Below are 72089 nucleotides of genomic sequence, written 5' to 3' on the forward strand. Positions count from 1 at the left end.
AAGGATGTTCTGGAAAATATTTAACAATTGGTTCTTTAGCAGGGGGGAAACAGCAGCCTGATTTGTAGTATTTTCCATTACCTGGAAATCCTCTTGTTGCAGCTGATTTCAAGCAATCAACATGACATCACTGAACACAGAGTTGGGAAAAGTTGAATAGTAACACAGCATTATGTAATATTTCCATCATAGAGCTACAGATACAATAGATGAAAATAACCTCAATAGCATAGATAATAATATGTAGTAAAATAGGAAGTAATGAGTTTTGGATATAACTTATTTTGATATCATTTATTTTGGTGTAAGTTAATTTAACTTTTAATAGTGGCTATATTTAAAAACTGGCTCACCAAATTCAGGAAAATTTAGCAATTGGCTCTTGTAAGGCAGTACCAGCCAACTTCCATACCCTATTGTATTTCATCTCCCACTTCCCCAGCCCACCTTTCTAGGGCTTTCTTCCTTGAAAATATAGTTGGAAAAGTGGGAGTTTTCCTCTGAGATTTCTCTGGAACTGAGCTTTGGAATCTGCTGCTCAGTGTCCTGTATTTTTCTATCACTCCCACTTCTACCCTGTGTCACAGCTTGATTTTCTGCAGAACACCAGAGAAATGGGTGAGGGCAGACCACTCTCTTCTCTAACTGTCCCTCCTCTTTAACCTCCCAGCACCACTCCACACAGAGCTGCAGGAGTGATTATGGCTTCCCTTAACAAAGACTTAAAGAGTAATTAGGAAAAATTATAATGTGTGAAGGGAAAAAATCTAAAAGCTGTATGATAATTGTGACTTCTCCAGAGTCCAAGAGAAAGCATATAGAACACTAAATCCTTCACTTTTTAAATTCAAGAACTATTTGACATTTGCTCTGCGCTAGGCATGGTGTTAGATCCATTTAATAAGGGGACACATGCCAAGATTTTAATTTGGCTATCCTATTCTCAGTTTTTATTCTCTCCCAAAGAAGCTATTTTTTCTAACCTCCCTAAGGTGAACTTCTCCTCTCTGCTGTCCAGGAGGAATTCTATTCCCTGATATCCCCACCTTCTGCAGTTCTTTTCTCTAATTTGGTATCAAACTGTCACAGTCTCATACTAGATGAGGTATGAGGGCGATGGGGGCTTTTCAGAATGTATGGTGATGACCCCTCACATCTGGGATTCCACCAAAGACACTGGACTAAGGTAGGTTTGGGGCTCCGAGTTTATAGAGAATTGCAGAAACCTTCCAGGTATAGTCTCCTTTGAGATATTCTCATCAGTGAAAATTATAGTCATACCTATTTATTCTCTTTAATATTTTGCATGCAAACATTAACCTATTTCATTAAGCACATAAACATATCTCTGAAGGACAAACATTAATTCTCAGTGCCAGTAAACCCCAAGCACCTAAGGAGGAATAAAATGTTTACCCAGTGGTCTTACAACTTGCTAGGAACCTCTTGTCATGGAGTCAGAAAATCTTATTGTTATGCAGAGGAGTTGAGTTCCTTTGTTTTACTCCGTTATTCCTAAATTACACCTGCTCATGCCTTCCAAGATAAGGAACAAGCACATTGCTAGTCTACTTTGTTCCTTAGGCCTCTCACAGGTAATGCTTCAAATTGGGTTTCAGGTGTTAAGAATAAAGAGATGAAATGAGACACAGCCCCTGTGGGGAAAACACAGGTAGGCAAATGAAAGACCATGATATGATGTGATAAATATCATAACAGCATAAACTAAATGGTGTGGAATCACAGAGTGGATCATTCCAACTGGAAATGTAGAGGGGCTTGGGAAGTCTTCACACTGGCATTGACAGTGAAAGATTAGAAGAGGTTTGCTGGCAAAGAAGAGTGATGGTAAAGGGCATGCAAGGTACAGAAAGCATTTACAAAGAGATAGAAACTTTTGAGTGGGGGAATTGTGTAAAGTCTACTCTGATAATAGTGCATGTGTGTGTGTGTGTGCATATGATGGGAAGGAGTGATAAGTCATGAGACCAAAAACGGTAGAGTGAAATGCCAAGGATATTTGAATACGTTATGGGTTTGGACTTTATTCTGTAGGTGTGTTGGTCCTAGGTGATATAGCTAATTTATGTTTTCAAGTAAGAGACTGATATGCTCAGGTATCAGAGATAATGTTGTTGGGATTGTTGACTAGACTTGCTGGGAGAGACTGGAGGCAGGGAGGCTGTTGGGAGGCTGTCAGGATAATCTACTTAAGTTTCTAAATGAGCCTCTTCCAGGTAGGTGGTGAGGCTGTTAACATGAGAGCGTGCACAGGCAGAGGAGCAAGAGTGGGGGATGACAGTCATGTGTTGAATTTAAAGAACCTGGAAAGCACCAAGGTGGAGATGTCTGAGTCATCAGTTACAAATGACTGTTGGAGCTCAGGACAGAGGTCAGAATGGAAGGTTAATGGATTTGGGGAAAATAGGGGTTATATTAACTTCCAGCTGATACTATAAGAAATTACTACAAACTTAGGGACTTAACACAAATTTATTATCTTTCAGAAGCCTGATATGAGTCTTTCAAGGCTAAAATCAAGATGTCAGCAGAGTTGCATTCTTTCTGGAGGCTTTAGGGAGAGATTTTGTTTCCTTACCCTTTCCAGCTTCTAGAATTTGCCTTCATTCCTTGGCTCATGGCCTCTTTTTTTTTCTTTTAAAGATTTATTTATTTATTTTTGGCTGCGTTGGGTCTTCGTTGCTGCGCGTGGGCTTTCTCTAGTTGCGGCGAGCGGGGGCTACTCTTAGTTGTGGTGCGCGGGCTTCTCATTGCGGTGCTTCTCTTGTTGCTCTTGTTGTGGAGCAGGGGCTCTAGGCGCACGGGCTTCAGTAGTTGCAGCACGTGGGCTCGGTATATGTGGCTCGCGGGCTCTAGAGCACAGTCTCAGTAGTGGTGGCGCACGGGCTTAGTTGCTCCGCAGCATGTGGGATCTTCCTGGACCAGGGATCGAACCGGCGTCCCCTGCATTGGCAGGCAGATTCTTAATCACTGCGCCACCAGGGAAGTCTCATGGCCTCTTATTTCATCTTCAAAGTGCATCACCCAACTTCTGCTTCTGTTGTCATACCATCATCTCTGATTCTGACCCCCATTCTGATCTAGATAATCCAATAAATCTCTCATCTCAAGATATTAATTTAAGCATATCTGAAAAATCCCTTTTGTCACAGAAGGAAACATATTCACAGGGTTCCAGGGATTAGGATGTGAACATCTTTGAGGGGGAGATTGTTCAGGCTACCACAGGGGTAGATGAGAGAAAAGTGGTAAAATGAGGAAATAGAAGGGCTGAATGCTAAAATCTGGGGCACATGAATGGCAGAAAGAGAAAGGAAATACCTGGACAATAAGTGTTTCTCAGAAGTCAATGGATCAAGAAATTTCTAAAAGGAGGAATTTAAACACTCTAACAATCTTCCCTGCCTCAGACCCTGTAAGCCTGCCAATCTCTAGGTTTACCTTGTTGCTGACCTATAAAAGGAACAAAAACGCCAAATGGCCTATGATTCAATCATGCAGGACCTATTTACCAGTTCCTGATATATTAGCTCTCCAGGCCTTCCCTAATCAGCTCTAACCTCCTGACTTGACCCTCAGATCTAAATCCAGACATGATATTCAGGAATGTGGCCCTTGACCTTCCTTTCAGAATTCAGGTTGACTTGCCCTCTGGTTTCATTCTTTTTCAATGTGGTAGCAGAGAGTAACAGCAGCCTTCAAGATCCCTAGGGACGTTCAACTTCTAAAATTAATTCTTCCTTCCCTCAGGCCCCTTGAGTAGAAGTGGAAGCATGGGTTCCAGAGGTGTCACTTGGATCTTTAAAATGGAGAAGCACCCAGAAGAAGGCTCTTCTCTGTTACTTTGGGGCCATGTGCTTCATCTCTGGTGCAGTGAATTGGCCAGGGTTTGTCTGTGCCTAGGTTATCTGTCCTCCATCTAGGTGAAGAGTAGGATACTCTGAATTGCAATAATTGCAGGACCACATGGAATAGGGAGCTAGTTCCCCTGAGAAGAGGGGGTTACTATAACTACAAGAAGGAAAGGAAGGATGCTGGGCAGGCAACAAAGCAGATGTCCACTATACTGGGGATAGGCTACTAACTTTTCTATGAAGGAGACAACGGAATTCATGTAGCATCATCAAGAACGCCACACATAGATAATGTATATCAGAGAGGTCAAATAATGATTATGCCTTTAATCACGCAACCTACAAAGAGTACATTTCATTCTCTAGTACCTGGTACTGATGTATAAATGCTATGAAAATAATATATTTTTGTAGCCCCTAGCACAGTGCTTGGCACATAGGAGGGACTCAGTGAACACTTGTTGAATGAGTGAATGCATAAATGAACATACTGCAGACAGATATGTCAGCCCTTAATCTATAGGTGCTTTCAGGAGGCAGTGCTGATTTTTGTTTTAAATGAAGAATTTATTTTGTGGACCTATGTCTAGCAGTAAATATCAAAAATTTTGACTTCTGAGCCAGCATTTTAGAAACTCTACTTTATCCTCCCACACTGTCGTTGGTAACCAAGAACATCTGAAAGCTTTTGTATAATCTGATTAAGAGCTGAATAAGAAGAGGCAAGGGGTTAACGATCAGTGGTTTAACACCACATTTACCTAAGCTGAAAGGGTTTTTCTAAAGATCTTTTTAAAAAACCTTTGTGAAGTATGTAATATGAGGGCTGGGCTTGAAGCCCAAAGTTAACACATCCACCATCCTTTCTGCCCATTCTTGTCACTTTCAATGGTTAGAATTCTTCTACACCTAAGCTCTGAGACAATCCTCCTCCATTTTCTTCTGGGGCAGAATTAATTCCCGGGTTTTATAGCACCATCAGGACTCTGTAAGCTTTTACTCTGAGTGACTGTGTTAGTTATAACATGCATTCTCAAGGGAGGTTACGTCACTCTTAAAGAGGCAAAAACTGGGGAAAAATTTCCTTAGGGTGGGGAAATCTTAGACATTACAATGATTTGCAGCCCTTCAAAGGACCACAGTACATAAATAGATATACAGCATATCTTTGATAATTTCATTGGGGCCAATGAGGCAAAAACAATCTTAAAAGGCTCCTTTAGTGGAGCAATAATAATACTTTTTTAAGGGTTGGGAAACACTGGGTTATAAGGAAGTACTTAAAAACACATGAACACTGTTCCTTCTCTCATCCCACAATGCCCTCAAGAAAAGGATATCGCATCGGGAGTTAGGAGACTTGAGTTCTAACTTTCATATCTACCACCAATGAGCAAACGCCTTCATTTATTTATTCACCAAATATTCATTGAGTACCTTCTATGTTCCAGACACTGCACTAGACTCTGGAGGTACAATGATAAACAAGGTGTAGAGTTCTCATAGAGTTTATGTCTGGGAAAGGAGCAGATAATAAATAAAATCCAAATATCTATAAATAATGATGATGATGATAAATGTAATAGATGTCTCTGGTAAATTATAATTAATTATAAAAAATTATAATACATGCTATAAAGAATTTTTAAAAGAACAACAGGAAGTTAAGCTGGTAGAATGTGAACAGAGATGGTCTTCCTGAGACAGCGACATATGAGCTGAGTCTTGAGTGGTGAGAGGATCCAGCCCCATGAAGATCTGGGGCAGAGTTTCCAGGCAGAGAGAAGAGCAAAGATGAAAGTCCTGAGGCAGGGGTGAGTTTGTCCCGTACAAAGAATGGAAAGATGTAGCTGGAATGAGCTGAGTTGGGAGGACAGAGGTAGAAGGTGAGGCAGGAGATGGGCCAGGCCAGATCATGCAGGGCCATATAGGCTGTGGGAAAGAGCTTGATTTTATTCTAAGTGCTCTGTGACTTTGGGCAAGTCATTCAATTTCTGTCACATGGTGAGTGTGGGGTGTAGGGGTGGAGCAGCTGAATGGCTGTCTGTTCTAGAATGCTAAGTTGAGCCTCATCTAACCTAGGACCTGGGAGAGATGCCCCAAATCTCTACAGGGAGGAAAGTAAGGCAGCAAATAAAACTTAGACACCTCCAGGGGTGGTCCTCACTGGGCTGGGGCAAACTCACGGTTCACCTAGAAAGGAAGGAGTGGGAAGAACTTAGGGCTGGGATGCCGCATTCCTCTGAAAGCAGAACCTGCCCTCCTTCCGTTTTCAACTTTTGAGGTGCACAGACTGTGTTTTTCTCGCTCCGCCAATCAGCTTCTCATGTTACTTTGGAGCTGCATAGTGAGGAAAAGCACAGGACTGTGGGCCAGGGGCCTTGAGCTCTGGAGCCCCATCTGTTCTTAAATAACTCTGTGACATGAGCAAGTCCATTCCCGGATCTGGGCCTCCAGACCCTCATCTGGGGACCATGATTAAGATTCCTTCTAGAACAGACTCTCTGATTCTATTATTTTCCTTTTCACCAGAGGTGGGGAGGAACATAAACCCTGCATGCAAGCGCACCCAAACTCTCCTAAAATAATAAAGCAATTTCCTTTGAAATGGTTGAGAAGGAAAGTCGGGAGGCCTTTGCAGAAAATGATGAAACCCAGTCCCAGCTGAATATTAAGTTAGAGAGAGGTCTGCAAGCGGGCTGGGGGGCGGAGAGAGGGGGAGATGCCAGGGTCGGGGAGAGAGAAATTTTAATTGCGATTATTTGGCCTGCTGATCCTAGGGAAATGACAAGGAGCCCTCAAGCAGCCTCAAACACGGATATTTGAAAAGCAGAGACGGCTGGGGGATGGTTTGGTTTCTCCCTCCCCTCTGAGGCTGTTTGAGGAGCGGTCTGCAGCGCTGACAAGCACGGGTTTTGGAGGCCATTGAAAAGTTTTGGGCCTAAATAGGGTAGGCAGCTTGGCTTAAGTGTTGCTATGGAATACCTGGCAACCGGCAACAATAGGCCTTTTAGAGAATCCAGGGCAAACAGTGACCGTGGTAATGGGGTGGGCTTAAGGGTCTCCTTGCCTGGCTGGGCCCCTCCTCTGCTCACACAGAGGCCTGGGCACTGGGCTATGTTCCGGAAATTCCCTGCACAAAGCCCCATTCAGCGGGAGGAGGGTCAATGCGTGTGCTTTTGGAGGGGGTGGTGGTGAGACTGGGGGGGGGGTGGGAGGGAGGGGGGGAGGGGTCCAGGAGAAGGAGCTTTACTGCCAAAAAAAAAAAAAAAAACCCTCTCAAGTCTCTTTCTTCTCGCAAAGACTAAAAGAGGCACAGAAAGTGCTAAGTTTGTAAAAGAGGCTGAAAAGGTTCAGAAAAGTAGCATAAAGGGGCTAGGGAACGCCCCGTGAATTTTGAACAGAGAGCAGAAAAGAGACCCTAAAAAGCAATTAGTGACGCTTCTGGTAAATGAAGAGGCAGCTCGCTTGGGGTGGGGAGCTGAGGGCCCGGAGGGAGGTAGGTGCGCGAGGCGGGTGAGAGGTGGGGGGGGTGATGGGAGCAGGTGAGGAGAAGGGGTGAGGCGAGGGGTGGGTGAGGGGAAGGGGAGGCAAGGGAGGAGTGGGGGGGTGGAAAGTGGACCTCGCTCCGCCCCAGCCAGCCCCCGCTCTAACCCCATGCCTTCAAGCTGCTCTCTACTGCGGCCGTGGGGCTCAGCTTCGGTCCCCTGGTTCAGGCAGCCCCCAAAAGGCAGTGGAGCCTGAGACGGTGACCGGCCTCCAGCCCCTTGGTCTGTGACGACCATGAAGGAATCCTCAAGCCTCTGAGAGAGTGGCGACTGCGCTCTCTTCGCAGCTGAGTAGTGGCAGGACGATGGCGAGCTGGGTGTCTGCCTGAGTTCCTGCGGGAGGCTCCTGTGACAGCCCGCGGAGCAAGGCAAAGCAGCCAACAAATTAGCGCTCTACAAATCCCACGTGCCCGCGCTGCATAACATCCGTGCTCAAACACCCTACTCAGCCTCTCTAAAGATAATAATTTTATATTTCCAGCAGAATGTGCACAGTGACAATTATCTGTATTCCTACTGTGTCGCAGCCTCAACCGGTAATCAAGAGAATTATGTTCCAGTTGAAAGCAGATTTAAATAAACAGACACTAAATGGGAGCCAATAATAGATGTACCAAAATAGTCCAGGCGAGAAAGCAGCCGTTTAAATACAGGGCTGTTTAGTCGAGAAGGTATGAGGCATCCAGACCCCAGGGTTTACAGCTCCCAGTCTGCAGCTCAGCCAGGCTGATTCTTCCTCGAGATCCCCGGGGGTTCTGACCAGAGTGCTACCCGAAGCTGCTTCTTCCCTCTCTCCCTCCCTCCTTCCCTCCCTTTCTCTCTCTTCTTTACTTCAATAAACATTCATCATTCATGATCAGCTAGGTACACTGAGGCACCCTTATCAAAATTACTAAATGCTGCCCTTCTGGATTTTGGGACACTCTGCTCAAGGTTCAGATTGCATCTTGTTGGCTCCTGTACCGGGCAGGGGAGGAAGGTGCTAGCTCTCCAGGGAAAATCAAGCTGTTGTTTCTATAAGAAGGGAGAATGGAGTGCTGAAGTGGCAAAATAATGGAGGTCCAGGATACATTCATTCAACCATCGCATATTTATTAGAGGTTATTCTGTGTGCCAAGCACTGCTCTAGGTCCTGGGAATCCAAAGATCAAAGTGTAGGTCTCTCTTCTCAAAAAGCTTCTGACCTTACAAGGAAAAGATAACTGGGCAGCTGAATATGCCATATACCTTGGGGGCACCAGAGAAGGACCCTGCCAGAGTGAGGCGGAGGGGACTTGAAGGATGAGTAACAGAGAATTTTACACGGCAGAAGGCTAGCGGGGAGCATTCCCAGCTGAGGGAAGGGCACATACGCGGGCATAGAAACAAGAGAAGAGCTGGTGTGTTCAGGACCCTGCAAGTCCTGCCGCAAGAATGGCTTCAGGCTATGGAAGTCAGAGAGGGAAGGCAGTCAAGAGGGCTGGCAGGGGAGGTGCTGGAGAATTAATTGGTGACAACATGAAGGGCTTTGCTGATGTGTCCACTCTTGAGGTTGGGATGACGAGCCTCATTTCTGCTGGCTCCATGTTTCCCTGCAAGGGGTCCTCTGTTAGCATTGCTCTCCCAGCTTTGCTGCCTTTTCACTCACTCCTGTCCGCGAGCAGGGAGTTCGGCTCCATTTCTCTTCTATCCTGTATAGAGCAGCCTTTCTGATGTATTCTTGGACACCTGTAAAAGAAGTCTGTCCTTATAGGGAGAGACCTGTCTGCGGGTGTCCATCTGTTAGGCAATCTAATTCTGGGGTGTAAGATTAAGAAGCTATTGTTTCCCTAAACCTAAGTCTGGTTTTGACTGTATTTTCATTAATAAAGCTGACATTTTGAGATCTGTCTGTCTTTGGCTCCTCTCAAGTGAGTACTATTATTTAAATCCTTGAAATGTCAAGGCAAACTAAGGTGGTCAGGAAGGGGGCCATTGGAGGAGGGAACAAATGGCATGAAAAGGTTTTTATGTTAAAAGCGTCACTTTGGCAGTTGGGCAGAGGATGCATTGGAGACGGTAAGGAGACTTAGAAGGAAAGAGATGACGAAGATTTCTTTTTTTGAAACTAAACTAAAAATTTTTTATTTGATGATTATATTTTCTAGGCTGATGTTTTCATATTTTGGGGAAATTTAATTTCAAAAGACATGAATATATTGTTTCATGTTTTACTCTAATGAAAATATTTAAAATTATAAAATACGATGCTTAATTTTAAATTTGTAATGTAATTCAGTATTGGAGAAAAGATAGCTAAGATGAAAGGCCCGACAATCTTGAACTGGGTTCTTTATACATGGCATAAGAGTTGTTTGTACACAGTGGAGAGAGGATGCGTGTAGTCTACGTGATATTGCCATTTGTTAATCCACATAGAAAGACAAGAGATGATGGAGATCTTAACTAGGAAAGCAGCGGTAGTAGAGGATCTGAGTGGAGAAAGAGAAGGGATGTGGAGGGAGAGATATTCTGAAGATAGAATTAATAGTTGGGGGCTGATTGGATGTGAGGGTAAGGAAGAATCTGGGTTTCTGGTTAGTCAACTGGAGTCTCATTTGCTGGGATAGGGAATGAGGATGAAGTGCAGGGGCCGGGGAGCATAATAGTGAGCTCATTTTATGACATACTGACCTCCAGGCCACAGAAAAGTCTATTGGGCAATAAGATACGCAGGCCCAGAGCGCTAAGAGAAATCACCTGGCTGGATTTATAAATGCTTCTAGTAATAATTATGGAAGCACAGGTATAAGAGAAGTTGCCAAGAGAGACGACGGTACAGAATGAGGCAAAGAGAAGCGTGTGGAGGCAAACCAACGAATAAGTCAAGTTTGACAAAAACATATTGAGTCCCTACTGAGAACTAGGGGGACTCATATTATACTTTCTTTTCTTGGCATTTGATGTTACTTGAGAACCTAAGCTATCACATAATGTACCTTCCACAAAGCCCACCAAATCTCTTCTTTTTGCTCAGAATTCAAGCTGCTGTGTGCTAGGTATCCATCACTGCAACCATTTATCTGTATATCTCACACATATGTAGCATATATAAAAGCTAACACTTATTGAACATTATGATGTATTGTATCTGATACTTTGCTAAACTCTTTACACACATTTGTACAAGGTAGGTATTGTCAACTTTGTTTTACAAATGAGGAAATTGAGGCTCAGAGCAGTCTAGCAGTCCAGACTTTGAAACCAGGCCTGTCCGACTACAAAGCTCAATGCTCTGACCGTAGGTCAAGTGGCTTATCTTTATCAAAAAAGATACAACATGAATTGAAGTCTTTAGGAGCTGACTACCTGGCTATGGAGATTAAACATCCTCTTGAGGAAGGCTAATACTAGACATAAACTTAGACAGTCAAGTTTGAATCCTGTAACTTGTTTATTGAACAATGTAAAGTGCTGTGAAACTCAGTTTTCCTCATTGAAAATATGAATGTATAATGCCTTATCCACAGGCATACTTCTGTCTTCCACCCTGTGGAAAGCTATATTACAGAAAGCTCAGTGACCAAGGTGGACACCCATATTGCAGAAATGTTTCTTTTCCCTCTAACTTTAACAGGAAAAAAAAAAAAAAAAAAAAAACCCAAAACACAACAAACCAAGCTCTAAACCCTGCTGAAAATAGAAAAAGCATCAAGAAAGCATCAGCAATATAGAACTACATTTATTTAAATATCATAATAAAAGAAATAACATAATTGTGAAAAGGCTCTTGTTTATAAATATTAGAAAGAAAAATCTAACAAAGAAAATTATGTGACAATATTTAAGTTTTGATAAGAGAGTTGGATGCTTTTTCTTGTAAGAAAATTATAATTGAGACCAAGAAGGTTAGACATTCTAGTTCCCGTTTAGTATTTTTTCCTGTTTGTATTTACTGTTACTCTGTAGCTGTACATTACTGTAATTTAAAGCTCTCTGTCAGAATGAGAAAAGTAATCTGCTTCATTAATTTATCTGCTTAGGAGTACTTAAAGTCAAAGAAAATGAGATTAAATTATCTGTATTCAGAATTCTTTAAGAGTCATTCTGTCTTTATGGGAAAATGTTTCATCATTTCTTGTAATAAAAGTAAATAATAAAAAGTATCCATGTTCTTAATAATTGAATTTTCAGGACCACAGACAGCTGCTCAGTTTATTTTCACCTCCTGTCCAAATATTTCATTTCATGGTCAAAAGTAAAATTACGCATGCATTCTACTTATACAATATTTATTTTCAAATTTGTATTTTTACTCTAAAAGAAGAAGACTTGTTTGGGAATCCTAGGTATTTAGTTAATTTTGCCCACTTTTAATCATTTTGGGTATTCCATTCTCAATTTTAATTACTCACTTGATGTTACTTAGCAATGAGTGACACAATTTACCAAAACCTATATTTTTCTCACATTCTTCCTTCAAAATGTCCTTGATACTTTAAAGCAAAATGTTCTCTAACTGAGGTTGAATGTGTGCTTAAAAGGGAGACATAGGGAAGAAGGGAGTCTTCAAAAGATTAGATTAGGATTACCTTTTCTTTCAAGTTTCATGTAGAGCAAGGAAGATGAAAGGTGTATAAATGCTACTTAAACTCACTTCTGTACTAGAGTTTCTCCATGAGTATAAAGGGGAGGGACTCTTGGATGGAGAATTCAGGATGGGGTTAGGAAAAATGTGACTAGAGAAAGTCAAGAGGCAGTTGGAAGCAGACAGGAATAACTAGCAGTATCATTTAACCAGAACTATTTCAGTTGCTGTGAAAGAAACCCAAATCAAATCCAAATAAAAGAAAAGTTATTGGATTTATCTGGAAAGGTAGAGGAGTATGCAGTTTCAGGAACAGTTGTATCCAAGTGCTCAAATTACATATTATAGAACTCTTGTACTCCCCATCTCTCAGATCGTATTTTCTCTGCATTGGGTCCACTTTCAGGAAGGTTATTCCCTCATGCTAGCAAGGTGGCCACCACTAGCTCCAGGCCTGCATTCTGTCAGCACGGCAACTCCTGAAAAAGATTTCAGCAAAAAACCTGGCCTGTTTTCACTGACCAATCACTGTGGTCAGGGGATGGGATACACTGATTAAGCCTGGGTCATTGCTAGCTCCTGGAGCTACAGATTGGATCAGATCCAGAAGAACCACATGAACTAAGAGGAGGGGAGGAGAAGTTCCCCAAAAGAACCATAGGGGGAATGGATGATAGGCTGGCAAAAAACAACAGAGGTCTTGTATTCATTTGTTAGGGCTGTCATAACAAAGTACCACAGACTGGGTGGCTTATATGTCGGAAATGTATTGTCTCAGTTCTGGAGACTAGAAGCCTGAAATCAAGGTGTCAGCAGGGTTGGTTCCTTCTGAGGTCTGTGAGAGGAGAAGCTGTTCCAGGTCTCTCTCCTTGGCTTGTAGATGGCTATCTTCATGTTCACCTGGTATTCTCCTTATGTATCTGTCTGTGTCTAGATTTCCTCTTCTTATAAGAACACCATATTGGATTAGGGCACACTCTAATGACTTCATTTTATCTTGATTACCTCTCTTACAACCCTATCTCCAATGGTCACATTCTGAGGTACTGGGAGTTAGGACTCCAACATATCTTTAATGTGGGGACACAGTTTAATTCATAACATGCCCCTATACTAGATATACTTTATTTCCTGGTCTAAATAGTCTCTGCTCTTTTGATTTAACCCTTTGTTATAGGAAATGCCTTCACACCCAAGGGTCTAGAAAGGATCAACTACATTTGCTGCCTCCATTGCTTCACCTCCCACTCCTTTCTCAACCTCTGGCAATCCACCTTGTATCTGGTTAATTCCATAGAAACTCTCATTAAAATCAACAATCCAAGTCATTTAGTAATATATCACCTCTCAACTTCTTTGGTCCCTAAGCTTCAACTGGCAGTTAAAAACACTTTCTCCCTTTAGACACACTTTTTCTTTACTTAGCACAACAGAGTCTCCTAGCTGTTTACCAAAAATTTGTTTCCTTTTCTTCTTGGCCTAAGAGCTAGGCTACATTTCCCAGTCTCTTGCCGTTAAGTGAGTCCTAGTGACTAAATTCTAGTCAATGGAATGTGAGTGGAAGTGACATATGCCATTTTTGAGCCAAAGCTTTAAGTGGGTAGGTCCTTCCATGCTCTCTCTCTCTCTCTCTTTTTTTTTTAATAGATCTGAGTGTGATGGCTTATTTAGTCTTATTTAGTCTGTTTCCTTGATTATAAAACGAAAAAAAAAATTAATTTCAACTCCATAGTGTTGTTGTGAGATTGAGATAATACATGTGTGGCGGGCTGAATAATGCCAACCACCTTCCACCCCCAAGATGTCCACATCCTAATCTTCATAACCTGTGAATATGTTGCCTTGCATGGAAAAAGGGACTTTCCAAAACAGATTAAGTTAAGGACCTGGAGGTAGGTTGTTTATTGGGGTGGAGCCAATGTAATCACAAAGAGGAAATAGGAGAATTGGAGAGAAAAAAGCAAAGTGAAAAGGGAAGCAGAGAGAAAGATTGGAAGATGCTATGGTGTTGTCTTTGAATACAGTATGGGGCCATGAGCCAAGGAGTCCAGGTGGCCTCTAGAAGCTGGACAAGGCGAGGAGATGGATTCTCCACTACATCCTCCAGAAGGAGCTCAGCCCTGCCAATCAACCATGACTTTAGGGCCTCTGATCTCCAGAACTGTAAAATAATATATTTGTGTTTTTTTTTAAACATCTTTATTGGAGTATAATTGCTTTACAATGTTGTGTTAGTTTCTACTGTATAACAAAGTGAATCAGCTATACGTATACATGTATCCCCATATCCCCTCCCTCTTGCGACTCCCTCCCACCATCCCTATCCCACCCCTCTAGGTGGTCACAAAGCACTGAGCTAATCTCCCTGTGCTATGCAGCTGCCTCCCACTAGCTATCTATTTTACATTTGGTAGTGTATATATGTCAGGGCTACTCTCTCACTTCATCCCAGCTTACCCTTCCCCCTCCCTGTGTCCTCAAGTCCATTCTCTACATCTGCGTCTTTATTCGTGTCCTGCCCCTAGGTTCATCAGAACCAAGTTTTTTTAGATTCCATATATATGTGTTAGCATATGGTATTTGTTTTTCTCTTTCTGACTTACTTCACTCTGTATGACAGACTCTAGGTCCATCCACCTCACTACAAATAACTCAGGTTTGTTTCTTTTTACGGCTGAGTAATATTCCATTGCATATATGTGTCACATCTTCTTTATCCATACATCTGTTGATGGACACTTAGGTTGTTTCCATGTCCTGGCTATTGTAAATAGTGCTGCAGTGAACATTGTGGTACATGTCTCTTTTTGAATAATGGTTTTCTCAGGGTATATGCCCAGTAGTGGGATTGCTGGGTCATATGGTAGTTCTATTTTTAGTTTTTTAAGGAACCTCCATGCTGTTCTCCATAGTGGCTGTATCAATTTACATTCCCACCAACAGTGTAAGAGGGTTCACTTCTCTCCACACCCTCTCCAGCATTTATTGTTTGTAGATTTTTTGATGATGGCCATTCTGACCAGTGTGAGGTGATACCTCATTGTGGTTTTGATTTGCATTTCTCTAATGATTAGTGATGTTGAGCATCCTTTCATGTGTTTGCTGGCAATCTGTATATCTTCTTTGGAGAAATGTTTATTTAGGTCTTCTGTACATTTTTGCATTGGGTTGTTTGTTTTTTTGATATTGAGCTGCATGAGCTGCTTGTATACTTTGGAGATTAATCCTTTGTCAGTTGCTGCATTTGCAAATATTTTCTCCCATTCTGAGGGTTGTCTTTTCGTCTTGTTTATGGTTTCCTTTGCTGTCATGCTCTCTTTTTTTCCAGTCTATTGACTGAATGAAGATGATAGCAAAGTTTTAAGGGATAGTGGATCTGTGAGATTAAAATAATCTAAAGAACCTGGGTCCCCAAATGATCACCACAGCAGAGAGCCAACCACAAACTAGGGACATTGACCCCAGACTGGTATATAAATGAGAAATAAAACTCTATAGTGTTTGAATCATTTATTTTTAGATGTATTTGTCACAGCCATGTAGCTTATTACCTTACCACTAATTGAAGTGGTGTAATGTCATAAGCAAAGTCTAAAATATATGGTAATGGCTTAGTATTTGGTTGTCAGGTGGTGAGAAAACAGAGCTGCCTGAGACCAGAAATCCCTGGTGCTAAAAAAAAAAATGCTTGATAAAACTATTGCCTGCAGCAATTGGAAGGCAGAATAAATACCTTTGGAGCTTGTATCTCTAGATGAAGAATTTGGAAGAGCTGGATATTAGTGTGTGTAGGTTGATCCTGGGTATAATTGCAAAGAAAAGAAAGGGAACAGAGAGAGGGTCCAGAAATAGGGAATCTCATAGCGAAGAGTTATTTACTTCTGGACCCCAAATGGCACGAAATAACAGAAAGACGTTAAATAACAAAAAGCCCCAGAGATTTCTCAATTAACTAGAAGGACTTGGTTTTGTAGCAGAATTCAGACTGTGTTGCCTTCTTAATCATGGCTATTGCTTGAGATAATCTCCAGTGAGCCAACACTAAATTGAGAGGAAGAAAGAGGTAGAAGGTGAGAAAATGAATAAGTAAAGCAGGATTTAAAAACTCCTTTAGGGAAGAACTTTGGATTTGGTTATTGGCCCTTAGAACTGGCTAAAATCAAATAGATCCTAAAAGGCATATTTAGGATCCAATCAAGGAACTTCCTCCACTACCAGGTCAAGGATTTTGTCACTCCTAAAGACTAGAGGCTGCTAGTTTACCATTCTTCTCTGTCTTGAATGGAGGACATTTGTTGCAAGTTGCCTGTCCTTGTTTCACTGTTGTATACTGAGTATATTGTATGTGTGTGTATGATGTATATTGAGTGTATTGTATGTGTGTATATGAGTCGGGGGGAGATGTATGGGGTCAGATAACTTATGTCTTGTTTTAACTTGCTGCATCACAGGGAGCCACATCAGGTCCAGATCTGATGAAGAGGACTGCATATGACCCAGGAGATGGGATTTTGAGCTGGATGTGGCAGGTGGATGAGGCTTTGTGTTGCCCTGTGGAGGGGCATGCATGTGTTTTATATTTGGAAGACCTATGATGATTGTTGTGTAAAGTTGTTACATTTACTTGCCAAGCATCTTTTTTTGATTTTACTGCAGGAATAAATATCTCCTGCTGATGTAATGATTAATCAGTTGGTCCTGTATTTCCCCCTGCAGAGGTGTACTCATGACCCGGACTGCCCATCAGAATATGTCATCATCCTAGACCCAATGGCTGATTCACGGTCAAGCACCTTCCCCAAACAAGGCCAATCATGTCCTTAATTAGGGATTTATATGAATACAGAGAGAGAGGTTTTCTTCTTTTGTGATATCCAGTGTTAAGAAAAATGTACCATGGAGTTGGGGAGAGCCATCTTTACTGTCAAATAAAATGGGCCTACAAAGAACAAAGCCCAAACAGTGGCAGACAGAGGTGATAGATGCAGTGAGAGAGACAGAGTCCTAATGCTGTTATCTGGACACAGTCATGTCTGAAATTAGAGTCACCCTTTGGACTTCCCAGTTTGGGTAACAAATAGATTCCCTCTTTGCCTTGACTAGTTCAGATGGGGTTTCATGACTAGCAATAGGGCACATCTTGAACTGACTTAGTGTTGGAGTTGGAACTAGAAATCTGGTCTTCTGATCCCAATTCAGGGGTCTTTTCTTCATCCCGTGATAGTTTATGAAATAGTTGTCACTTAAAAATAATAAAATACAAATTATGAAATGTGGTGGCAAAGACACTAGGCAGGCATCAGACCAATATTTGCAGAGAAATGAGAACAGCTCTCTTCTAGACAGGTGGAATTGTATGACCCTGGGAAGTTAATGGAAACTTTAACTACAGGGATGGTACTAGGGTTCTATGGTACTAGGGTAACTGGGTACTAAGGTACTAGCTTCTTGCTGAACCTCATGGATAAGTTTGGTTAAAATCTTATGAAGATGTTTGTAGGTTAGCTAAGAAGCATGAAGTCAGTCAGGCAGGGCAGTGGGAGGACCCTGTCCTGAGACTGATATAGTTGCCAGAGTTTCGATTCTATACCCAAGCTGCCCAAGTTCAATGGCAACTCCTCCATTTGCCAGATATTTGAATTTGGGGAAATCAATTAATCTTTCTAAGACTCAGTTTCCTCATACATAATATAGTACATTCCTCACTGGGTTGTAGTAAAGATTAAAAAGATATACTCCATGTAAAGCACTTAGCTCAGTTTTTTGCACATAGTAAGAACTCAGTTTGTATTTATTTTTATTAGTAGTAGGATCATTTTTGCTATTGGCTAGAGCACACAATTGGATATGCCAATTGGGGTTCCAAGAACCTCAGCAGAGAGAAAGACAGAGCTACTGAAGCCCAAGGTGGATGAGAGAGGCCAGGGATGTCAGTCTGTGCAGGTCTGTGAAGGGAGAGACAGGATGAAGGGGGATTGGAGCAAAGACGGCCTGTGAGAGGAGCCCTGATTAGGCAGGAACCTGGCTGGGAGCAGCGTGGGGAGAGTGTGGCCTCAGCAAGAGCACTGCTGCACAGCACCCAGGGTGCAGATGAGGTCACCAACCAGCCCCTCTCCTCGGCAGGTTATCTCTTTTTTTTTTTTTTTAACTTTATTGGAGTATAATTGCTTTACAATGGTATGTTAGTTTCTGCTTTATAACAAAGTGAATCAGCTATACATATACATATGTCCCCATATCTCTTCCCTCTTGCGTCTCCCTCCCACGCTCCCTATCTCACCCCTCTAGGTGGTCACAAAGCACCGAGCTGATCTCCCTGTGCTATGTGGCTGCTTCCCACTAGCTATCTATTTTACGTTTGGTAGTGTATATATGTCCATGCCACTCTCTCACTTTGTCCCACCTTAGCCTTCTCCCTCCCCGTGTCCTCAAGTCCATTCTCTAGTAGGTCTGTGTCTTTATTCCCGTCTTGCCACTAGGTTCTTCATGACTTTTTTTTTTTTTTCCTTAGATTCCACATATATGTGTTAGCATACGGTATCTGTTTTTCTCTTTCTGACTTACTTCACTCTGTATGACAGACTCTAGGTCCATCCACCTCACAACAAATAACTCAATTTCGTTTCTTTTTATGGCTGAGTAATATTCCATTGTATATATGTGCCACATCTTCTTTATCCATTCATCTGTTGATGGACACTTAGGTTGCTTCCATGTCCTGGCTATTGTAAATAGAGCTGATACTATACATAGAGAATCCTAAAGATGCTACCAGAAAACTACTAGAGCTAATCAATGAATTTGATAAAGTAGCAGGATACAAAATTAATGCACAGAAATCTCTGGCATTCCTATACACTAATGATGAAAGATCTGAAAGAGAAATTAAGGAAACACTCCCATTTACCATTGCAACAAAAAGAATAAAATACCTAGGAATAAACCTACCTAAGGAGACAAAAGACCTGTATGCAGAAAATTATAAGACACTGATGAAAGAAATTAAAGATGATACAAATAGATGGAGAGATATACCATGTTCTTGGATTGGAAGAATCACCATTGTGAAAATGACTCTACTACCCAAAGCAATCTACAGATTTAATGCAATCCCTATCAAACTACCACTGGCAGGTTATCTCTTGAAGGGAGATCTGAGCAAGGCACTCCTGTGGCTGCCTGCCATGCCTGGAAGCATTTTCCTGTGAGGGCTCCCTCCCTCTCAGTATCTCCAAGACACTTTAGCAACCAAGGCAAACAGGCAGCAACAGGGGTAGAGCCAGCCCTATTTCTTATCTTTCTGACCATTTCTTACCATCTCCCTAGCTGAAGCCAATATAAATCATCTTTATGCCCTTTTAATTTAATAATTTCATAATTATTGTTGTTGTTATCTGCCTCCTAATTGATTTTTCTGCCTCCGTCTTGGACCCTTGTTAGTCTATTCTCAGTAAAGATCTAGAGCTATCCTTTTGATATAAGTCAGATGATGATGTCCTTTAATCAAAACCCTGAAATAGCTTCCATTTCACTTGGAAAAGTCCTCAAGCTGGCCTGAGCCTGGCTCTGTCTGACCTCTCATTACCCTAGGCCCTCCTCCCTTACTCCTTCGCCCCCTGCCCACCCAGTTACGGCCACCTTCGCTTCTGCGCTATTCCTTGACCAAGCCAGGCAAACACTGAGGCCGGACTACTTGCTTCTCCCTCCACCTGAAATGCAGCTTCACTCTCTCACCTCCCTCAGGACTTTGCTGAACTGCCACCTTTCAGTGAAGCCTCCCCAGGTGACCCGACCTAAACTTGCAACTTCTCAGTCTCCAGAAAATCTTTTCTAGCTTTATTTTTCTCCATAGCACTTACCACCATCAAACTTTTTACTTATTTTGCCTAATGTCTATTTTTCCTACTTGAATAGGTAAGCTCTATAGGGACAGGGATTTGGGTCTATTTTGTCCACTGCTGTGATTTTTGTTGAACGAATGAATAAATTCTGTGAAGAGCAGCAGAAGGGATGGATGTAAAAACCTGGGTCTCTCCTGGTGAAAGGAAAAAGCACAGGGTTTGGAGTCACTGAGGCTCATTTGGGTCTAGCTCCAACACTTAACTGATTGTCAGACTTTGGAAAAGTCACTTAACCTTTGTGCACCCCAGGTTCCACATCTGCGGGATATATCTAGCTAATTGTGAAAGCCAATGACTGTAAGACGACAGACAACACAGTTACCTTTCTTATTATTTCTACGGCCTGAAAGACAGTGGCATGTGGTGGTCCTCACACTAAGGCGTGGAAGTCATTTAGGATTCCTCCAGTGACATGTGACACTTTGGATTGGTTATCGTTAATCAGAGGCTGGGTCCTCATCCTAGCCCTATACTCATTCACTCTGCCCCTAAGCAAGGATCTGGGCCTTAGTTTCTTCATTTGTAAAAGGAGATGGTGATATCCACCACACCTAGCTTGGAGTTTGGAGGGATGGGGATACAACGAAATAGTTTGTGAAATCCCTTTGAAAACAGGAAACGTCTACACAAACACAGATGGTTCATGGTGGTTGGTGAGAAGGCCTCATGTCTGATCTAGAGTCCCCAGCTGGAGTGACAGAGGACCCGAGAAGAGGAATCTTCACTGCCAAAGTTTCCTCACCCTCATCTCTGTCAACCCAGCACCACCTCCAACTCAACCATATGGTAGGCTCTCCTTTGTTGTTTGCTGGTTGTTTGAGAAGCACAGACTACATCTATCCTTTGAATTTTCTTTTTTTCAATCTTTAGAAAATCTGTCAGACCGAGCCCTTGTATTCATGGCTGGGCTACCCTCTGATAATTTTTAAGTGGATACATTATGAAGGAGTAATCAGGATCAAGGAAAATCTTGCTTGAACTAACGCTATCTTGAGTTAGGTTTTCACGTTAGTCCGTGAATTCACACACAGTTATAAAAAAGAATGTACTCTTCCATTCCTTTATTTACAAGCTATACCGTTTTATGGCTCTGATTAACTTTTGGATGCTTTTACCTTTGTTTGTAAAAGAGGCTATCCCTCTCACCATCACAGCTTGCTGTCCCAAATGGACATAAACAGGGCACTGTCATGTGTACATGAAAAAAAGATGACCTACATAGACGATGTTACAGTAGGGTATTAAAAGTACAATTTCAGCCATTTCTCCCAATTAAGGCGAACTCATCTGTGATTTCAGCTTCCCATTTGAAATAAAAGTCTGGCGGTAATTGGAGCACAGAGCTATTCACCACTGTACTTCAATCTGGAAATAATTGTCTTTGTTCAATTAGGAATCTGCATTTTCATGCCAATCTTCACAGATTATTTTGAATGGAGAATGCACTCTGATTAAGAGCTATCCCTCTTGGAAGGAAAAAAAAGCAGGTCCTCATCCTCTTGTTGGATTTAACATTTTTTCTCCTAGCAGACTGAGAAGGATATCATACAATGATTTTCTAGACTTATTTAATATGATAAAAATCTCCTACGGAATTCATATATAGTTTTTTTTTTAATTTCAAGACCTCCTTGAGATGATTCTCTAGAGTTGGGCTTGACAAGGTATCAATTTGTCTGAGTTCTTCAGTTAATTTGTCATATTATAATGACCAGGTTTTCCACAGAGCAATATCTGACCACCATTTATTTTTGCCATTTATAGAACCACTTACTCTCTTAGGTGCTTCTTAAATACAGAATCATATATAACTCATAAAAAAAACCTTGAAAATTAAGGATTGTTATTCCCATTTAATAGATGAGGACAATAAAGGTCAGAGAGTTTATGTGATTTTTTTTCCCAAGGTCACTCAGTGACTTATTGGTAAAACCAAGAGTCAGCTGCAGGTCTGGCTGGCTTTAAAATCTCTAGCACTTTTTTCTGATTAATTTAATACAGCCAAAGGAAAATAGTAAGAAGCATTCCTGTTAAAATGATAAGATTCTAATAGATAGAACTATGAAAATGCCAACACAGCATATGTCTTTGCTATAAATCATCCTGCCCCAATAATTTTGAAAGCACCTATATCTAGCAGTTCTGGATGAAAATAAAAGGTCCACAATTATGAAAACATATTAACACAATGACAACTTTCTTAAACACCGTGAGTTACTATCCATATCATTACATAATTTAATCCTTTCTCCAAGATGGATTCCTTTAGAAACTAGAACATGCCTTCTCCATTTTGGGATCCCTTCAACCAAACACAGTTATTAAGTGAGAAAATGAATGAATCACTCTCTCTCTCTCTTTTTTTTTTCTTTACAGGGGAAAGCGCGAACGCAGTCCCGCACTACCACAAATTATGCAGTCGAGTTTACCACGTTTGGGGATATTGCAGGGTTCAGCACATCCGGAGTGCAATGAATAAGTCTCGCCCTGGGAAAACCACCTTCGTGATCACGGTATTTCCCCTGCCAGGTAAGTATTGAATCACTCTCTTGATAACCCCAGGAGGTAGGCAGGATATATGGGATACATATATTACAGATATATTTTGTGTGTGTGTTTAACATATACATACAAGTCAAAAAACCCCATAAGTATAAGAAGTAGAACTCTGGCCAAACCTTTCATTATCCCCTTTAGAAACATTATGCAGGTATTGTAAATCTCCACCTTTGAAGCAAAGTAATTCCTTCTCTTTAGTAATACTCTGGTAAACATACCCATGAGTGTTTCCCATTCTTCTCTGTCTTTGACCATGCCGTTTCATAACGACAAGAAGAAGAAAAGACTTATTTAAGCACCTGGATGGAAAGCGATAGCTAATCCAATTTTTCTTTTTGAAAATATAGAGTTAGTATTTGTGAGAGTTTGGGTCAAATGGGACTGGTGAGCACAGGGGGCGATCACTTCTACATTTCACGCTGACTTTGGTTCTGGCTGTGGAGTGTCTGGGGCTGTGGGTTGGTGGGAGGAATGTAGCATGTTCTGTTTTTATCAGTCTGCTCCATAGGCTATGGCAGGTGTGGAGATTACTTTCCAATAATTCCTGGAAGCAATATTCCCCCACCTTCACAGGAACTTGCCATCTGGCTCTGAGGGCCAGAGATAATTCTGCTTCTAAATGAGCTCAGCTTCAGGTCCTCCTGAGCAAAAACTGATAAATGAGTGAGATTACACTGTTTTATGGCAGTGTCAATAACACGCCAGCATTTGGTCACTCAGGTGCCTTCAGAAAAGAAAGTAAAGCTTTTATTGAATTAACCTATCTCAAATTCAAGTGCATTATTTAAGGGCTTTGGGGAAGGAGTTGCCAAGCTTTATGAAGGCTACATAGAAAAACTAAAAATACATGTGCATAGTATGTAGATCTTTTGTATGCAAACTTTGGTCTCATAAAGTAAAATGCCAGAGTCAATTTTGGCCTTGTATACTCTAAAATGAATAATTTTACCCATGAAAATTTTCTTCCCGGGAAAAACGGTGGCTAAAGCCGAAAATTTACTAAGCTGCCTGGATAATAAGCTTTGTGACTTGAGAAAACGTAGGTGTAACCATCAAGCAAAGAGAAGATACAAAGCTGTGACATGAACAATTTAGACCAGAAGACAAAACTTTGAGAAAAAGAGATCCTTTTCCTCCTGCTCTAATTATCTTAACCAGTTGTCAAAATTGGTAAAATTGATCAGATAATACCTTAAGTCTCCATTTGGTTTTGACCATGTGGGCATAACTATCTTGGGATGGTCGTTTTGTATAAATAGCATCAAGGTGAAGATAATTACAATTTGATGAGAAGAGAATGAGGTACTTGGAATGCAAAGTATTCAGCATGGCCCGATTTCCCAGGGCCCCCTGAGATTATGTGTAGCAATGACAAGATGACATAATTAAATTAAGTGGCATGGCAATAAGTAAGAAAGTAAGCCCACAGACTCTGTCTCTTGGGAGAATGTCAGCTCAAACAGTTTTTTAAGATGTCTTATTAAAAAGAGGGTGAATAAACTGGAGTTATCTCAGCTTGGGGAAATAAAACATAGTTTTCTTGGGAAAACAGAATTTTCTTCTCTGGAGGAAGCACTGGGAGAAGAAAACCTCTTTGAGAGAGCAAAGAGTACCTATCTCTGAAATTTAAAAAAATGCAAAAAAAAAAAAATGCAGAATTTGATAGGTGGAAAGTGAGGGAGCAATGGTCAACATGTTTTGGGAGTGCTTTTCCCTATAGAAGTCTCTTTTCTATCACTGTCTTCCCTGACAGGCAAAACTAAGTGACCATGCTTGTACCGTGTCATACCCCCTGATTGGACCAGGATGGATACTTGCATTGGTGTCAGGAAGTCTATTGGGTGGCCTACAGCTAATCAAATTCTCACTCTTGAGAGAACTAACATCACACCAAGCTGGAGCAGAGTCAGTTCTGATCAAAACTAGATGCAAACCAAACTGAAGGAGGAGTAGAAGTGATGAGTGAAGTGGAAATGAGAGGAAGCGACTCCATAGAGAAATGAATGGGGCAGACACCACGGAAGCAGAGCCCAGTTCCCACCTCCTTCCCAGCGAGGCTCAGCTGATTCTAATTTCCTTTTTAAAGAACTATGTAAGAGTGCCTCTTACAACATTAATAATCCTCACTTCCCCCACTTTTCTTTTTAGTTGAATTAATTTCGGCAGGTTTTTGCTAGTTTACAGCTAATGAATGACTCCCTGAATAAGACAAAGTATCTAAAGATAATATCCTTGGCATATGAAAACTATAGAAAATTGAGAATAAGGAAGGAAAAGATTTAATATTTATTTAAATATATTCCATGTACCAGACATTCTGTTAGGTGTGTAATATTTTAATCTTTTTAACAACTATATGCCTCAAGGACATTTTTATTTTAATAATACCAATAAAGCAGATGAGTTTCAGAGAGCTTAATTAATAAACTTGCCTAAAGTCTCACTGAGTCAGGATATAAACTCAGCACTGCCTGGCCTCAGATGTCTTCCCTTCCACCGCCAGCAGACTTTGGAATAAAGCAAATATTGTTACCAGGTAACATCAAGACTCTTGAAAACAGTGAAGTATAAGTAGACATATGTGATGGTTAATTTTATGTGTCAACTTGGAGGTGTTCTTGGATATGATTAACACTTAAACTGGTGAACTTTAAGTAAGCAGATTGCCCTCCATCATGTGGGTGGACCTCATTCAATCAGTTGAAGACCTGATAGAACAAGGAGACCAGCTTCCTGGAACAAGAAGGAATTCTCCACCAGATGGTCTATGGAGTTCATCTGTACCATCAGCTCTCCTGGGTCTTGAGCCTGCTGGCTAACACTGCAGGTTTGGACTTGTCATTTTCCATAATTACTTGAGCCAATTCCTTATAATAAATCTCTCTCTCTATATATATTTTATTGGTTCTGTTTCTGTGGAGAAACCTGACTAATATGCCATAAAAAAGTTGGATCAGAAAACCAAGGTTGTGGAGAGTGATGAAAGCAAGATGGCTAAATAGGGTGTCCTCTCCTTTATCACCTCTGAACAACAATAATTTGGCATCCATCTATGGACAAAAGTGCCTTTGTGGGAGCTTTGTAATCCAGGTAGGAGACGGTGAAGCACTGGTATAGTCCGAGACCGAGGAGAGCCATTTTGAGGCTAGCACCCAGGTGGCTGACTCACCAACTGTGGTCCTGGCTACAGACCTAGAAACAGCTCCATATTCCTGAGGACTCAGCCACAGCCCATTTGGCTTGGTCCTGTCACCAGCACCATATACCAAGGGACTGAGAAGGAGTCACACTCACCTGTGCATTGGATAATAAGCATACAGAACTTGGTCCCAGCTGTTGACTTGAAGTGGCCCATGAACCAGCTCTAGCCCCTCTCAGCTATGGTCCAGGAACCTCTGGAGGCAAACCCAGCAAACTCAGCCAGACTGTAGATTCTGAAAGTTTCCCCTTAATGGGGCTTCTGACCATCCCAGCCATAGTCTGCAAGTGGTCCTGCTGGCATAGGGACCTGATAAAGGACACACCTGTCTGTGCCCCACAGAGATCCTGAAAAGGCCCTGTACATGGCTCCAGCCCCTCCAGCCACAGTCAGGGAGCAGTCCAGCCCACCTCAGCCCCACCACCCACAGTCAAGGAATAGTCCAGCCCACCCAGGGAACTGGTGGGAGACACGCCCATCCATGCCTCCAGAGTCAGGTCTGCAGACCTCAATTTTGGCTTGTGCAACCTGAAACAGACCCGTGGCTTGGTTCTGGCCCCTCTCAGCCACAGTCCAGGGCCAGTCCTGACCACCCAGGGACACATTCAGTGATTAGACAGGTGCCCTCCCAGGGACCTGGCAGGAGCCACACCTGTCTGTGCACCTGGTAATAGGCCCACTGACTGAGGACCCAACTAGGGACCGTGAAGCGGACACTTGTCCCTGTATCACCCTACTGAACAAGGTCTTTGAGGCAGTCTCATCCACCCAGAGACCAGAAAGGATCCATGCCTACCCCTATCCTTTGTAACAAGCCTGCTAATGGCAGACCCCACTGTAGACCTAGTGGCAGCATCAAAACTAGCTCCAGTCTAGCATGACTACAATTCCAGAGGTAATCCTGTCAGCCCAGGGAACTGACAGAAGGACTTAACCTGCCAAAACCAATCTGTAAAGACTGGAAGAGATGTTTGCTCCTTCAAAGGCACAGACATCAAAATACAAAAATCAGTTGTGTTTCAATACACTAACAATGAACTACCTGCAAAAAGGAATAAAGAAAACAATCCCACTTACAATAGCTTCAAAAACAATTAAATACTTAGGAATAAATTTAACCAAGAAGGTGAGAGATATGTACACTGAAAATTATAAGAAATTGATGAAAGAAACAGAAAAAGACACAAATAAATGGAAAGATATCCTATGTTCATGGATTAAAAGAATATTGTTAAAATATCTGTACTATCCAAAGTCACAGATTCAATGCAATTATCAAAATTCCAATGGCATCTTTTATAGAGATAGAAAAAATAATCCCCAAATTCATATGGGACCATAAAAGGCTCCCAATAACCAAAGCAATTCTGATAAAGAAGAACAAAACTAAAGGCATCATATTTTCTGACTTCAAACTATATTACAAAGCTAGAGTAATCAAAACAGTATGGTGCTGGCATAAAAATAGACACATAGACCAATGGAACAGAACTGAAAGGAAAGATATAAACCTATGCATATACAGTCAACTAATATTTTAAAAGAGCCAAGAATACTCAATAGAGAAAGGATAGTCTCTTCAATAAATGGTGCTGGGAAAACTAGATATACACATGCAAAAGAGCAAAATTGGATCCTTATACCACTCACAAAAATTAAGTCAAAGTGGACTAAAGGCTTAAATGTATGACCTGAAACCATAAAACACCTAGAAGAAAACAAGGGAAAATCTCCTTGACACTGGTCTTGGCAATGATTTTTTTTTAAGATATGACTTATACTTCTTTGCATTATTTTTCAGTGTTCACTATGAACTACAACAGACATCCTTAGCATTTCAGTTTACTGTGAGTTAGTGTTGTATCTTCATGCAAAATGTATACAATTGTAAAGATAAAATTATCCCTCCCACATGTTTTATGATACAGTTATGTTACTAACTCTATAATACAGAGCATACATTACTAACTGCATATTACAACGTTATAATTTGGGGGTCAGTCACATAAACTTTTAAAGAATGTAAAGGGAAGAGTGTTTTATTGTTATTCCCATATTCACCATTTTCAGTTCTCTTCATTATTTCCCAAAAGTTAATGTTTCTATCTGACATCATTTTCCTTTAGTCTGAGAATTTTCTCTTGCATTTCTTGTAGCATAGGTGTGCTACCAATAAATTCTCTTAGTTTTCTTTTATCAGAAAATGTCATTTTTTTTGCCTTAATTTTTGAAGGATATTTTTGGTAGATATAAAATTCTGGATTGGCCTTTTTCCCAGTGCTTTTAAAATGTTCTTCTACTATCTTCTGATCTCCATCATTTTTTATGAGAAGTCAATGGTCACTCCAATCATCATTCCTCTGTAGCTATGTGTCATTTTTATCTGGCCTCCTTCAGGTTATTCTCTTTCAGTTTTCATAAATTTGCCCATGATATCCTTAGATATGGTTTTCTTTTTATTTATCTTGCTAGGTATTGGTTGAGTTTCTTGAATATGTAATTTTGTGTCTTTCACCAAATTTGGAAAAAATTTCAGCCATTATTTCTTCACAATATTTTATGTCCTAGTATAGCTCTCCTTTCCTTCTGAGACTTCAATTACATATATATTAAACCTTTTGATATTGTCTCACAACTCTCTGAGGCTTTGTTCTGATAAATCTTTTTTATCACTGTTTTTCATGTTGAAACATTTCTGTTGATTTATCTTGAAATTGACTGATGTTAAACCTATCCAGTGACTTTTATTGCATATAATACATTTTTCAGTTATAAAATTTCCATTTGAATTTTATGGTTTCTATTTTTTGCTGGTTTTTCTGTCTTTTAGATTATGAGGATAATAGCTGGTTTTAAATTGTTGTCCAATAATTCCAAAATCTGTGTTATCTCAGAGTCAGTTCCACTGATTGTCTCTTAACTACAAGTCACATTTTCCTGTTTCTTTAAATGTCAAATAATTTTGAGTTGTACCTGGAAATTGTGAATAATACATTGTTTAGACTCTTGATAATGTTATATTCCTCTGAGGAGTAATGATTTTTATTTGTTTGTTTTATCAGTTAACTTGGCTGAACACAGCTGCAAAATTTTGTCTCCCTGCTGTGGGCAGCAGCTGAAATTTTAGTTCAGTTCTTTGAGCTTTGGATGAACTGTTAGGAGTTTGTACCTAAACTATGCATGTATAGTTTAGAGATCAGCCAGAGACTTGATCAAAAGTTTATACACAGAGTTTATGGCTCTGTCTCTCTGTTCTATTCATCCAGGGACTCTCCTCTTTTCCTGTAATTGCTCTGTTCTTTAATTCTTCAAGCCAGTAATACTGTGGCTTGCCATAAAAACAGGAAACTCACTCAGCGCCATTTCCTTTTTCCTAGTGTCAATCCCCCCACAAATTCTGCCCATTTTGGTAATGCCTTCAGGTAATTGTTTCTTATATTCTTTCCAGACTTTATGTTGTTATTTCTAAAGACGTTTGTCATATAGGAGCTACCCAGCTATGACCAAAAGTGGCAGGTTAGCTAGAATGTTTGAGGCAAACATTTGCAAATAACCCTGCACACAAGCCTCATGAATTGTCTTCCTTTAGCTTTTCAGGAACAAATATGAAGAATGTTTAGTGTTCAAGGACTAATTTCAAATGAAGCTAACCTCAGGCATTACATGCTAATGTCACATTTCAGTAAGTGGTCAAACAAGTAATCAGACACAAGCTGTTTTAAACTAGAATTTCCTTAAGTCCCAAATATCAAATTCTATCTATCTATCTACGAAGAGAGGAAGGGAGAAAGGAAAGAAGGAAGGGAGGAGGGGTGGGAGGGATGGAAGAAGAAAGGAATGGAGAAATGAAGGAAGGAGCAAGGGAAGGAAGAAGCGAGGGAGGTAAGAAGGAAGGAGAAAATTTCTGGAGAAAATTCTTGATAGAATTTAAGCTTCCCCTGTGCAGGTGTACCTTCCTTATATCAAACCATCACATTGTACACCTTAAATACTTACGATGTTTACTTGTCAATACACATTATAAAGCTGAAAACAAATAAATGAATAGGCACTCCTGAAAAAAAAAGAAGTTTTGGCCAATTGCTCATATTCCCAGGTGAGCTGGTAAATACTAAATGTCAATGCCGAGGATGACCAAGATCCCAAACTGAAACCGTACACCTGAAACAGCCCCCTGCCCATGTCCACCCATCTCATTCTAATAACTCTTCTCTTTTATAATCTAAGCACACCTCTCTAGAGACACTTATTTAACTGCTCCAAGACTCACACTCTTTATTTGTAAAAAGGTGTCATACTATTTCCTCTTTCATAGGACTGTTAAACGGGATAACACAATGCTTGCCACATGTTAAGTGCTCAGTACGTTGTAACAGTCTCTATTTCCATTCCAACCTGTTTCTTGGACATTAAAGTGCTCAATAAGTGTTTGATGGTTATGATTTTTAAATTTTATTTCCTGGTTGGTTTATGTAAAAATATTTGGAAACAAAGTCATATAGGATAAGTAGTGGGAAAATCACAGATGGAGACAAACGGACTTGGATGTGACTCTGGTTCTGTCAGTTTTTAGCTAGTGAACTTCTGGAAGTTACTAAACCTGCTTCCTTATTGGAGAAATGAAGAGAGCAATCTTTAAATATTAGCAAAAATAGCTATAATTTATTGAATGCTTATGCTGGGCCAGCGATTGTTCTAAATATCTATAATGCCCTGAAATCCTTACAACATAAGTATTATGTATTAATATTATGAGTATCAAAAGAGGATGATGATGATTGAAAAGATTCTGGTATTCTTGAAAATTCTTAGCCTCCTTTGGAAGTATTATCTCATCTCCCTGGTCACTTCACTTTAGAATGACCCAAGGCTCAGACCTGTGTCCTACTTCTCTTTATCAATTCCCTCTCCCATGGAATCTCGTCCAACCCCCTGGCTTTAAATACCATCTGTAAACTGACTACTTTCAAATTTGTTTTCCAGCCTCAGCATCTCCCCTGAGTCCTAATGCATATATCCTAGTGTTTACTCTGAATTTTTAAACTTAACATGTCCAAAATGGAAGCTTTTTCCTAAAACCCACTCCATCCAGTTTTCCCTATCACATTTACTGGCAATTCCATTCTTCTAGTTCTAAGCCAAAACTCTTGTAGTCATCTCAACCCTCTTTGACATCCTGCAGCCAATCTTTCAGCACGCATGGTTTGTGCCCCTTTCAGAAAATACCCAATATCAGACCACTTCTCACCACTTCCACTGCAACCACCTTGGTCCAGACCGCCATCATCTTTTGCTTGGATTATGGCCAATGCCTCCTATGTGGCCTCCCTGCTTTGGCCTTAATATTCTCCCTGCCCATTCCCTACCCTCACACCACTGCTGGAATCTATCCTCAACCCTGAAGCAAAGGTGATCCTGTTAAAAAGTAAGTCAGATCATGTCACTCCTCTGCTCAAAACTGTCCTCTTATGGGTTTCCATCCCACTCAGAGAAAAGCTGAAATCTCCACAAAGGCCTCCAGGACCCTATGCTAGTCCTCACGCCTCTCCCCGCACCTGCACCACTGCGATCTCAGCTGCTTTTCCTCCCCTCCTGCTCATTTTCTTGTCTTCCTTGCTGTGCCTAGAATGCACTGGGCACAGCGCCACTCAAGAGCTTTGCACTTGGTTTTCGCTCTGCCCAGAATGCTCTTCCTCCATAGCCTCAGTTTCTCTCTTACATCCTCAAGTTTCTGTGCCAAAGTTCCCATCACAGTTAAGCCTTCCCAGCAAGACCAGCTACATAATCTGTGGGACACAGTGCAAAACAAAAATTCAGAGACTTCTTTTTCAGAAAGTATTAATAAAGGCTCTAAGAAATCTGGCAGTAGTAACTTTATTTAACTCAAAGCTATCCAAACGTATTTAAGCACAGAAGCCTTTTTCCCTCTATAAAACTATTCACAATATTTCCATTTTGCAAAATGCCTGGCAGAAACTTGAAGATCTCTTTCAATTCCAAAATTCCATAAATCTATGCTTGTACAATATTAATAATCTATAAAATTACATAATTATATTTTATCACATATAAATTATATAAATTTTTCACATATAAAAATGTGATAAAATGTGATATATGCAATATAAGAAAATGTATAATATATATTTATAATATATAATAACATATATAAAATTTCTGATATGTATTTATGTCATAGCTTTTAAAGGTATGGACTTTTAATAATTTTCTTTTAGCTTTATAGGAAGTTTGTCAAGCAAATATGAAAATGGGAATTTGCCCCTTGGGTGATTTCTCTATCCAAATAAGTTTGGAAAATGATATAACAAACCTGGACAGTATATCTTTAAAATTTTTAATCTAGCATTCCTCTAGCTTTCTTTTCCTTAGGTTTTTGTAAAATTCTTGTGTTTTAGCAGGAAATGTGACTTTCACTCTTTGGTTCTAAACCCTCAAGACTGAATGGTGATACTCAATAACTCTAGAGATGACAGCCTCTAAATGTATAAAGGTGGGAAAAGATTTCTTCTGAGACAAACAGAAGAGGCAGGGTGTCAAAGAAGAACTTCTTTTTCTGACAATAACCGAGTACAAGGGGAATCCACGTGCATTCTCTTCCATAGGGTATTTCTCTACTCTCCTGCAGACAAGATGCTTACACCTATAGATATCCTTTATCTAAGTGTTGCTCAGGGTGAAGGACCAGGCTTGTTTTTTAAATTACCGTTCATCTACTTGTGTTTTTGAAAAATATAATTTAAAAAGTTACTAGAAAAAGGGAATTTAAAATAATAAAGCCATACACAATACAAGGCCAGAAACATGAGACTCAATAAACATAAAATCACTCTGTCAAATTTCGATAACAGTTTCTAAATGCTTATCCTCAGTTCCTGTATTTATATTACCAGAGCAAATATTTTGGGGATTGGCCCCAACCTGAGTGCTATATATCGAGCAACACTGCTCTGGATCTCTTACCTTTGCCACTAATTTAGTATGTAGCAAATACCACCACTTATTGTGATTTATCTTTTCATTTCCTTGAGAGCAAGAGAGATCTATTTGTGTCCTTGAAGTACATAGGCGAAAACACTGTACACATTAGGTGCTCAACATATGTGCCCTGATGTGCACACACTTGATAGACTGGGTAAATGAGAGATAGATAGGTAAGTAGGTAGACAGAGCTTTAAAAAAACAGCATTATTTTGTCCTTTATACCCCTTCTTGGCTCAAAGTTAACAAGGAAACAAATAAGCCTCTTTAGAAAATTTCCAAAATATATAAAAGTTATTATAGGGCAAAAAGTTTATGATATACTCAAAACCAAAAGGTAATAGTTTTAGAAAGCTTTAAAATTTTTTTTTAAGGAAAAGTTGTACTAACCCATTAACAAACCTATATGTAGCTGCCTTGCTTTTAAAGATCTCTTGGGACAGAGATTGCAAAACTCCCCATAGGTGTCTCAATTGTGTATAATGTTACTTCAAAGCAACAGTATATGTCATTTTCATAAGGAAGAAAATGAATTTCTTGTATCATCTGGGCTTACCTGATAGAAAATTCAACTCTAAAACTCAAAAAAAGGAGACTGGAGATGCCTAATTAATCTGCTTTTAAGAGTTAGATGTTTTCTTGATTCGCCTCTAAAGTTCTAATGGCAAAAGGTTGTCATAAATTGAATACATTATTCATGCAGGCTGCTAGCCTTTATTGCAGGCATTAAAGAACAGAAGGATCTTTCATCTGCGGTTCACTACTAGCAAGAAAGAATTCTTTAGTGCAATACTGTATGGTTAACTTCTTTTGTATAAACTAAGTTATGCTAGCAAAACGATGGGCGGTGAAATGGCCCTCACCATCCTTGTCTAGAAAGCAGGATTCCTTGAGAGTATAAATCAGACTGCTCTAGAATCAACCAGTGGGCTGGTGACTACTGAGTTCTACAGGAGGACAAAGAAGGGCAGGTTTTTGTCATAGAATCCAAGGTATCGAACTTGGAGATGTTCTCCATTTAATTCTCTCCTCACAGCTGTTTCATGTCCTCTCTACTTCCTCCACCTTCAGCTTCAGGATAAGTTGACTCACTGCCTACATTTGGACCGCAGCACATTGTTTCATACAAAATATTTGTTGGGGGCTTCCCTGGTGGTGCAGTGGTTGAGAATCCGCCTGCCAATGCAGGGGACACGGGTTCGAGCCCTGGTCTGGGAAGATCCCACATGCCGCGGAGCAACTGGGCCCATGAGCCACAACTACTGAGCCTGCACGTCTGGAGCCTGTGCTCCGCAACAAGAGAGGCCGCGATAGTGAGAGGCCCGCGCACCGCGATGAAGAGTGGCCCCCGCTTGCCGCAACTAGAGGAAGCCCTCTCACAGAAACGAAGACCCAACACAGCCAAAAATAAATAAATTAATTAATTAATTTAAAAAAAAAATATATATATATTTGTTGGGATCACAAACCACAAAACTGATTAGTTGGTAAATATAAAGATTCAAAAGTACTCTTACAGTAATAAAGAACAAAACTACAATAAAATAGCAACATACTGGAACAATACATGTGCATCTGAAGTGCTCATGTTAAATTTTGCAAAGATTCATTCAAGTTTATAAAAGAAGTCCATATCCCATCCATTAAATGGGTGAAGAACAGGTAGTTCATCCATGAGAAAATACAAATAGGAAACAAACAAATTAAAAATATTTTTTTAAACATCTTTATTGGAGTATAATTGCTTTACAATGGTGTGTTAGTTTCTGCTTTATAACAAAGTGAGTCAGCTATACATATACATATATTCCCATATCCCCTCCCTCCTGCGTCTCTCTCCCACCCTCCTTTTCCCACCCCTTTAGGTGGTCACAAAGCACCGAGCTGATCTCCCTGTGCTATGCAGCTGCTTCCCACTAGCTAGCTATTTTACATTTGGTAGCATATATATGTCCATGCTACTCTCTCACTTCATCCCAGCTTACACTTCCCCCTCCCCATGTCCTTAAGTCCATTCTCTACATCTGAGTCTTTATTCCTGTCCTGGTCCTAGGTTCATCAGAACAATTTTTTTTTTTAGATTCCATATATATGTGTTAGCATACGGTATTTGTTTTTCTCTTTCTGACTTACTTCACTCTGTATGACAGACTCTAGGTCCATCCACCTCACTACAAATAACTCAATTTCATTTCTTTTTATGGCTGAGTAATATTCCATTGTATGTATGTGCCACATCTTCTTTATCCATTCATCTGTCAATGGACACTTAGGTTGCTTCCATGTCCTGGCTATTGTAAATAGAACTGCAGTGAACATTGTGGTACATGACTCTTTTTGAATTATGGTTTTCTCAGGGTATATGCTCAGTAGTGGGATTGCTGGGTCATATGGTAGTTCTATTTTTAGTTTATTAAGGAACCTCCATACTGTTCTCCATAGTGACTGTATCAATTTACATTCCCACCAACAGTGCAAGAGGGTTCCCTTTTCTCCACACCCTCTCCAGCATTTGTTGTTTGTAGATTTTTTGATGATGGCCATTCTGACCGGTGTGAGGTGATACCTCACTGTAGTTCTGATTTGCATTTCTCTAATGAGTAGTGATGTTGAGCATCTTTTCATGTGTTTGTTGGCAATCTGTATATCTTCTTTGGAGAAATGTCTATTTAGGTCTTCTGCACATTTATGGATCGGGTTGTTTGTTTTTTTGATGTTGAGCTGCATGAGCTGCTTGTAAATTTTGGAGATTAATCCTTTGTCAGTTGCTTCATTTGCAAATATTTTCTCCCATTCTGAGGGTTGTCTTTTCATCTTGTTTATGGTTTCCTTTGTTGTGCTAGAGCTTTTAAGTTTCATTAGGTCCCATTTGTTTATTTTTGTTTTTATTTCGATTTCTCTAGGAGGGGGGTCAAAAAGGATCTGGCTGTGATTTTTGTCATAGGGCATTCTGCCTATGTTTTCCTCTATGAGTTTTATAGTGTCTGGCCTTACATTTAGGTCTTTAATCCATTTTGAGTTTATTTTTGTGTATGGTGTTAGAGAGTGTTCTAATTTCATTCTTTTACATGTAGCTGTCCAGTTTTCCCAGCACCACTTATTGAAGAGGCTGTCTTTTCTCCATTGTATATTCTTGCCTCCTTTATCAAAATAAGGTGAGCACATGTGTGTGGGTTTATCTCTGGGCTTTCTATCCTGTTCCATTGATCTATGTTTCTGTTTTTGTGCCAGTACCATCCTGTCTTTTTTGTTTTTTTAATAAATTTATTTATTTTATTTATTTATTTTTGGCTGTGTTGGGTCTTTGTTGCTGTGTGTGGGCTTTCTCTAGTTTCGGTGAGCAGGGGCTACTCTTCGTTGCGGTGTGTGGGCTTCTCACTGTGGTGGCATCTCATTGTGGAGCACGGGCTCTAGGCATGTGGGCTTCAGTAGTTGTGGCATGTGGGCTCTACAGCACAGGCTCAGTAGTTGTGGCGCACAGGCTTTGTTGCTCCACAGCATGTGGGATCTTCCCAGACCAGGGTTCAATCCCATGTCCCCTGCATTGGCAGGTGGATTCTTAACCACTGCACCACCAGGGAAGCCCCATACTGTCTTGATTACTGTAGTTTTGTAGTATAGTCTGAAGTCCGGGAGCCTGATTCCTCCAGCTCCGTTGTTCTTTCTCAAGATTGCTTTGGCTATTTGGGGTCTTTTGTGTTTCCATACAAATTGTGAAATTTTTTGTTCTAGTTCTGTGAAAAATGCCAGTGGTAGTTTGATAGGGATGGCACGGAATCTGTAGATTGCTTTGGGTAGTATAGTCATTTTCACAATGTTGATTCTTCCAATCCAAGAATATGGTGTATCTCTCCATCTGTTTGTATCATCTTTAATTTCTTTCATCAGTGTCTTTTAGTTTTCTGCATACAGGTCTTTTGTCTCCTTAGGTAGGTTTATTCCTAGGTATTTTATTCTTTTTGTTGCAATGGTAAATGGGAGTGTTTCCTTAATTTCTCTTTCAGATCTTTCATCATTAGTGTATAGGAATGCCAGAGATTTCTGTGCATTAATTTTGTATCCTGCTACTTTACCAAATTCATTGATTAGCTCTAGTAGTTTTCTGGTGGCATCTTTAGGATTCTCTATGTATAGTATCATGTCATCTGCAAACAGTGACAGCTTTACTTCTTTTCCGATTTGGATTCCTTTTATTTCTTTTTCTTCTCTGATTGCTGTGGCTAAAACTTCCAAAACTATGTTGAATAATAGCAGTGAGAGTGGGCAACCTTATCTTGTTCCTGATCTTAGTGGAAATGGTTTCAGTTTTTCACCATTGAGAACGATATTGGCTGAGGGTTTGTCATATATGGCCTTTATTATGTTGAGGTAAGTTCCCTCTATGCCTACTTTCTGGAGGGTTTTTATCATAAATGGGTGTTGAATTTTGTCGAAAGCTTTTTCTGCATCTATTGAGATGATCATATGGTTTTTCTCCTTCAGTTTGTTAATATGGTTTATCACATTGATTGATTTGCATATTTTGAAGAATCCTTGCATTCCTGGGATAAACCCCACTTGATCGTGGTGTATGATCCTTTTAATGTGCTGTTGGATTCTGTTTGCTAGTATTTTGTTGAGGATTTTTGCTTCTATGTTCATCAGTGATACTGGCCTGTAGTCTTCTTTCTTTGTGATGTCTTTGTCTGGTTTTGGTATTAGGGTGATGGTGGTCTCGTAGAATGTGTTTGGGAGTGTTCCTCCCTCTGCTATATTTTGGAAGAGTTTGAGAAGGATAGGTGTTAGCTCTTCTCTAAATTAAAAATATTTTAAATCTTTGCTAGTGATCAAATAATCTGATAGTAAAAGATATCTCTTTAGAAATGCTGAATTATACTAAAAAGTTAAGATTTTAGAAACGTAAATATTCATTAAAAATTAACATTCATACAAATTATATGTTTGAAGGCAAACTCGAAAATTCTCACACTTTTGATAGCATTCTGAATTGGTAATTCACAAATGATAAACCACAAATAAAACTATAAAGAGATGCATAGAAAACACAGAAAAACATCAAAAAATATCCATAACCATTTGGGCCTGAAAAAGCCACAGACAGATTTATTCTAAAGATGTAACTCAACAGACTCAAAAATTTATAAGCACAGAAGATACTTATTGTAACTAAGAGAGAGAAACTTATTATACAACAAAGGGAGATTAAGTAGCCAATAAAAGTATTTTATAAAGCTACATAGACATCTAAAAGAATAATGAATATAGAATGTAAAACGAACATCAAAAATGCAAAACAGTTTGAGCCATTTAAAAACTGCATGCATGGTGAATTGCTCAGTTAAGAATATGCAAGTTGGTTTTGAGTGATAGGTTAAGATTTCTTCCCTCTTTTTTGCAAGTTCCTTTTCTAGGACTTTTTTTTTTTTTTTTTTTTTGGCCTATCCTACGTATTTTTTCCCCTTAAATGTTTTTCTTTTGAGGGAGAAAGAAGGAAAGGATGAGTATCTGGAGAAGATACTTCTCTGCCTTCAATTACAGCTAGGTTTCTGCCGACACTAATTTTCTGCAGTGCTGTCAGCTCCTTTTCGGGGGAGTTGATGTGTAGCACTAATCCTGTCTGCTGGCTGCCTCCCTATGCAAATACTTCCAAACCAGAGCATCTTAGACCTATTCAGGGCCCAAGACAACACACTTTTCATTAGCATTTGAAGTGCGAGGGCTGAAAAAGGGGAATGGACAACTTTTTTTTCTTTTTCTTTTTTTTTTCTTTTGGCTCGAAGCTTTGGGGAGACTTGAAAATGTACGTTTTTCATCCCTTTGCACACATCAGCATTGGCGCAAAACTTCAGAGAGACGCATTGACTGCCCTCAGGGGAAAGCATTCAGGGGGATTTTTACACATACACAGAGGGCCATCGCCTGAAATAAATCACAGAATGGAGGTGGCAGAGATGAAGAGAGAGGGGTTCAGTGGGCTAAGCTACGCGTCCAGAGGCATGAATTTAAATCACGATTTATTTTCTTCTCATTCTGCTCTTGCGTGAACCTCAGTTTCTTAATCTTCAGCAATGAAGAGGGGGCATTGGGAAGAAACGGCCCAAGATTTAAGATGCAAGGCAGGACTCTCATAAAACAGCCCTCTGGAGGGGCTGTGTCTGAAGCCCAGTGGTTAGAGCCTGGTGCTCTGAAATCTAGGTCACAAGTTCAATCCCCTTCTGGGTCAGTTAGCTTTTCTCTGTTCCACAGCCACAGACTAAAGGCCTGAGCCCCTTATTCAGGCCGAATGTCTAACAAAATGTGTGCCCTTGGTCACTGCACAAAACAGCCCAGCCAAAGCCTCGCAAATCTATCCTCCACTGTGGGGACCCGTTGGGAAGCAAGCTGTCATTGGGGCCCTCAAAGCAGGAGCATCTCTGCAAGGAGGGTACTGGGGGAGTGTGAGGAGTAGGTCCTGGAGGCAGCCAGACTTTGCAGGAGGGAACCCCCGCCCTGCAACCTACTGTGTGACTCTGGGTATGTTATTTAATCTTTCTGAGCCTCAACTGTAGACAGGTAGCTCCTGAATAGGACTGTTTTGACGACTGAATGTGTTAATGGACCGTAAGGAATTAACGCCGTGCCTGGCGTGCACTGAACACTCAGTCACAATCTGTTAGGATTGTCACCACTGATCCCCAAGGTAAAACAGTGCTCTAAGGCTACTTTAGGATATAGAGGAGGACGATTGTGAGCGTGAAGGTAAAACAGAGAGGTCTCCGGCTGATATCAGTAAAGAATTTATCATGCCTGAGATATATCAGGTACCGTGATAGACTTTTTGTTTGGGGGGGGCGGGGTAGTATTAAAAATGATAAATTCCACATGGGTCTTGTCCCAAGGAGCTTATAAAGCTAGATGACCCAACTATAAATCCTGATTTCAGCCAACCACCAACTGGGTTACATTGGATCAGATAACCTTTTGATGCTTCAGTTTCCTTATCTATAAAATGGGGATGGCTTCCCTGGTGGCGCAGTGGTTGAGAATCTGCCTGCCAATGCAGGGGACACGGGTTCGAGCCCTGGTCTGGGAAGATCCCACATGCCGCGGAGCAACTAGGCCCGTGAGCCACAACTGCTGAGCCTGCGCGTCTGGAGCCTGTGCTCCGCAACAAGAGAAGCCGCGATAGTGAGAGGCCCCGCTTGCTGCAACTAGAGAAAGCCCTCGCACAGAAATGAAGACCCAACACAGCCAAAAATAAATAAATTAATTTAAAAAAAATTGTTAAAATGACTACCTAGATTTAAAAAAAAAAAAAATGGGGATAATAACTACCTACTTCACAGGGTTGTTGTGGAATAAAATGAGTAATACATGTGAAGCACTTAGTACTTATAGTAAGCCTTCAAATGAGTGGATATTTGTACTACAAGAAAATAAAAGCACACTCTTGCCATTCGTCAGCTTTGAAAAAGTTACAGCATCTGGTTGCAAGCTACCTCACAGACTCGGTATTTTTAAAATAATCTGACGACAACTTAGCTTTCTAGTTTTGCTTTTGCGATCCCAATCCACAGCATTCCCCGTACAACATACCTCGCCGTTTTCCTTTGGTGATGGGTCCACCTTTCCTTGATGCGTCCTTGCTTCACCTCATCCTTGCATATATCCTCAAGTGCATCCTTCTTGTCCAGACTTTTTCTCTCTCATTTGTCCATCTGGTGAAAAATGCTCAAAATGTCCTTCTTCTCGGAAGCCCTCTCTGAGCTGTCCAGAAGAATTTCTTGCCTCCTCTAACTACAGGTTTCCACATGTCCAAGGATAAATGGCACAGATCCAAAGCCTCTTAAAATGGATCTGAGATAGGAGAGAAGGGGGCAGGGCACAACCATTAAAAGAGTGACATAGTCCTTGAGGACATGACAAAAACTGGTTAAAACCGATTAGGCCCAAGATGGCGGAAGATTCGACTTCCCATAGACCTTGAGCCTCATTATACGCTCATTGTAATGCATTAGCATATGCTAAATGACATGCCTGCAGGCACCACGGCAGTTCCGACCACAAAAGGCCAGAAAGTGGGCAGTGGCCCAATTCCTGGAAATCCTACCCCTTCCCCAAAATTGTTGGACTAATCCTCCCACCTATTAGCCTATGAAATTACCCAGCCTATAAAAACTAACCACCCCATATTTCAGGGCTGCTTTCACTTTCCAAGACAATCCCATGCCCTGGGGCTGCTCTCACCTTCTGAGACTGACTGCATTTCTGCTTATGGAATGTGTATCTGTCTCAGTGAACCTGCTTTCACTTTGGCCCGCTCTTGAATTCTTTCCTGCAGTGAAGCCAAGGACCCTCACTTAGCTGCTCATCTCAGGAACTCACCCGAGACCTGGAACATGACCATCCTCTTGTGCCCAATTTTCCTGCAACATCTTTACAAAGGAAGAGGAAGAAGGAGGTCTTTTTTCCCCTCCCCACTTTTCCTTTGATTATAAAAATGTAGCCCACTTAGTTCTTAGGGCAGAGATCTTTGCCTGCCCACTGGTATCCTTCACAAGTATCCTATATTAATAAATCTACTTCTTACCTATCACTTTTCCCTCACTGAATTCCTTCTGCACCGAGACATGAAGAACCTGAGTTTCATTAAGTCCTGAGATGAGTTGTGTGGTTTCAGTTGGAAGACTGGGTTCTAGTCCCATCTGAGGTGCGGTTTCAGATCTGCTTAAAGCAGGGGCAAAACTTAAAGAAAATAATGAAAAAGAGGTTTCCAGTTGGCCTTTTAAGGGGAGGCAATCTGTCTGCCCCTTTCCATTGGATAGAGCAGAATGTGAAGATACGGAGGAAAAAGGCTGTCACCCAGTTCTGTTTATAATTTCTTCCATTTTCTCACTGCACGTGGTACCTTTATTGAGGTAGCCTGGCTTTGTGTCCATGACAACTCCATTTTGTACTTGATTCGTCTCAGAACTGCTTCTTTTTCAAGGTGGAATGAGTGAAGGGGCAAGCCTTGAGCCCATTCATGAGTAGATTTGGCAATTGGTTTCATTTCAAGATCTAACTGATTTAACCCTGAGAAGGGTTGAACCCAGGACTGCTAGATTGAGACTGCATCTAGGATTAGTAGGAAAGAGTGATGTGGTTGATTAATGATGTCTGCATCAGGTGCTAGAAAGAAGAGATGTTGCACTATTGCTACATTGAGACTGCATCTAGGATTAGTAGGAAAGAGTGATGTGGTTGATTAATGATGTCTGCATCAGGTGCTAGAAAGAAGAGATGTTGCACTTTTGCTACATATTTGCAAACTCTGCCTGAGGAGTTATAATATGTTCCTAACACTTGCCATATATTTTATCTGGAAGTTGGAGGTCACTTGAAATGAGCTTTGCCATGTTCTCTCTTCTCTTCCTAATTATTTCCTTGTATTTTTACCTAGCCTCTTCTAGTAAGCAACTCTCTTAAGGGAAAAAGGTAACTTATCCCCTCTCACCCTTGATCCAATCCTCTCCCATCTGCTCCAGATCTGAAAAAATAAAAACTCCAGATGCATACATTCACTGCCTCCTTGATATTTCCACTAGAAAAATGGAAGTGAACATGGCCAAAACAAAAATCTTATGCTTCCCCCCTAAATCTGCTCCTCCCATTATCTTTGCTGTTTCCATGAATAGCAATACCATTCTTTTAATTGATCAGGCCACAAAACTTGGAGTGGTCTTTGACTCTTTTTTTTCTCTCTACTTCCACATCTGATCCATCAACAAATCTTCTTGACTCTGTATCTTCAAAGTAATCTAAATCCTACCCCTTCTCATTTCCATCACCACCCTCCAAGTCCAAGCTACCAGCATTTCTCACCTGGATTAAGGCAAGGTTACCAAATCCAAGCTCATCCTTCTCACCACATGGCAGGCCAATAAATCGAGAGACAAATTGTTGGGGCAAGGAATACTGACTTTATTTGGAATGCCAACAGACTGAGAAGATGGTGAACTAGTGTCCCAAGCAACGATCTTGCCTGAGTTAGAATTCAGGTTTCTTTTATACTGAAGGGGGAGGGAGTAAAGTCTAACATTTCCTGGTTTCGGTCAGCCTCGGAGGGTATGTGTTAATTTCTTCCTTCCTGCAGTCATTCACAGGTGGGCCTGGTCAGAATGTTTCCTGTGAGCCAAACGAAGGTATTTTAGCCTAAGAGTCCTTACCTGGAAGGCAGGGTTCCCAGAGACGGTCCATTATGGATAATTTAAGCTTATAGGCAACAACCCTTTAGTGATTAACTTGTAATAGAATGCAAAGTTTCTTCCCTGTTTCAGCAATGGCTTCTTAACTAGTTTCTTTGTTTCCATCCTTGCTCCCTACATCCACTCTCATCACAGCAGTCAGTGTGATCCTATTTAAATATAGCCAGCTCTTACCACTCTCTGCTCAAAAATCTTCCATGTTTTTCTTTCTTTCTTTTTTTTTTCATAATAAAAGCCAATGTCTAAAAAAAAAGGGTACAAATGAACTTATTTACAACACAGAAGTTGAGTCACGGATGTAGAAAACAAACTTACGGTTACTAGGGGATAAGGCAGGGAGCGATAAATTGGGAGACTGGGATTGACATATACACACTACTGTATATAAAATAGATAACTAATAAGAACCTGCTGTATAGCACAGGGCACTCTACTCAATATTCTGTAATGGCCTATATGGGAAAAAAAAAAAAAAAAAAAAAAAAAGAGTGGATATATGTATGTGTATAACTGATTCACTTTGCCATACACCTGAAACTAACACAACATTGTAAATCAACTGTACTCCAATAAAAATTTTTTTAAAAAGTGTTTTGGGGCTTCCCTGGTGGCGCAGTGGTTGAGAATCTGCCTGCCAATGCAGGGGACACGGGTTCGAGCCCTGGTCTGGGAAGATCCCACATGCCGCGGAGCGACTAGGCCCATGAGCCACAACTACTGAGCCTGCGCGTCTGGAGCCTGTGCTCCACAACGAGAGAGGCCACGACAGTGAGAGGCCCGCACACCACGATGAAGAGTGGCCCCCACTTGCCACAACTAGAGAAAGCCTTTGCACAGAAACGAAGACCCAACACAGCCATAAATTAATTAATTAATTAATTAATTATTTTTTAAAAAGTGTTTTGCATAATGAGAACCTCAAAAAAAAAAAAGCCAATGTCCTCTCAGTGGCTGTTTACAATCTAGGACATCACCTCTTACTACTCTTCCCTTGCTCACTCTATTTTAGGCACATTGGCCCTTTGCTGCTCTTGGGACACATAAATCTCACTCCTACCTCAGGGCCTTTGCACATGCTATTTCCTCTGACCAGAATGCTTTTTCCCTAGGTAATCTCTTTGGAAAATTCTCTGATCTCCTTCAGTTCTCTTCTCAGATGTCACATTCTCAGTGAGTCCTTCTCAACCATCCTGCTTAAAATGCCACCCTCCCCCAACCCTGCCCCAGCACTTCCTACCTCCTTCCCTGCTTTATTTTTCTCCAAAGCACTTCTTCCATCAGAGGTTCTGTGTATTTATTTATTTGGTTGGCTGGTTGTTATCTGTTATCTGTGATAACAACCAGCCAACCAAATAACCCTCCACTAAAATATGAGCTACATGAGGGGAGTTCCCCTGTAGTATTGTTCCCTGTAGTATTCCCTGGGCTTAGAAGAGGGCCTGGCACAGAGTAGCCAATCAGTGAAAATTTGATGAATGAATGTAACAAGCTTAACACTGTGCCTGGTATACAGCAGATGTTCAATAATTTTTTTTTTCTCACTAGGTTTTTGTGCGGACCAAAAAGGGTTATGAATGAAGAAACAGGATGTATTTCTATAAAATGCTACACAATTCTCAGACACTACTACCTTTATGGCTGTGTTTATCACAGTGCCTTGTATTTGGCTCATACGGATTTTGAGCCGGGATTTTGATGGGATTGTTGCCAGAAACAGACACTGGGACAGCTATAGCCTCTTATCTGCTGCAGGCTAGAAATCCAGATGACCAAGTAATTTTAATTATGTTTAAAATGAGAGTAAATGTTTTTATTGTGTTCTCATGGCTGTATATGCAAGATAAATCCTATAGAGAATAGTCACAAGTGTTCAAAACTTATGGCCACCTGAAGCCATTTAGTGCCAGGGCAAATAGGCCTAGACACCTCACCAGCTCCAGGGTATCCCTGTACAGACCTGGATAAACAAACCTTAGCCATTAAGAAAAGATTAGAGGTCCAGTTATATTAGATATCAAGAAAGAAAAATGTAACATATTTTAGGAAGGTTTTCATAACAAATGGTCAACATTTTATAAAACCTTATTTTTGAATCTCATCAGAGCAAGCTTCAAGCCTCTAGAAAATCAATTTATGTGAATTCTTCCAGCTTTCAAAAATACTAGAAATGGCATTATTATTTACATACTGCAAATAGCTAGAAATACAAGGAAATAAAAGGCTTAGAAACTGGTCTGTTCTCGTTTCCACTGCCTTCTCCCTTCCCTGACACTGTTTCCTATACTGACAGTCAAGTATTTTCTGTACATTTCAGAATGGCCCATTTGTTATTTTTACTGTACTTTTAATGGGTTTCCTTCAGAGGTTTAAGAAGGATGATTTCTCTGGAAAGAAAATAAAACTGAAAGTGTCCTGTAATGACCAGGGATAGGATGAGGTAAGCCAATTTGAGGAAAACAAAATAACACTAAATAACTCAGCAAGGGTTTTGCTAAAAAGGGCCAAATAAACAATTAATAGTAGATAATTCTAATGAATTATCAAGGCATAAGTTAGACCTTAATCCTGCTCCTAGTTGGAAAAGGCTCTGAGGAGGTGGTGATGAGATGGTGCTTTTCCCAAAGACACCAGCAGAACTCCCTCTGGTTACCGTGGAGTTCAAGGCTTAGAAGGAGAGTCCCTGAGCCTTAAGGGGCTGAAGAGCAACATTCCTCTTCTTCCCTGTTCAGGCCAGGACAGGCTGGGGTTCTGGAGAGATGACCTCAGGAGAGCTACCGACAAACATCACAGCATGCTATCCCCAGAGATCTGGAAACACATTGTCTGTTTTATCTTTCTCAACTCCCTTGGGACCCAAACTATTGCCACATAACATATAAATAATCTTCTTTTAGAAGTATTTATGTTCAAGCACAAAGGAGAACAGCCAAAACCAATCATAAAAAGCCATCAGCATTTAGTGTGAGCGGGCTAACTTCCTGATTATGGGTGTCAGGCCAGAACACCCACTAATCACTGATGAGGACTTCAGGGAACGTAAGCCCTTGAACCCATGTCTTCCTGCCCTTCTGAGACCTGGCTCCGGCAGTCTCCTTCCCCCTCTCCTGATTCTTTAGCCTCTGCCCCTCAGCCTAGAAGCATGCTCAAGTGTCCTGAGAAAACCACCTTCTCTCCAGTTTCTTTTGCTCTTCCAGGCTTTTCATAGTGAAGGCATGCCTGCTTTCCCCAATTCCTCATTTTCCAGTCCTGCGTGAGCTCCTCCAGGCTGCCTTCCACCCCATCATGGCCATGAACTTGCTAAGTTCACTGTTGACCCAATGGACATCCAATTATATTTTTCTTCTCTCTGCATGAAGTGCTCTATTTCCCAGCGCATTTCTTTCACGGAGGGTTTGCAATCATGGCCACTTTTTGGAGGGGAGAAGGGTGGGGCTTCCAGAGTTAAGGATATTTGCCTAAAGTTACACAGGTAATTCTGCCCAAGCAGCATGTGAACCCAGCGACAGCCAGCACTATAGGCTATGCCCTCCCTCCACAGCACACCATCTGCCAGGCTGAAATCCTCCTAAAGCCTCGTAACAAAGTAGAATTGAGATAAATGAGCTTCTCTGTGGGCAAATAAAAGGTAAGAAATGTGTTTAGAGACAGAGAATCTGCGTAAACCTGAAGGATGAGGAGCTGTGAGCTAAAGTTATTGTCCCAGAGGAAGCATCCAAAGGGCTGAGAATCATAGAACTCTAGGTCAGGAAGAAACTTTACCTATTCTAGAAGACAGCAGCTCCAAGTGTTACAATATTCATCTATTTCACAAACACTTTTTGTTTAAGCACCTTTAAAAATACTTGGGTTAATACAGAGCTTAATTAGACAAAGGCCTTTGCCTAGAAAAGCTTACCGCAGAGCAGAGTAGATACTGCATGCATGAGAATAGCTTCCTGAATGAGGTGATGCCTATGGGGCGTGCTGTCAGAAGGGGACAGGTAAGGCTCCAAATGCTTCCCGCCCAGAAAGAGTATTGAATACAACATGGAAAACCTTACTCTGTCCTCGGGCAAAAGAGCACACCTCTGGATTGTGTGATAGATGAAAAGTTGACAGATGGAGAAAGTCCAGTTAAGGGAAAGCAAAACGCTTAAGCCATAGAATGGTTTCTGAATTAGCTATAAATAATATGACTAGGATCCTGTTCTGGGATGAGAAGAGCTAAGAAAAATACGTAGTGATACCTGTAAACTTAGAAAACACGTAAACTTAGAAATCTTAAACTAATGTAAGGGCATCCCCAAATGTGGATGCAGGTAGCTTTATGGCAAGTAGTAGGTAGTACTTTACATAATTAATAGACAAAGATTGAAAATACAGAGCCAATGTAGCTGGAATGCTCGAGAAATGAGCTAGTATGGAGAACTGCGATATTCAAAGAGTTGAAATATTATTTTTTTCAATAGCAAATTTTCCCCCAAGTTAAATGGCCAGAGCATTGCACTGTTTTTAGTTTCTACATTTACTTTTCATGACAGTTCTCTCTTCCTTGCTGTCAGCTGTCACTTTTGCTTGCCATCAGTGTTTCTCCTCTTCTTTTCCCTTATCTCCTAATGCAATCATCTTAATCTGTTGTAAGCTTGGAAGCCAGATAATTGAGCTTATTAGAATTCTGTGTAGATCAAGAGTTTATTCCAAAGGCAACATAAGTAGTTACGAACAGCAGGCACGTTAACATTGCCTGACTGATGACATTTTCCAAGGATATTGTCATACTTGTCAGGATCAGTGATGACACTGACACAATCATCAACCAAAGCCAAAGCACAGTTTAACCACGCGTTATATTTCAATTTTATCAAAATTGGATCTCTATCATGTTTGGTGCTAATTTATACTTCTTACTAATTTCATAGATCCTCTAACTGCTCAACTAATCCATTTTTGAGCACCCAGCTGGGCAAGTAAGAGTGAAGTCTCAGTGTCACCTTAGTTATGATCAGTGGAAGGTCTGATCAGAATAGTGGCTGTGGGAGAGGAGGAATATTACAGGACATTTCAGAAGCATAATTATTAGAATTTCCTGCATGATGGGGGGAGGGGTGATGAGAAACTGTGAGATGTTGAACAGGACTCCACATTTTGGAAGAGGGAGCACAAAGAAGTCAAGGGGAGCTAGTGTGGTGTGAAGGGAAGGGACGTAGTTGAGTTTGGTTTGGAACAGGTGGGGTTTGAAATGCTTTGAGATATCTAGGTAATTTCCAAAGTTTGGGTTGTCTTCAAGATGTCAACATATTTAAAACATGCATCGGGGGCTTTGCTGGTGGCGCAGTGGTTGAGACTCTGCCTGCCAATGCAGGGGACACGGGTTCGAGCCCTGGTCTGGGAAGATCCCACATGCCGTGGAGCAACTAGGCCCGTGAGCCACAACTACTGAGCCTGCGCGTCTGGAGCCTGTGCTCTGCAACAAGAGAGGCCGCGATAGTGAGAGGCCCGCGTACCGCGATGAAGAGTGGCCCCCGCTTGCCGCAACTAGAGAAAGCCCTAGCACAGAAACGAAGACCCAACACAGCCAAAAATAAATAAATTAATTAATTAAAAAACAAACAAACAAACCAAAAACATGCAACGGTATCAAACTTCTCAAACACAAGTAAGACCTTGTGTTTGAATTCCCTAGGATACTTGTTGGGTGACTTATAAGGAGCTAATGTTCTGTGTGACCAGGTGAGGGGAAGAGGCAGAGAAATAAGAGCTATGACTGTTCCAGTGACCGCTCAAGCCCCTTGTGTACCTTTAAGCTTATGAAGCCCAGTAAAGTGCTTATTCTAAGGGCAGAGAATCCTTTCTCAGACTCATACTAGAACTGGGTTCAGGGCCATTTCTTCAAAGTCACAGAAGGGACTCATTCAGTGACTCCAGTAAATGGGTAAAATCTCTTTCAGTCTTGATGGATCATGTCAGAGAAAGCCCAGTGAGAATTACGTGGTAAAATCTCTCACTGGAATCATTCTGTTCTATGCTAGTCATCCTAAGGATACCTAACACTCATTTATGTAATTAAACAAGTGTGTATATAGCACTCCAATATACCAGAGTCTGTGCTAAGTGCTTTATAAATACTAACCCATTTAATTTTATATCAACCCTATCATTAGGTATAATTATTATCCACATTTTATAGATAAGGAAACTAAAATAAAAGGTTAATAAAATTTTCCAAAGTCACACAGAGAGTAAGTGATGGAATTGGGATTCAAATCCAGGCTATCTGACCCCAGAGCCTATGATGTACTATTGTTCATATCAGCCAATTAACTTAAATCAAGTTTCTAGGTTGAAAAAATAAAAATTGTATCTGTATATAACTTGTGTGTAAGAAGATCTTGGCACTTTGTTCTACTTCCATTTGCTCTAAGTACCTCCAATTTGATATAAAATTATTAGGATTGATATGAAGAAATGGATTTGCCTGTTTGCTCATGCCCTCCTTCTTTCAAAAATAATTGAAGATGTAATTAACATGTTCTACAAATCTGGAGGCATTGAATTTAAATTGCTAGTTGGAGTACCTCCTGTAGAAAACATCCATTAAGCATTGTAAAATGCCAGCCCACAGAGAAGAAAGGTACAAATATTTTGGGATTGGAGATTATGAAGTCAGGATAGACTCACACTTGGGAGGAAGCCTGATAATATTAGTAACAGCAAACACATTCTAATTATTGTGTTCCAGGCACTCTTCTAGAAAATTTATACACAGGGACTAAGTTGACAATGGAGAAACCAAACCACAGAGAAGTTAAGTAACTTGCCCAAGGTCACCAACAAGTACATGGTGGAACTGGATTTGAACTCAGGCAGCTAACCCCAGATCCTGTGCTCTTACCTGCCCTGCTGCATTAATCGAAGCTAGCCACATAGCAGCTAGCAATAAAGGGGGAGAATGATTGGCATCTCTGACGGAGGCTTTCTGGGTCAAGTCCCACAGGAAGTCAAGAGAATCCCTGGAGAGATTCCTAGTACCATGAGATCACTTTACGACATAAAAGAACAACTCTCCATACCTGGGACCCACTAAAATCTGGTGAGGGTGACAGTGAGGCTCCCTGGGATTGTGTTACTGGCATCATGGAAGGGATGCAGCTAGGTCATTTGCACCATAATCCCCGAAGTCAGTGTTAGGGATCTAAATTGTGATTTTAGTCTGCAATAGTTCCCTCCATTTGTGACATTCATTCTGATTCAGTCACCACTTGAATTGAATCAGTCCCATTTTTGCCTTTACAGCATAGCAAATTAAAATTTAATTTGATCAAAAAAAAATCAAGAAAAAGTTGCTGATAGTAATTTACACAATTTAAAGGGGCACTGAATTAAGAGTTTAAACTAGATGACTGGCTTTGGGCAATTCTCTGACACACTACGTGGGCATTTGTTTAATCATCTGTAAAGTAAAGGGAGAAGAAACCAACAGTTATTGATTGCTTTTTATGTTCTAGGTACTTCCCATATGTTTGACTCATTTACTCCTCATAATATTAGTAACTGATAGATTAATGTCAGTTTTCAAGGTTGAGAAAACAGGAGATTAGAGAAGTTAAGAATTTGCCTAAAGTCATTCAGCTAGCAGGAATCAAAACATCAAAGTTTATGCATTTTTTTTGTATTTTTCTTTCTCTCTTTCTTCCTTCCTTTCTTTTCTTTCTTTCTTTCGTACTTTCTTTCGCACTTCACCTCCTTTTCACCACTGAAGATCTATAATTCCAGAATTTTAGAAGTCACAAAGGGACATGGTATTGCTGCTATTCTTCAACTCTAGTGCTACTACCTAGGGGACCACCATGTCAATTCACTTTTACCTCCATCTCTTGGGAGTTCTCCTGGGATTCTGATTTAAGAGTCAAGTACAATGGAAAAGTATTTTTATTCTCACTTCCAAAATTTAGATTTAATCAACAGTATGATGGCTGCGTGTTCTATGCTTCATGCAGTGGGTCTATGGTAACCCATTAAAATGAAAAACTTAAATGCATAACCTCCCTTAGGAGGTTAACTTATGTCTAAGGAGTGACAGGTATTGGGGAAGAGAATTTGATTATAGGTATTGTTTGCATGGTCTATTTTAATCTTGAAATATTTGAAAAGACTTGACCTAAAGACGAGAAGGGACCTGTTTTTGGCAGTGGGGTTTTTCTATTCTTACAAATGTAATTTTGTCCCTGCTGAAAATTCAGAAGTTGCTTTGTCCAAAGGACACTGACATCCTATACTATGCTTTATTTGCCATCTTATACCGCGCACTAAACCACACGGGGCGAACTTCAAACAACTCAGCTATAGGAATGTATATCTGGTTTGAAAACTGAGGTCAGCCCCAGTGTGCTTCCTCCTGTTGCTCCCAGAGGAGGTGAAGACATCTGTGAACACATCCTCTCACTGCTTTTGTCTTCTTTTATTTTTATAAAATGGCCATCAGACACCCAAGCACTTAAACATCTTTCATTTCATCCAGAGATTACCGTCTCCATGGCAGTTGTTTTGGGTATTAGTAACAAAGCCAAATATGGACTTCTGACGAGTTCCAAGAAAGAATGTGAGTGGAATGGATTATTAGAGTAATTTGTAATCATTTGAGAAAAAGTTGCCCCACACCCGTCTCTGGGATTATTATGTTCCAATAACTTACCGATATAAAAGCTAGATAAAGAGAACTAAAAGACTTTTCTCTTATACAAGGACACAGACAACCTTGGATGATATCACCAAAGGCATAAACAGAAGCCCAAATTGTGCAATCATAAGTTAGAAACAAAATGAGATTATACCAAAGAAAGTCGGCACCCATGTATACTAGTAGACAGGAGTTCCCATCAAGACGCTTTTGGTGTTCTTAAAAAATTCTAAGTACACTTTTGTTTCAGAGAGATTTCCTGCTTATTCCTTCTGCTTGGAATACTTTTCTTCCAGACAGCCACAAGGCTCACTTCCTTAATCCTTCAAGTCCCTGCTCAAATGAGGCCTACCCTGATCAGCCCTGCCTAAAATTGAAATTACCTGTTGCCACCTACCCACAGAATTCTCTATTGTCCTTAACTTGCTTACTGTATTTCTATAGTATTTACCACATACTCCTCTACTATTTTCTCTCCACTAGGATGTCAGCTCTCAAGGGCTAGAATTTTGGTCTGTTTTGTTCTCTGAAAGAACTCAGAGTCAAGGTTTGGGGAAAACAAGTAACAGGGCAGGAGTGGGGAACAGAGAAAACAGATAGTATCTAGGCAGAAACTAGATAAGCTCTGAAAGAGTACAGGTCAAGGGCAAAAAAGGGCAGCAAGAACAGTTTTCTGGAATAACGTAAAAGCAGCTACACTTACAGTTATTAGCTGAGGAGGAAAAAGTTAGTGTATGGCTGAACAAGTTTCAAGATGTTTGGCAATACAGACAAGTACTATGGTGAGCATTTGCCATGCTTTCCACTGCCCGGCAGCTGAATCACCACCATCAGTCAGGATAGGCAAGGTTAAGCTACAGTAACAAACAATCCCCCAAATTGCTGTGGCTTTAAATAATGACATTGATTTCTGACTCACACTACTTGTCCATCACTGGTTGGTAAGGAGGCTTTGCTCACTGTAGCCACTCGGGACTTAGGCTGAAAGTAACACCATCTTACCATACTTCCATATTTGCAGAGGTAGGGAAAAGTAAATTGGGAGAACCATATGCTGACTTTTACTGCTTCTGTCCTGATGTGAAACATGCCATTATTACTCATATTTAACTGGCCAGAGTTAGTCACATTGCTAAACCTGAGTCAATGGGGGTAAATAATGCACTTCTCCTACGATAAGGGTAGTGAATATAAGTGATGATTAACAGTCTACCTCATCCAGTACTGTAATTGGGAACTTACCTATCTTATGGCTCCTGGAGGGAAGCAGAGCCTGTCTCCTACCATAGAAATGATAAGTATCTGATAATTTGCCTGCCCAGCCTTCCTGCCCCTAATCATATGCACTGGGGTATGATTTGAACTAGGGTTGATGATAAAAAGCACAGTGGGAGGGGGGAATTCTTTCTGGCAAGACGCTGGTGGAGCAGCATCTGATTTGCAGGGACAGTTGTGGCAACCACTCCAGTAACGACTTCCAGCATCATAAGTATCAACTGGGGTATTCAGAGTCCAGTGGTGACCAACACGGAATCCTCACCTGATAGTATGTGATGCGATTCAGAACATAGTTACGGCTGTGTTGCTTCCTGTCACACCTCTACATTTTAAATCCTAGTTCTCCAGCATTCCAATCAGTTCTGTGAGCTCCCCAGTGTCTTTTCAGTTAATACCTTTAAACCAGCTCATACGTCTCTGTTGCTTGCATCTAAGAATCATGATTAATACACGTGATCTCTTCTTATCCTATTTATCATGATATTTTGCAAACAGCTGAACAAAAGCTGCTTTGGCTAAATGGAAGAATATGATTCCTATCACTTTAAATTTAGTGTTTTTTTTCCATAAAGTTATCAATGGACATAAACTAAAAAAAATTTCTCCAAGGTATGAAAAGCAATACTCTTCTTTCTACTGCATTAATCTCTTCTAATTTTGACATGATTGACAAGATCATTTGATTAGTGCATGATGAAATTCAGACTGTCTTGGAAGGGGGTATCAATGACATGGTTTCGTGACCATCGGTTATGCTCACAAACTGGATTCTGTGGCTATAGAGGAAGCACTAGCCTGTTTCTCTTGGCAGCTGTTTTTATACTGGTGGGATGTATTTGAGGATGTGTTGCCATAATGATAACAACAACAACAACAAAATATGTATTGAGACATCGTCATTTGTCAGGAGCCAAGTTTCATACTTTATATACATTATATTGGCTAAAATAAAGACATAATTGTGGTACTCTGGAAAGGCCTGGAAATTTGGTGGTATGGTCCCATTCTTAGAATGTGAAATGATTCAAGCAAAGTCAAGGCTGCAGGCTTAGCTAGATTGCCAAATAATAAATGTTTGCTATTCATCTCCAGGGAAACTGGGTAAGAGAGTATGAAAGAGTCGGTAGAAATGGAAATGAATTATCTTTGTATAGCAGCCTCAGAACATTTAAATTTCCAAAGTTAAATAATCTGGAACTTTTTTTGCAAGTAAATAGTAATAAAAAGGTAACTCAGTGTTAAATGAATGGAACTACCATTATACTGGAAAATGGGTATATTTGGGGGAAATTAATATAAAGTCCAACTGAGGATGTTTAGAATCCATGAGTTCCTACACATTCGTTACTAATTCTAAGCAAGGCTCTTATTAAAAAAATATGAATTCTTAATTTGCCTACATGAAGCCCATTTGACTTTCCATTTTCACTGTTGTTTTTAAGGTAGTAGCCGTTTTGTTTTTCCTTCTCCTTTTTAAAGTCACCAATTTCTCAAATATGAGCTCGTTCAAATTGAACTCACTTTTCTCTCCAGCACACAGGTCACATGAGTAGACCAGGAGAGAAAAAAAACATTTCAGAAAACACAATTCTTTTGAGGAGTCACTGTGCCTGCTGCAAAATTATTCGAATGAAAGGTTTTTTTTTTTTTTGAGGTAAAGCGACAATTAAGTTCGACCTCCCCTGTTCAAATTAAAAAAAGAGAAAAATGAGTGTAATGAAGAATCTGACTCCTTCCTCTAATTTTACAAGTTCAATGGTAATCTAACCGTGCCATTCATTTACAGAAACCATTAATTTTACTATGTGGCTGAAAGTAGTAGGCCTCAGCTTTCATTCTCTTACTTTTCCCCTCCCTTAGTCTTTGTGTGTGCACCTGTTCGGGCCACTTTAGCATCCCATTTGTAAAACTTTGGATAATCCTCTGGCACTAACCCTGGTGTGATAATACTTCTGTTATTCAGCAGCCTAATTACAAAGGACAACACAGATAAAACACTTCAGCCCTATTTTTTAATAGCTGATTTGCCAATTTCGCCAAGCTCCAAAGAGAATGGTTTCCAAACCTTGCTGGATTTAAACTTAATCTGAATTTGTTCAGCACATGGAACACCAATACCTCAGAGTAGAACTTTTGTTCTTAGATTTTTGGACACCTCATTCATTCTCCCACCTTCTCTCCTTTTAAATTGTGATGTTAGGAACCTGTTTATTTTTTAGAATATAGTTTAGTAGTATCATTAGAGCATTTTAAAGCATTCCCCAACATCTTTGGAGACAACTGTTGACATCCTCCAATAACAAGACAGAGAATTGGAGCGTTTGGCACCAAAGAGTTACTTTGCTCAATCAAGCTAAGTGAAAGACGAGCTAGTCATACTTCTTAATTTAACAAATTTTTCTGAGGGTGATATCTTCAGAATCGGAGCTCAGTAAACAGAAACATGTGTCTAATATTTCTTTTCTGGTTTACGACAGAAAAAAGAGGATTATTTTTAATTCATGGCAAACCCAAGGAAAGGATCATTACTTCAGTACAGATAAGCCTCCTAGCATCTGTGTACTTAACTCTGCTTCTTTGATCTAGAAATGGGACTGGAGAGCTGGCAATAAGAGACAATCTTATGAGTTCTGGGTACTTCCTGGTCCATGGAGAATATACTGAAGTTTTGAGGGATCAACTAAATCTCTCTCCCAAAACATGTTTTGGGAGTGTCTAAGGGCACTGGGCAACTGAAGGCAGCCCCTACCACTTTCTTAATCCCTTGATTTTGAAACCCCAAATAACTCAAGGGAAACTTAATACATATGTTTCTGATTCGCTTACACTGCTTCATCAAAATGGTGTTTCGTAAGAGCTATTTGATATCTAAGAAGACTTCGCAGCCTTCTTTCTAAGGCTTTTATTTTGCTCCAGGAAATCACATTTTCTTCGTGTTCAGCAGAATTGGAAGCAAGGAAGGCGTAAGTTTTGTTCTAAAGGTCATACTCACAAAATCAGCAGAAGTTTGGATGTTGGCAGAATATGTTGCTGTCCTCTGCTACAGCACCAGATAAGTGGAAAATCTGACAGGTGAAAAACTCAAGGATATTATCAAAAGCAGGACACCACAGGTTAATTTCACTGACAATTCCATATAGTAATTTCATCAAAACACACATTTCTGCTTTCCAAGATACTAATTGTCACATATTAAATGACAGAAGACTAATAAACATGTTAATCCCATTTTACAGGTGGAAAATATGTCATAGACTAAAGTGACACTTGTTTTAGTCCAAAATGACACCATTGTTTGTTAAAAATACCAGCTACACTGAGTCATATAACCAGTTCCTGAGTCATATAACAATGTTGAAAAATATGTAGAAGAAAAGACATCTCTTTTAGATCATAGGAGAGTACATTAACTATGGGGGATTTTAATGTTTTAGGGGAAAATTCAAAATTTGAAATTTGAATTATTGACTGATCACTGAAATTCTCAAAAAGAATGATAATCAATGAACACCACCAAAGTAAAGCCAGTTATCTGTGAGTGGTTTAGAATAATATACTGGTATATTTTACCATTTACTGAGCACTTATGGTTCAGGCACTGTGCTAAGTGCTATATATAATTTCATTTAATTCTCACATAATCTGATGAAATAGGTGCCATTATTTTTATAAGCATTTTTTTAATGAGCGCATTTCTTATGTTAGTGCAACATTTTTATCCTATAGCACACAATTAACATGTTCAGTTTTATGAACAGTGTAAAATTTGCACATAAATACTCTAGGTATTGTTATAAGTTGAACGTTATAAACCAGAGACCAGGTATTCTCTCTATTATAACAGCCTTAAGTACTGCATAGCAGCTTTTGCAGGTATGTGCTTGTTCAGTTGACCTTTGCCGAAATGCTCTTCCCTGCACTGGTTGGGAAATGTGTCTTATTTGTCTAACATTTTCTTGGGTCTGGTAGTTCTTTGATCCTTAGAAAACATGGCAATTGGGATGAGACTCACAACAAGTCAGATTTTCCCTAAGGATAAAATAAGGAGGCCCAAATCTGGAATGTTAGGAGAATCTTCCACGAGGAGATGGTACTTCAGTGGTACCCTCTGTGAAGGTGGCGGTTATATTCTAGAGGGTACGTTCTAGATGTATTTATTATTGTTGTTACCCAACACCTATCACAGTGCCCGGCAGGTAGCAGGTCCTCAGTAAATATTTGTTGAGTGAAAGGATGAATAAATGACTAAGTAAGAAATAGATGTCTTTATATTTCGTAGCCATGAGTTAGACATGAATAGAAAACTGCTGAGATAGCTTGTGATTTTCATTCCTGAGGTCTCTGCTTCTGTGTAGACTTATATCTGGGGGATTAAGCAGTTGGCTCTACTCTGTGAGTTAAGTGGGAATGACCTTTTTCTCTTTCCACCCAGAGCAGCACTAGTGTCAAGAGCTCTGCCATGGAGTTTGCGGTGGCCCCTGGTGACTTGCTCCTCCCATATTCTTGCCCCGTGTAGTCCTTTCTTACGTTGAGTAGGACTGACCTATGTAACCAATAAGACATTGAAGAAATGGTGGAGTGTGACCTCAGGTTGTAAAAGACATTATGGCTTCCACCTGTTGTCTCTTAGGTCACTTACTCGGTGGGGAGCAGTCACCACGTGTGAGGACACTCAAGCCGCCTGGTGGAGGATGCACATGGTGAGACCCTGAAGGATCGACTGGACAGCCATGTGGGCCAACAATCTTCCAGCCCCAGGCAAGCCTTCGGATGACTGCAGTCTTGGCCGACATCTTGACAACAATCTTATGAGAGACCCTGATCCAGAAGCACTCACCTCAGCTGCTCCTGAGCTCCTGGTCCCCAGAACCTGAGACCAAAAAATGCTCATTGCTGCCTTCAGGTGCTAAGTGTTGAGGTAACTTCTTTGGCAGCAATAGCTGATACAGAGTTGCATCGAGTGGCACAAAATCAGACTCACACTTAAGAAAATAAACATATATTATCAGTTGGCTTATCTTCTTCATATTGATCCATCAGAAAGCAGTTATGAGACTCAATCTTTCACATAAGAATTAGGCCTAACAATATCTTTTCCTAGTCAAGTTCACACTAGGGCTAGGGTGGAATTTGTGGAGATTTTACTGTGTGTGTGTGTGTGTGTGTGTGTGTGTGTGTGTGCGTGCGTGTGTGTTTAAGGTCCCCGGCGGTTTTGATTCATAGTGAAAATAATTCTGAAGCATTATGAAAATTGGATTCTGATGTCTGGTCTACTACGTGACAATGGTTATGACAATGGTCAGGATGCTTTATCTCTCTGAATTGTACAATCAAAACTCCCTTTTAGTTAAAAATTGTATGAATAAAGTATATCAACTAAACAAAACAAGGCCTGACAATGGTAGTCAGTATTCTTGGACAATTTTTTTTTTTTTAACTTTTTGCCTGCATTGGGTCTTCGCTGCACACCACAGGCCTCTCATTGCAATGGCCTCCCCCGTTGTGGAGCATGGGCTCCAGGCGTGCGGGATTCAGTAGTTGTGGCGCAGGGGCCTAGTTGCTCCACGGCATGCATGTGGGATCCTCCCAGACCAGGGATGGAACCCATGTCCCCTGCATTGGCAGGTGGATTCTTAACCACTGCACCACCAGGGAAGCCCCCAGTATCCTTGGACTTTAAAGATGGGTACATGTCAGTGATTGACACAGAAGAGAGTTTGTTTTAAGGTGAGTGTGTGTACGGATGTTATCCAAAAGGTCTTTGGTACACAGCCGCCCCTACACACTGTGTTAGAAGCTCACAGAGCATCTGGCCTGACTCCCAAAGAACAGAGTTGTAGCAAGTCATCAGTGTAGACAAATGGCATTTTGGAGATTATTTATCAAACACCAAAGATTTCATTTTCCACTGCCTGTTTGGAGAGAGCATGGTCTGATGCATGAAGGAGGGGAATTCAAGCGTTTCAGAAAGTTGGTTCCTGGCATGAGCCAGAGCATGACCTCAGCCAGGTTTCTTACCTCTGTGGAAGAACATTTCTGCTGACACTGGGGACACGAATGGTTGTGACACCTTATGACACTGGGTAAGATGCGGGGTGAGGCACAGTCACCACTGAATTCAGTGCACAAGCCTTGGAAGATTCAGACAAGATGTGTCCTCCGTAAGAAACAAACTGAAATTGTGGTATATGGGCAGCTTGAATCCTTTCTTTACCACTTACTGGAAGTATGACTGGATAAATTAGTTCATCACCCTAAGTGTCATCCTGTGAAAATGGGCCTAAAAAAATAATATCCACCTCATAGAAGTGTTGAAGGATCAAATAAAGCATCCAGCATCTTGTGTTATCTAAATAATAGGATCCAATATCATAGGAATTATTATTACAATTCTGCCTAGGATCCAAGTGCTTTGACTATGAATAACCTCTTTGGAGATAGGCTTTGGGGAGGTTTAAGCTTGTTTTATTTTTAATTTTTTTATTTTTTTCCAGAGAGATACTTACATTTCAACTAGGAGTTACAGAATATTTACAAATTCTATCTCTAAACCAGACCAGAGAGAAGGCATGGATTCTTTCACAACCAGAAAAGCAGGAAGCTAAAAAGCAATGTATGATTTTAGAAGTCTTATTTCATTTGGACTGATGGATAACTTTTTGTTCCTGAAAGGGGGAGGGCCCTTCATGAGACGGACAGTAATGTCATTATTCATGCTGTAAGCCAGCCCACTTCAACTGCTGGTCTTCACAATGCTTACAAGTGTAATAAAAAAAAGAATACAAAAAAACCACTTGCTTCCTTTTTTTTATGAGTATTGACATTCTTGTGCAGTATTAGGAGAGCTAATTTAGCTTCCAGTTCTAAGAATTTTTGAATCTATAGCCAGTAATTATTGGCATTCAGAGGTACAAAAGAGGAAAACAAAGCTTGCAAATTCTAGCACATTCATGTGGGATTGGGAGCTGAATTAGGATCCTCACACCCCATTGAATGATCAGCCCCCCTATTAGAGCCTTATTAAAATGGTAATGATTATATGCCAGCTATAGGCAGGCAGCCGCACCTGTCAAAAACTACCCCGATTATCCTGTTCATTGAACTGTCTGGCTCTTGAATCAGTGTCTCAGGTTTACTTCTCTGTGAAGTTTTTTTTCCCTCCTGTCTTAAATTTGAAAAGATACAAGAACAAATATTTCCTTGGGGTCACAGAACATTCTTGTAGTTTGTTATATCTTTTCCTCATTTTCTGTTTTTGTGTCGGGTACGGCAATATGATACAGGAGTTATCCTCTCTTTGGTTTAAAATAGAAACAGGAGGAAGAAACAGAAGAAATGTAAAGTCCCATCCAAATAAAAATTCTCATGTTAGCAAAAGATAATGCAAATCTATAATGCATCTGAAAACTAGGATTATTCAATTGTCAATCACAAGTACTGTGATCAAGGCAGAGATTCTTTTTACTCATGCATCTCCTGCCAAGCCTAGAGATCTGTTGTTTTTCATTTAAAAACACATAAAACAATAATGTGTTTTATTTGAAATCACTTTTTTTTTCCCTAGGTGAACCATACCATTGAATGCACAATGCTGTTCTCTTACAAGACTAAATTCTGCCCTCACTGGGAGGAAAAGTGTCTTTTAAAGTACAGTCACACCTCCATCTCCAAAGGGGATTGGTTCCAGGACCCCTGCGGATACCAAAATCCGCAGGTGCTAAAGTCCCTTACATAAAATGGCATAGCAGGAGGACCTTCAAGATGGCAGAGGAGTAAGACGCGGAGATCACCTTCCTCCCCACAAATACATCAGAAATACATCTACATGTGGAACAACTCCTACACAACACCTACTGAACACTGGCAGAAGACCTCAGAATTCCCAAAAGGCAATAAACTCCCCACGTACCTGGGTAGGGCAAAAGAAAAAAGGAAAAACGGAGACAAAAGAATAGGGATGGGACCTGCACCTCTAGGAGGGAGCTGTGAAGGAGGAAAAGTTTCCACACACTAGGAAGCCCCTTCGCTGGTGGAGACAGGGGGTGGCAGGGGGGGAAGCTTTGGAGCCACAGAGGCAAGCACAGCAACAGAGGTGCAGAGGGCAAAGCGGAGAGATTCCCGCACAGAGGATCAGTGCCAACCAGCACTCACCAGCCCGAGAGGCTTGTCTGCTCACCCACCATGGTGGGTGGGGGCTGGGAGCTGAGGCACGGGCTTCGGAGGGGAGATCCCAGGGAGAGGACTGGGGTTGGCTGCGTGAACACAGCCTGAAGGGGGCTAGCGCACCACAGCTAGCCGGGAGGGAGTCTGGGGAAAAGTGTGGAGCTGCCTAAGAGGTAAGAGACCATTGTTCGGGGGTGTGTGAGGAGAGGAGATTCAGAGCACCACCTAAACGAGCTCCAGAGACAGGCACAAGCCACGGCTATCAGCACGGACACCAGAGATGTGCATGAAATGCTAAAGCTGCTGTTGCCGCCACCAAGAAGCCTGTGTGCAAGCACAGGTCACCATCCACACCTCCCCTCATGGGAGCCTGAGCAGCCCGCCACTGCCAGGGTCCCGTGATCCAGGGACAACTTCCCCGGGAGAACACACGGCGCGCCTCAGGCTGTTGCGATGTCGTGCCGGCCTCTGCCGCCGCAGGCTCGCCCCACATCCGTACCCCTCCCTCCCCCCGGCCTGAGTGAGCCAGAGCCACTGAAGCAGCTGCTCCTTTAACCCCGTCCTGCCTGAGTGAAGAACAGATGCCCTCAGGCAGCCTACAGGCAGAGGTGGGTCCAAATCCAAAGCTGAACCCCAGGAGCTGTGCAAACAAAGAAGAGAAAGGGAAATCTCTCCCAGCATTCTCAGGAGCAGCAGATTAAATCTCCACAATCAACTTGATGTACCTGCATCTGTGGAATAACTGAATAGACAACGAATCATCCCAAATTGAGGCAGTGGAGTTTGGGAGCAAACTGTAGGTTTTTTTTTCTGCATCTAATTTGTTTCTGGTTTTAGGTTTATCTTAGTTTAGTATTTAGAGTTTATTATCATTGGTAGATTTGTTTATTGATGTGATTGATCTCTTCCTTTATTTTTTTATATATAGATATATATATTTTTTGTGTGTATGTGTATGCTTCTTTGTGTGATTTTGTCTGCATAGTTTGCTTTTACCATTTGTCCTAGGGTTCTGTCTGTCCGTTTTTTTAGTATAGTATTTAGCACTTCTTATCATTGGTGGATTTGTTGTTTTTGGTTTGGTTGCTCTCTCTTTCTTTTTTTTTTATTACTTTTTAATTTTCAATAATTTTTAAATTTTTTAGTTTAATAACTTTATTTTATTTTATTATTTTCTTCCTTCCTTCCTCCCTTCCTCCCTTTCTTTCTTCCTTTCTCTTTCTTTCTTTTCTCTCTCTCTCTCCCTCTCTTTCTCTCTTTCTCTCTTTCTCTCCTTCTTTCTTTCTTTCTTTCTTTCTCCCTTTTCTCCTGAGCCAGCTGACAGGGTCTTAGTGCTCCAGCTGGGTGTCAGGCCTGTGCCTCTAAGGTGGGAGAGCTGAGTTCAGGACATTGGTCCCCCAGAGACCTCCCAGTTCCATGTAATATCAAATTGAGAAAGCTCTCCCAGGGATCTCCATCTCAATGCTAAGACCCAGCTCCACTCAACGACCGGCAAGCTACAGTGCTGGACACCCTATGCCAAACAACTAGCAAGACAGGAACACAACCCCACCCATTAGCAGGGAGGCTGCCTAAAATCATAATAAGGTCACAGACACTCCAAAACACACCACTGGACATGGTCCTGCCCACCAGAAACACAAGATCCAGCCTCATCCACCAGAATACAGGCACTAGTCCCCTCCATCAGAAAGCCTACACAACCCACTGAACCAACCTTAGCCACTGGGGGAAGATGCCAAAAATAACAGGAACTACGGACCTGCAGCCTATGAAAAGGAGACCCCAAACACAGTAAGTTAAACAAAATGAGAAGACAGAGAAACACACAGCAGATGAAGGAGCAAGGTAAAAACCCACCAGACCAAACAAATGAAGAGGAAATAGGCCGTCTACCTGAAAAAGAATTCAGAGTAATGATAGTAAAGATGATCCAAAATCTTGGAAATAGAATGGAGAAAATACAAGAAACGTTTAACAAGGACCTAGAAGAACTAAAGAGCATACAAACAATGATGACCAACACAATAAATGAAATTTAAAATTCTCTAGAAGGAATCAATAGCAGAATAACTAAGGCAGAAGAACGGATAAGTGACCTGGAAGATAAAATAGTGGAAATAACTACCACAGAGCAGCATAAAGAAAAAAGAATGAAACGAATTGAGGACAGTCTCAGAGACCTCTGGGACAACATTAAACACACCAACATTCGAATTATAGGGGTCCCAGAAGAAGAAGAGAAAAAGAAAGGGACTGAGAAAATATTTGAAGAGATTATAGTTGAAAACTTCCCTAATATGGGAAAGAAAACAGTCAATAAAGTCCAGGAAGCGCAGAGAGTCCCATACAGGATAAATCCAAGGAGAAACACGCCAAGACACTTATTAATCAAACTTAAAATTTAATCAAAAATTAAATACAAAGAAAAAAATATTAAAAGCAGCAAGGGAAAAGCAACAAATAACATACAAGGGAATCGCCATAAGGTTAACAGCTGATTTTTCAGCAGAAAGTCTGCAAGCCAGAAGGGAGTGGCTGGACATATTTAAAGTGATGAAAGGGAAAAACCTACAAACAAGTTTACTCTACCCAGCAAGGAACCCATTCAGATTCAACGGAGAAATTAAAACTTTTACAGACAAGAAAAAGCTAAGAGAAATCAGCACCACCAAACCAGCTTCACAACAAATTCTAAAGGAACTTCTCTAAGCAGGAGACACAAGAGAAGGAAAAGACCTACAATAACAAACCCAAAACAATTAGGAAAATGGTAATAGGAACATACATATCGATAATTACCTTAAATGTAAATGGATTAAATGCTCCAACCAAAAGACATAGACAGCCTGAATGGATGCAAAAACAAGACCCATATATATGCTGTCTACAAGAGACCCACTTCAGACCTAGGGACACATACAGACTGAAAGTGAGGGGATGGAAAAAGATACTCCATGCAAATGGAAATCAAAAGAAAGCTGGAGTAGCAATTCGCATATCAGACAAAATAGACTTTAAAATAAAGATTATTACAAGAGACAAAGAAGGATACTACATAATGATCAAATGATCAATCCAAGAAGAAGATATTAAAAATTGTAAATATTTATGCACCCAACATAGGAGCACCTCAATACATAAGGCAAATGCTAACAGCCATAAAAGGGGAAATCGACAGTAACACAATCATACTAGGGGACTTTAACGCCCCACTTTCACCAATGGACAGATCATCCAAAATGAAAATAAATAAGGAAACACAAGCTTTAAATGTCACAATAGACCAGATAGATTTAATTGACATTTATACGATATACCATCCAAAAACAACAGAATACACTTTCTTCTCAAGTGCTTATGGAACATTCTCCAGGGTAGATCATATCTTGGGTCACAAATCAAGACTTGGTAAAATTAAGAAAATTGAAATTGTATCAAGTATCTTTTCCAAACACAATGCTAGGAGACTAGATATCAATTACAGGAAAAAATCTGTAAAAAATACAAACACATGGAGGTTAAACAATACACTACTAAATAACCAAGAGATCACTGAAGAAATCAAAGAGGAAATCAGAAAGTGCCTAGAAACAAATGACAATGAAAACACGATGACCCAAAACCTACGGGATGCAGCAAAAGCAGTTCTAAGAGGGAAGTTTATAGCAATACAAGCCTACCTCAAGAAACAAGAAACAAGAAACATCTCAAATAAACAACCTAACCTAACACCTAAAGCAATTAGAGAAAGAAGAACAAAAAAAACCCCAAAGTTAGCAGAAGGAAAGATATCATAAAGATCAGATGAGAAATAAATGAAAAAGAAATGAAGGAAACAATAGCAAAGATCAATAAAACTAAAAGGTGGTTCTTGGAGAAGATAAGCAAAATTGATAAACCATTAGCCAGTCTCATCAAGAAAAAAAGGGAGAAGACTCAAATCATTAGAATTACAAATGAAAAAGGAGAAGTAACAACTGACACTGCAGAAATACAAAGGATCATGAGAGATTACTACAAGCAACTCTATGCCAATAAAATGGACAACCTGGAAGAAATGGACAAATTCTTAGAAAAGCACAACCTTCTGAGACTGAATCAGGAAGAAATAGAAAATATAAACAGACCAATCACAAGCACTGAAATTGAGACTGTGATTAAAAATCTTCCAACAAACAAAAGCCCAGGACCAGATGGCTTCACAGGCAAATTCTATCAAACATTTAGAGAAGAGCTAACACCAATCTTTCTCAAAATCTTCCAAAATATAGAAGAGGCAGGAACACTCCCAAACTCATTCTACGAGACCACCATCACCCTGATACCAAAACCAGACAAAGATGTCACAAAGAAAGAAAACGACAGGCCAATATCACTGATGAACACAGAAGCAAAAATCCTCAACAAAATACTAGCAAACAGAATCCAACAGCACATTAAAAGGATCATACACCATGATCAAGTGGGGTGTATCCCAGGAATGCAAGGATTCTTCAACATACACAAATCAATCAATGTGATAAACCATATTAACAAATTGAAGGAGAAAAACCATATGATCATCTCAGTAGATGCAGAAAAAGCTTTCGACAAAATTCAACACCCATTTATGATAAACCCCCCACCCCCGCCCCAGAAAGTAGGCATAGAGGGAATTTACCTCAATATAATAAAGGCCATATATGACAAGCCCACAGCCAACATCGTTCTCAGTGGTGAAAAACTGAAACCATTTCCTCTAATATCAGGAGCAAGACAAGGTTGTCCACTCTCACCACTATTATTCAACATAGTTTTGGAAGTTTTAGCCACAGCAATCAGAGAAGAAAAAGAAGTAAAGGGAATCCAAAGGGAAGAAGTAAAGCTGTCACTGTTTACAGATAACATGATACTATACATAGAGAATCCTAAAGATGCTACCAGAAAACTATTAGAGCTAATCAATGAATTTGGTAAAGTAGCAGGGTACAAAAATTAATGCACAGAAGTCTCTTGCATTCCTATACACTAATGATGAAAGATCTGAAAGAGAAATTAAGGAAACACTCCCATTTACCACTGCAACAAAAAGAATAAAATACCTAGTAATAAACTTACCTAAGGAGACAAAAGACCTGTATGCAGAAAACTTACCTAAGGAGACAAAAGACTTGTATGCCAAAAACACCGATGAAAAAAATGAAAGATGATACAAACAGATGGAGAGACATACCATGTTCTTGGATTGGGAGAATCAACATTGTGAAAATGACTATACTACCCAAAGCAATCTACAGATTCCATGCAATCCCTATCAAACTACGAATGGCATTTTTCACAGAACTAGAACAAAAAATTCCACAACTTGTATGGAAACACAAAAGACCCCCAATAGCCAAAGCAATCTTGAGAAAGAAAAAAGGAGCTGGAGGAATCAGGCTCCTGGACTTCAGACTATACTACAAAGGTACGGTAATCAAGACAGTATGGTACTGGCACAAACACAGAAATATAGATCAATGGAACAGGATAGAAAGCCCAGAGATAAACCAATGCACATATGGTCACCTTATTTTTGATAAAGGAGGCAGGAATATACAATGGAGAAAAGACAGCCTCTTTAATAAGTGGTGCTGGGAAAACTGGACAGCTACATGTAAAAGAATAAAATTAGAACATTCCCTAACACCATACACAAAAATAAACTCAAAGTGGATTAAAGACCTAAATGTAAGGCCACACACTATAAAACTCTTAGAGGAAAACATCGGCAGAACACTCTATGACATAAGTCATAGCAAGATCCTTATTGACCCACCTCCTAGAGAAATGGAAATAAAAACAAAAGTAAACAAATGGGACCTAATGAAATTTAAAAGCTTTTTCACAGCAAAGGAAACCATAAACAAGTTGAAAAGATAACCCACAGAGTGGGAGAAAATATTTGCAAATGAAGCACCTGACAAAGGATTATTTTCCAAAATTTACAAGCAGATCATGCAGCTCAATATCAAAAAAACAAACAACCTAATCCAAAAATGGACAGAAAAACTAAATAGACATTTCTCCAAAGAAGATACACAGATTGCCAACAAACACAGGAAAGGATGCTCAACATCACTAATCATTAGAGAAATGCAAATCAAAACTACAATGAGGTATCACCTCACACCAGTCAGAATGGCCATCATCAAAAAATCTACAAACAATAAATGCTGGAGAGGGTGTGGAGAAAAGGGAACCCTCTTGCACTGTTGGTGGAAATGTAAATTGATACAGCCACTATGGAGAACAGTATGGAGGTTCCTTAATAAACTAAAAATAGAACTACCATACGACCCAGCAATCCCACTACTGAGCATATACCCTGAGAAAACCATAATTCAAAAAGAGTCATGTACCACAATGTTCACTGCAGCTCTATTTACAATAGTCAGGACATCGACAGATGAATGGATAAAGTGTCCATCGACAGATGAATGGATAAAGAAGATGTGGCACATATATACAATGGAATATTACTCAGTCCTAAAAATAAACAAAATTGATTATTTGTAGTGAGGTAGATGTACCTAGAGTCTGTCATACAGAGTGAAGTAAGGGAAAAACAAATACCGTATGCTAATACATATATATGGAATTACAAAAAAAAAAAAAAAAAAAGGGTCTGAAGAACCTAGGCCTAGGACAGGAATAAAGACACAGACGTAGAGAATGGACTTGAGGACATGGGGATGGGGAAGGGTAAGCTGGGACGAAGTGAGAGAGTGGTGTGGACTTATATATACTACCAAATGTAAAATAGCTAGTGGGAAGCAGCCGCATAGCACAGGGAGATCAGCTTAGTGCTTTGTGACCACCTAGAGGGGTCGGATAGGGACGGTGGGAGGGAGACACAAGAGGGAGGAGATATGGGGATATGGGTATATGTATAGCTGATTCACTTTGTTATAAAGCAGAAACTAACACACCATTGTAAAGCAATTGTACTCCAATAAAGATGTTTAAAAAAATAAAAAATAAATAAAAAAATAAAATGGCATAGCATTTGCATATAACCTATGTACATCTTTCCATATACTTTAAATTATCTCTAGATTATTTATAATATTTACCTAATACAATGTAAATGTTATGTAAATAGTTCACTGCAAATTCCAGTTTTTCCTTTCAGAACTTTTTGGAATTTTTAAAAAAATATTTTCTATCCTCAGTTGGTTGAACCTGAGGAGGGGAGGGCTGACTGTATTTCATCTAGTGGTTTGTCAAATTCCATAATATAAGAGAATACCAGTGTAAGAGGGCATTGAGAGGTTGGATGTCATCAATAGTACTTGTGACAGATGCTCTGACAGTAACTGATCAAAGCACTTGGGGACAAGGGTCAATGTACAAAAAAAGCTAGTTTTTGGTTTGCTGTTAGAGAATAGCTTTCTCTGATTCTTAGCATTTCTTAAGGGGAAGCACAAAGGATTTTCATTTCCTCCAATAGCCCCTGGACTGAGACTTCTATTACCTGTCATCCACACGTCTCAGTCATTGGAGAACAGAGCAGGAAGAACACAGGTTTCTCCATCATGTGCTTTTCGATAGAAAGTGCTCTTGGAGATACTTTGAGGATCTAGGAAGCTAATAATAGACAGAAGAATCTTAAATTCCTTTTACACACTCTTTTGTTAATTTGCAGGAAGAAAAACAGGATTCAAATTTGGGATTTTGTGACTCCATCTTAGCTGAAAGCACCTTAGATTTCAAGTCTCTTTGATATTACCACATGAAAAAATTCACAACTAGGTCTCAGTTAATGGAAATCTTAATTACACTGAGCTGCTGCTTCTACTACTGTAACAACAAAAGAATACATCTTTTACAGCAATTCACAACTCATCTGAGACATTCTTTCTCAGAATGCTATTTATTTATTGAATGACTTCAATGCAATGTATTCTCCTACCTCTCCTCCACCCGCCACCCAATCTATCCTGCCCCTATCCAGCTGGGATTGATTGACTATCCTGTAGCACCAAGGGAATAATTCTGAAGCTTCTGTTGCTAATTTTTAAAAAGGTTGTATCATGGGATAACTCAATATTGAAATAATTGATTACTATGCAGCCAAGAATATTATCAGGGTGTCTGAGTACTCAAATCTTTTTCACAGTCCTTAAGCCCCTTGATTTTGCTATAGCATGAATAACTCTTTGCCCCTCTGTCCAGGACCACTCAGCCTGACACTTTGGTGATAACAACATCTTGGGTCTCCTCCTATTTCCCTTCTTTTTTCTTTCCACAATTTTCTTCTGAGCAATTTATTTTCTCCCATGATTCTTAGTCATCTCTTCTAAAAAGAAAATCCCAACCTTCAACCTCAAGCAGAGACTCCTGTGGTCATTCACTCCCAACACTTGGTTTCCTATTTCCCCAAGGATGTCTCAAGCGTCTCCAACTCAGCTTGACCACATCTGAGTTTGTTGTTAAACCTGCTCCCATTTCCGTAGCATCCTTTCCATCTAATTGGTCACCAAGGCCTAGAGATTCAAATTCTACAGCATTTTACAGCAGAATATTATTCGGAAAAATTAGACAGTGTGTCCCCCCTCTCCTGTCCCCTGCTGCCTACTCATTTTGTCTTACAGTGACCACCATTCACATAGCAGTAAAGGGATGTCAGAGAAGAAAATAATCTTGGGTCTTTGGGTTCAAAAACCAAGACACCAAGAGAACTCAGTGTATGAATACTGTAGTTGGAGAAACTTGTGGTCAGTTCCAGCTCCCCTATCTACATCCAGTAGGTAAGGATATCTTGGGTCAAAATGAAAAATTAGAGGACCAGAGAGAGTATGAATAAGGAGAGAAGTTTGTAGACGCCAGGACAAGGAGACCAGGATTGATCCCTTTTAGGCCTTGCACAGCCTACACTCCTGTGGATGTCATCCTTAGCCACGCCCATAAACCATGGGGAACTGAGCCTGTGCTCATTGTGGAGACTTCACCTCAGTGAGCAATGTGCATGGCCATGCTTGGCAGCTCTATTAATGGTCCTTCATGATGGCATCTGGTGCTCGCCTAGGGAGAGTAACCAGCAGAAATGACTTAGGACATCTAAGTTCTAAATGACTTACCATGACTTACCGACTTAACCACGTGTGGGCAACTCCTGTCATTGGCTTCGTAAACCTCTCCCCTCCTACCCATCCCTTGAGATGGAGAATGGGCTCTTCTCTGCATATTAGAGAGGGCATGGTGGCATAAGAGGAAAATCACTCCAACACAGGTATTTGGGTATACGTGAGAAAGATCTGCTCAAGGTCTTCCTCTGAGTCAAGGCAGTAGTAGGAGAAACAGCCCACCCTACAATCTCTTAGATCTGTGACCTTGTCTCTACTTTCCCTACCATTAGCCTGTTTGAGGTCTTTATTACCTTCTTACATATGCCATATGTCATTGGTTTCTCATCCTTCCCGTCTGTCTCACACGTTGGGTCCCTTCAAGTTAGCTCCATGTTGAATACCATGAGTGGTTCTATATTTCATATTGAATCAAGTTCAAACTCCACTCAGGACTTCTCTATATAGGTATCAAAACCAATCTTACCTCCTATAAGCCTTAAAGGGAAGCATCCAATCTTGGCTCTGTTTTAATTCATAGACCACAGGGGTTACTCTTCCTTTTTATCTCTACAGGATTAAGTTCCATCCAACTGGTAGAGACCCATTTCATCATGAGTCCTTTCCCCTGATACCCTACTTCCACATCAAATGCTAGAAGTCACCTCTTCCTCCTCTGACTTTCCACAGCACTTTATCTACACCTCTTTTCTGGTTCTTTTACTTTACATATTTTATATGTAATATCTTATTTACCCTCCTAAACTGCATGTCTCTCGAGGGCAGAAACAAAGTATGATTCATCTCGGAGTCATCCAGAAAGCCTAGACCCTGCCTGATACATAAACTTCAAGATGCATACTTGTTAGAGAAAAGATAATTTTTTATTAAATATCTGTGGTTTGTGTTATGCATCTGACTGGACTGAACTGTTGTTAGTGTGTTCTGAAGTGACTTCCTAGTAAAATTGCTTAATACCTGAGCTAAGTAGTACTGAGTGCAAAAGGTGAAAAAAATAGAAACACTCAAGGTCAAACATCAAAGTTAATTTTATTATTGTATGGACTGAGTGATGTTAATGTTTTAAAATTTTTTAAGTCATAGCATTTCATTTTTGCCTCATGCCCCAAATTTTGGAGTCTCTAACTTCACTCGTTCACATTCTAGACTCCACCAGAGCACCCCTTTGTCTCTACTTTTAGAATATATCCAGGATCCCAGCCATTCTTACCATTTCTACCACTACTTCAGTTTAAGCTGTCATCAACTATATTACTGTATATATAATATATACTTACTATAATATAGAATATATAGTATTTTGTTATTTATAATTATGTGTTGTAAGTTATCACCTCATATTATAATTACTGCCACCTAGATTACTGTAATAGCCCTGTAATTTTCCACTGTCCCTATAGTCTATTTCAATATGGCGGCTGAAGTGATCATGTGAAAACAGAAATCAGATCGCGTCCCACCTCTACTCAAAACCTTCCATGGCTCTCCATCTCATTCAGAAGAAAATAAATACATTATCCTTATAGTGGTCCACCAGTTCTTACCTGTTCTGCCTCCAGACCTGCTTTGCCTGTGACTCCATTTCTTGATGGCTCTGATCCAGTCACACTGGTGTCCTTGCTGGTCCTTGAACAACCCAGATGCTATTCCGCCTTCGAGCCTATGCCTGACTGTCCCATGTGAACACTCTTCTCCCAGATTTGTGTAGGACTAACGTCTCACATCCTTTGAGTCTCTACTTAGATGTCACTTACTCAATAAGAACTATTCCCTTTAACCCTGTTTAAAACTGTACTTGCCCCAAGGGCTCCTGATTCCTTCCACTCATCACCTTTCAACAAACAACATTACTCACCTATTTATTCTGTTTATCTTCTGACTTCCTCCACTAGAATATAAGTTCCATGAAGGCAGAGATTTTTGTCTGTTTTGTTCAATGATGTATCCTTAGACCTTAGATCAATTTCTGAAACATAGTAGGTGCTCAATAAATATGGAGAGAATGAATGGTATAGTATTAGAGTTAAAA

The 72089-nt window shown here is 40.3% G+C and overlaps 1 non-coding gene across 1 annotated transcript; it reads right to left on the reverse strand.

The window, feature by feature from the left end:
* Window positions 1-22243: 22243 nt before the first annotated feature.
* Window positions 22244-22407, reverse strand: LOC118902969. Its single transcript, XR_005021679.1, has one exon. It is a non-coding gene; the product is annotated as a U1 spliceosomal RNA (small nuclear RNA).
* Between the last annotated feature and the right edge of the window lie 49682 nt (window positions 22408-72089).

The sequence above is a fragment of the Balaenoptera musculus genome, chromosome 10 (assembly GCF_009873245.2).
Source record: "Balaenoptera musculus isolate JJ_BM4_2016_0621 chromosome 10, mBalMus1.pri.v3, whole genome shotgun sequence".
NCBI classification, from domain to species: Eukaryota; Metazoa; Chordata; class Mammalia; order Artiodactyla; family Balaenopteridae; genus Balaenoptera; species Balaenoptera musculus.